Below are 72,089 nucleotides of genomic sequence, written 5' to 3' on the forward strand. Positions count from 1 at the left end.
TGCCAAGAATTTTCTTTGCCTCACACAGATCCTTCATCTCGAACTCTTTCTTCAGTTGAATCTTCAACTTATCAATTTCTTCCGAATTCTTGGAAGCTATCAACATATCATCAACATATAGGAGAAGATATACAAATGAACCATCTTCAAGCTTGCGCAAATACACACAATGATCTATTTGCTTCTCTTGTACCCTTGCCGCAACATAAACTTGTCAAATCGCTTGTACCATTGTCTAGAAGATTGTTTCAATCCGTACAACGATTTTTCAAGTTTGCACACCATATTTTCTTTTCCAGTAACTTTGAATCCTTCTGGATGAGTCATGTAGATTTCCTCCTCTAAGTTTCCATGTAAAAACGCAATTTTTACATCCATCTGAACTAGTTCCAAATCCAACTGTGCTACCAAAGCCAACATAATTCTAATGGAGGAATGTTTTATAACTGGAGAAAACACTTCATTATAATCAATTCCCTCCTTTTGAGCATATCCTTTGGCCACCAATCTTGCTTTGTAGCGAACATCTTCGTGGTTAGGAAATCCTTCTTTCTTTGTAAATACTCATTTGCACCCAATTGCTTTCTTTCCCTTCGGGAGATTGGCCAATCTCTATGTATGATTCTAATGAAGGGACTGTATTTCATCATTCATGGCAATCCTCCACTTATCTTCTTCTGAACTTTGGACTGCGCCTTTATAAGTGGTAGGAACATCATCAGCTACAATTGAGGTTGCACAAGCAACTTTCTCTATGAGACGAACAGGTTTCATTATTGTCCTTTTTGGCCTACTGGTTGCTATTGATTCAAGTTGTTGTTGAGGTTCTTGAGTTGGAACCTCCCTCTCAACTGGCTCTTCTTCCAGAGGATAATCTTCATTTGTTTTCCTCCTCTGCTTCTTGTGTAGGAAAAATAAATTTTCCCTCAAACTCCACCTACTTAGAAGCACCATCATCTTGTTTGGTATCTTTCATTTGTTACCTTATTTACCATAGCAGATTCATCAAAGGTAACATCCCTACTGAATATTACTTTCTTTGTCATAAGACACCATAAGCGATATCTTTTGACTCTAGAAGTAATCCCCATAAAAATAGCCTTCTTTGCCCTTGGATCCAATTTTGACTCTGTCACATGAAAATATGCAGTTGAGTCAAATACGTGCAAAGAGTCATAATCTACAGCAGGCTTTCCATACCATTTTTTAAATGGTGTCTTGTCATCAATAGCAGCAGATGGTAAGCGATTAATGAGGTGGCATGCATATATAATTGCCTCAGCCCAAAATTATTTGTCCAAGCCAGCATTGGACAACATACACCGTACCTTCTCCAGCAAGGTCCGGTTCATTCGTTCTACCACTCCATTCTGTTGTGTTGTATGCCTGACAGTGAAGTGTCGGATGATGCCAACATTTTCACAGACCTTATTGAAATGATCATTTTTGTATTCACCTTCATTGTCTGTGCAAATATACTTGATCCTCCTGCCTGTTTGATTCTCCACCATCGTCTTCCATTTGAGAAAAATTCCCAACACTTCATCCTTGCTCTTCATTGTATACATCCACACTCTTCGGGAAAAATCATCAACAAAGGTTACAAAATAGTGCTTCCCACCCAATGAAGGTGTTTTGGAAGGACCCCAAATATTAGAGTGTACATAATCCAAAATGCCTTTAGTATTATGGATTGCTGTACCAAATTTAACCCTTGTCTGTTTCCCTTTGACACAATACTCGCAAAATTCCAAGTTGCAAGCCTTTACTCCTTTTAACAATCTTTGATCTGATAGAGTTTTCAAGGATTTTCCTCCAGCATGTCCCAAGCGCATGTGTCATAGCCTGGTTGCTTCTGCCTCTTTTTCGTCACTGGATGTTACTGTCGTTGTCCCAATAACTGTACTACCGCGATAACGGTACATGTTATTGTTCTTCCGATTGGCCTTCATTACCACTAGTGCACCAGAGCATACTCTCATCACTCCATTTTCTGCAATGATTTTGAACCCTTTTGATTCTAGGGCTCCCACAGAGATGAGATTTTTCTTTAAATCCGGTACATATCGAACATCTGTTAATGTTCTGATCATTCCATCATGGTTCCTTAATCATATTGAACTAATGTCGTATGAGGTAAGAGGGCTGTTATCCGCTGTGTGGACGACTCCATATTCTCCTTCTTGAAAATCCACGAACCAGTCCTTGTTGGGACACCTATGATAGGTACAAGCCGAGTCCATCAACCATATGTCTGATGATGTTGATGGATCTGTTGTAACTAATGAGAAGTCTGAATCATCACCATCAGCTACATTTGAATCCATAATGGCCTTTCCATTGTTATGTTTGGCCTTATTCTTCAACTTCGGACAGTCTTTCTTCCAGTGCCCCTTTTCTCAACAAAAGGCACATTCATCTGTGTGGGTCTAGATCTTGACTTGGATCTTCCTTTCTTTGTCCTCGTTTGATTTTGAGGACGACCCCTCACAATCAGTGCTTCTTCTTCTCCGCCCTTCTGTTTTTCTCCCTTTCTTTGTGCATAGCTGTACAAAGCCGAACAAATTTCTCTGAGAGAAATTTCGTCATTCCCATGGATTAGAGTGGTTTCAAGGTGCTCGTACTCATCAGGAAGTGACCCCAACAACATCAAGGCTAAGTCACCATCATCAAAAGTTGCATTCATATTTTGCAAATCTGTGACCAACTTATTGAAACTGGTGATATGTTCATTCATCGTGGTACCAGGAACATAGGTGAAGCAAAATAATCTCTTCTTCATGTACAATTTATTTTGACTATTTTTCTTCAAAAATTTATCCTCCAGTGCTTTCCATAATTTACTTGCAGAAGTTTCCTTTGTGTATGGATATTTCTGCTCTATAGCAAGGTAAGATCGAATGGTACCGCAAGCAACACGGTTGATAATTATCCAATCTTCTTCTCCAATAACATCTGGTCCTTTTTCTTCAATGGCAAGATCTAGCCCTTATTGAAAAAGGACATCTAGAACCTCGCCTTGCCACATCCCAAAATGTCCTGACCCGTCAAAAATTTCTACCGTAAATTTTGCATTTGACACAATTCTTGTCATAAGCGAAGATGTCAATGATGACGTATTGTTGACACTTGATGTAGATTCTTTTTGTTTATTGTCTCCCATCTTTGACACAAATATTATTTAATAGCTGACGACACAAATCAAGATTATTTCCTTTCTGGTGTGGAAGATCAGACTTAGCTGCAACCACAGAGCATACTCAGACAGAACCTTGACTCAATTACCAAGATAAATCTTTTTTGATGTGGAAGATCAGACTATGCTGAAACCACAGAGCATACTTAGACAGTACCTTGGCTCTGATACCAATTGTTGCGGAAGCCAAATGTATATAGTGTGAATGAGTCACAACTACTATACCCAAAAATTATGACAGCTACCAAATAATAAATAAGACAATAAAGCAACAATAAAAGGAACATCAGAATTTACGAGGTTCGGCTATTTTTGCCTACTTCCTTGGACACAACTAATATTTTATTCCACTCCAAAAATACAAGTGAAATAATACTAAAGAGAGAAGATACAAATGCCTTAAGAAGATAAGAAGGCAAATGAGAGGAGTGTTTAAATCCTAAACATTAGGCCTCGTTTTATAGGGAGAAATTCTCCCCCAAATACAAGTCCCCCACCGATGTGGGATGAAGATGGGATGAAGACATATTCAACATCTATGACTTTGAAACAGACTAGGGTAGAAAAGCATGGACTGAGGGGAACTGAAAGGTATTTGGCACCAGAATCCGTGGTTGACGAAAAGTACGGACCAGAAGTTGATATATGGGCTCTCGATTGCACTGTCTACGAGTTAATGACGGGGACACCGTTGTGGGAATCATATGAAGATAGTCAAGATTCGAATGTTTTATACAGAATCGGGTTTGAGGAACCAATGTTTCAGAACGCAAAGTTATCGAATGAAGCACAAGATTTTTTGAAGAGGTGTCTAGTCAAGAATCCTGCTTCACATTGGACAGCGGAGATGCTATTGAACCATCCGTTTCTGAATTCATACAAAGTAGCAGACAGTAATGTCCAGCCTGCAACAAAGACAACTAAGAAGCTAAAGATCATTTTACACAAACCGCAGCAGAAGATAGCATTCAAGAATCCCAGTTCACGTTGTACAGGTGACATGCTATTGAACCATCCGTCATCCAAAGTAGAAGACAATATCCAGCCAACAACAAAGACAGCTATGAAGATAAAGATCATTTTACGCAGACCGCAGCAGAAGATAGCATTCAAGATACAACCACATAACCGTGATCTGATCATAGGACATTGATGCAATAATCAGAGAAGGGAATCTGAAGAAATTAGACAAGGGAACTTGCGGAAGGCTGCTGGCGATACTGAAAGTAGATACTCAGATTGATAATTGATTTGTAAAATAATATGTAAAAGAACTACGTGTGGGCTTGATCCCTATTTAGGATTTGTTAGTGGGGTACCTAGGCAGCCTGCAACCAAGATGATCAGGTGCAGCCCCTTCTTAGTTAAAAAAATACAGTCGAATACTATATATGTAAAGAACTACGTGTGGGCTTGATCCCTCTTTAGGATTTGTTGGGGGTACATAGGCATCCTGTGATCAAGATGATCTCAGGTGCAACCCTTTTTAGATGAATAAAATGAAGTTTTTTATATGCTCATAGTTGATCAATGCTCCTTACAAAGAAAGGTGACTTGTTGTAAGTTTTTTTTTGGTCATTGATGAGTGATATCAGTATGTAATACATACCTTAGTAAATTTGGCAGAGTTCTATTCTGTTTCATTAATTTATATTAAGTGCTGGTCGATTTTCAAACTGCAAATTCTGTGGCAGATTCACAAACGCTACTCCGCAGTTGAGTTTGTTAGTATAATATGACTGATGTGTTGCACTTCTAGTTTCCATGTTAGTGCCCGATCATTTGTCAACCAATTTAGAAACAACTGGCTTCCTAGTATATTCAACTTTTGTAATAAAGTAGAATCAGTAAACTTCAGGGGAAACCATAGAATTAGAAAAACAATAAGTTTAAGGACAAACTTGCGGAAATGTTTCAGACAATAATGAATACCAACATTTCAAGTTTATGGGCCCTCTTTCTTGGTTATGGGATTATTGTTGTTGGTCACACTGCTGTTGTTACAAGAAAATTAGTGCTGACAAGGTGGTAATGTCTATTGGGAATATATTGTTCCTGCAACTTCTCAGCAGTCCTATAAATGGCCTGAAACTGGATTCGTGTCACAAAATGCATTGATGAGTTCTGTAGTTTTGCACAGCTAACTGACCCTGAAACATCAACTGTAAATTAAATGTCCTCTAAACAATGTACGATAGAGAAGCTCTTGTTTTGAATAGCACAAAAGTCTTGTAGAGTAGCACATCGCTTGTGCCCTTGATCTGCTAACTTCTTTTTCATTTTTTTCCTAAACAGAAGAGAAATTAAAATGGTATAAGTGCGACACAGGTTAGCAGAGAATTTATATCTTCCTTTATTGTAATAAGTCAGATGATTTATCATCAATAATTAAGTGGTCCCCGAGGTTATATTTGTATATTTTGCCTTTACATTCCAGAGTTGTTCATCATTATTGTTCAATCCAGGGTTATGGCATGACTTGAGATAACTACTACTGGAACAGTAAAGCATGGTTCCAATACTGAGAAAGTTCAGTAGCCTTCTAGCTTCAAATATACTAAGCTAAACTAGTGAATATCATAGGTTCTTTCTTACCTCGCAACTGCATGAGTGAGCTCTGAAATGCCAATTTTAATTCATCACAGAAGTTTCTTAGCGTGTAACGCGATCAATAGATTGTTCATTGGACTTGTCATGTGTTCAATAGATTGAACTGGCTCTTTCATTCAATTGATCGTTAGCTTTTAGTTTCAACTTCAGTTTTCCCTTGATTTATTGTTGCTATTATCCTGCAGTGATGCTTATCTCCAAAGTATTAAAACAGCCTTAGATTTTCCAAATATGCAGTATTGTTTAACTAATAATAACCATTACATATTGCTGGCATGTATCAAAAGTTGCAAAAGATTCCTCCAAACATAAGAAGAATATGATCCTTTAAGTTTACAACAAGGGGTCAATCTGGTAATTCTGAGTATTGGTAAATTTGCAGCCAACATATATGAAAAGAAGTTTTAGCTGTACCGTTTTGATCAAAGTATCAATTTAACAACCTTGAGTGAACTACACTAATTTGGTATTGGATTGTCAACCAAAGTTTTCACTTTTAGGTGACTTGGTTAGATATAATTCCGCGTCAAGTAAATCCGGGATATCAATGTGGACCAAAAACTATGACATAAAGAAAAGAGAAACAAAATGTGATCAAATTATTACATACTACACAAATAGCATAACAGATTCTTTGATCTGACATTTTGAACCAAAAATGTAAAACCAGTTTGAAGCTTATTCTTTGCTAATTTTCTGGGAAAACTTCAAATACAAAAGGGAGACACCAATAAACACCAAACTAAAGCATGACATCCAAACACTCATCGTTTTTGGCAATTACGTACAGATCTTTCTCTTTCGCTGCACTCATTCCAGGTTTCTCACTCATATCCAAATCTTTCGGACTAGTTCCATATGGAAGCTCCCAGTTGAAGTGGTAGAGGAGCCGAGCCAAAGGATATCTAAAATTAGCTAAACCAAACTGCATTCCTGGACAAATTCTTTTTCCCGAACCAAATGGAATAAACTCAAAGTGATTTCCCAAATAGTCAATAAAAGAATTTTCAAATCTCTCTGGTATAAAACTCTCAGGGTTGTTCCAAACTTCTGGATCTCTTCCAATTGCCCATGTATTAACTAGTACTGTGGCCTTAGAAGGTATTGTATATCCATCAATACATGTTTGTTCCCTACATTCCCTATGCAATATACTTGGAGCGTGTAGCCTTAATGTTTCTTTAACCACTAACATTAGGTACGGCAAATTATCAAGATCTTCTTCATCAAAACTCGATTTCCCTTTGAAGGCTTGTCTCACTTCACTTTGTGCCTTGGCCATGACATTTGGGTTCTTCATCAGTTCTGACATTGCCCAAATAATAGCTGTAGATGAAGTTTCAGTTCCAGCAGTAAACATGTCCTACATCAACATAATAAATAACAACATCAGAATAATGCAATGAGAAGAGTTGCACCTTACATCTCTGTTTAGCTATATACATTTGAATGATGATTATATATGCATTTTGTACTCTTTTTAAGAGTCCTCCCTAACTTCTATCATTTTTATTTTGTCAAATTAGAACCACTAACCTAATCATCAAGATGGGATTGACATAGATTTGACCCTTTATAATATACAGAGAAGAAGAAGTTAGTGACAAAAACAACTATCTGATTCCATCTTTACACATAATTAGCATGAGGAAGATCTAATTACTACCTGAAAATTGGAATGGATCAAACACAAGTTTAAATTTTACCCTCGGACTAGTAATCTTTCTCCAAACCATATTTGTGTTGTTAGGATCATTCAATACTAAAAGAGGTCGATGCCACTAGTTATAGGGAAGAACTATTCGTAAGGTGATTATGGACAAGACAACATAAATCTTTAGTCCTCATTTGGTTCGTGAAACTAGACGATCTGTGCTTGCTTAGAGTACAAAACTGGGGATTTAAGTTATATACACGGTCAGTATAAAAAAAGTATTGTTTAACCTGTGATATACAAATTATTTAGTTAGTATACCTTTTTACTAGAAATGCAGGGGACGTTGATGGTGGCAAATTACTTACCAAAATCACAGCTTTTATGTGGTCATTGGTGATTGGAAATTGAAGTTGGTCATTCTCCTGAATTCTTAGGAAAACATCAACCAAATCTTCACCTCCATACTCACCATTTCCCTTGTTCCCGTCTGCTCGACTCCTAATATGCTCATTAACTATGTTATCTAGAACTGAATCAACCTCTTGATGCATTTTTACCAATCTTGATTTTGCTCCACTCATTTTGTAAAGTAACTTCCACGAAGGGAACAAATCACCCACATCTCCTCCTGCTAATAACAGCGTTTTTTTCATCAATTCAATCAACAGCTCTCGATCTTTGCCTAATTTTCCAAAAACTAATCGACATGTCACAGAACTCGCAAACCTAACAATTTTTTCTGTCATATTGACTTCAGAAGTACCCTTAACGGATTGAACTGATGAAAGGAGACTCGAAAGCTCATCTTTTCGAATCGAGCTAAATGATTTGACCATCCTTGCACTTAGAAGTTCCATAATACAAATTTTTCGCATTTGTTTCCAGTAATCACCGTATTCTGCAAACGCAATGTCTTTATTATTGTACATAACAATATATGTGGATGTAAACTGTGGCCTATTAGAAAAGGCAAGATCGTGAGTTTTTAAAGTTTCTTTTGCCGCAGAAGGTGATGATATGATCACTGTAGGAACTTCCCCTAGTTCTAAGTACATAACAGGACCATATTTTCGAGCTAAATCTCTAAAAATGCGATGTGGATGTGCTCCGATTAAGTGATGTAAACTTCCAATAAGTGGAAGTCGCCATGGACCTGGAGGCAACCTTTGTTTTTGGCTACTGGTTTCTGAATTTCTCCATTTTCTAACTAGCACTATAATAAAAAGGGAGGAGAAGAAGAGGAGAAATGAAACTAAGTTGACAGAGGAGGAGTAAATCTCCATTTGTTCAGCAGCCAGCAGGAAGGAAAGGAAGCTGATCTTGGTGGATGTTGTTCTAAGTAATTTATAGCTGCCTTTTATAATGTCACAAACCCCACATCACAAATAAAAAAATAAAAATAAAGAGCCCATATGACTGAAATAGGCTATCGCCTTCATTAATTTTAATAGTACGTCGTGGTTAGGGTGTCGTCTGACGTTGTCTTGAGTGTCGTTTGTTGGAAGACTGAATGGTATCAAACTAATTCTTATTTTTCGTTTACCCAATGTTATACCTTCATGTTATGTTATGTTACTCACGCTCCAAATTTTCAGTCTTAAGCGTACAAGAAGTATTAAACCTCTCACGTTAGCTGAGGGAATCAGTTGTTATATCCAAAAATGGATACATAAGTTCTATGAGTTTAATCATTATATTTATATATTTAAAATTATCAGTTTATATCTATTATTGTTGTAATTTTTACAATAAATTAAATATTTCGTGTCGGACATACTGAGTTTATATGATCGCGGTACTCTTATTGCTAGATTCGTCCCTGGTTATTGTTAGGATTTGCCTTGAATTTCTAATCTATTAGGATTCTTTTTTTTTTAAGAAATAGAAAAAGACTCATAAAAGGATTAAATTTCCTTAATATGTTTTATCCTTTTCTTGGAAGACAAGTTTTGCACATCTATAAATTAAGGATCTCTACTTCTCACAAGAGCACAACAAAAAATATCCACAATGTAGTCGTTAAAGAGTTTTGTTTAGGGGGAGATTTTTCTCTCGATAGTTTTTCTTCTTTTATATTAGTTTTATCATATGTAGATCAATTGACCAAATCATTATAAACTATTATGCTTAGTTTAATATATTTTTCTTTTGTCGTCTGGTTTATCGTCCACCAAGCTTTATATTGTTAGTTTCTGCATGCATTGTTTAACCAGAAAATAGGAATTTCGGTCAAAGATTAGTTTTAGAAGAACTCGGGTTACTGATAATCAAATATGGAACAAATAAGTAAAATTGATTTAATCGATAGCTGTGTAAATAAAAGAAAGCAAAGTAAATTAGTGTATTCCAATAATATTCTGTGTCCTTATAAATGTTTATTCCTCTCCTTTTATAGCTATTTCTAATTAATACATTTCTTTCCTCTCACAACAGAGCCATTATGAGCAATTAATGACATTAATGTAACGTTATAATTAGCAATCGTAATTGTTTCGTGAATATTCTGTAACATTTTCCAACACTGATGCTCATTAATTACGGATAGTACGTATCTGTACTTTTTGCTATCTAGGTTTATTCTTCCGATGTCTCTTCAAATTACCAAGAGGTTCGAGTAATCGTTCCTTCCTGTTTTCTTGAATCTATGCATGTACCTATTAAGGCTTGCGTCTCTTCGAATACTCTTCGTCAGTTGTCACTCTTTCATTGATCCACGTGTCTTGACATGTCAGCACATAATTAATTCCATATGTTAACTTGATTTTCCCCAATACATGCACCATGTTATTTCGATCCCAACAGTTATATCCTTATATTGTGTTGAACAATCGTCGGGGTACGAGCTACCTGAGTTAATTAGGTGCAAGATCTTTCAATGCTGATGGCCATTGTAATGAAATTAAACCATACGTGGTCAACTTTGCACTCCTGAATTCTCTATTGCATTTGAGACTTTGGGGAAAACATTAACATCGATATAGTATTAGGAAGCCATTTGCATTATTTTGACTACACTTTAGGTCGTAAAACTGATTTTTCTTTCAGAACACGAGTAGGAAAAAAGGGAATAAACTTAATTTTCTCGGCCATCGACATGGACCCAGACAGGAATAATTAAATGAATTGCAAGAAATCCCCCCCCCCCCCCAAAAAAAAGTTGGAATGAACACTTAAACAAAAAATAATTTATTTCAACATTTGATTGGAAATGACATTTCCTGTAAATAATCATTTCCAAAGAAAAAAAGAAAGAATTGAAAAGAGAATTCAGTCCCATATCAGATGCCAAGAACCAGCTGTCGTTTTAGGCCATGAACCAGTTCAATTTTCTTTTTAGTATCTGACAAGAAAAATCACTATTATGTTTAGGAATATAATTACGGCGCCACACATGTAACGATCCGGCCGGTCATTTTGAACTCTAGTGTGTCGTTCAGCGGTTTGAGGCTTTAAATAGCTTCACTTCATGTTTTATGACTTGTACGCGCAGTAGGAATCAAATTTCGGGAAGTTCAGAGTTAACTCGGAGGGAAAATTCTAATTTCAGAAGCTTTAAGTTTGAAGAATTGACTAACGTTTGACTTTTGAGTAAACGACCTCGGAATTGGGATTTGAAAGTTCCAATAGGTTCGTATGATGATTTCGACTTGGGCGTATGTTCGGGTTGAGTATCGGGTCGCCCGGGAGCATTTCGGCTCTTATTATGGAAAGTTGGCATTTTGAAGGTTTTAGAATTTCCTAAGTTCGGTTTGAGGTGAACTTTGGTGTTATCGATGTCGGTTTGGGATTCCGAGCCTTAAACTAGGTAAGTATCGTGATTTGTGACTTGTACGTAAAGTTTGGCGTCATTCCGGAATGTTTTGATATGATTCAGACGCATTCGTCGAAGTTTGAAAATTTAAAGTTTAAAGAAGGATTTCGATCGTCGATTCGTAGTTTTGATGTTGTTTGGTGTGATTTGAGGCCTCGAGCAGGTTCGTTTCATGTTTTGGGACTGGTTGGTATGATTGAACGGGGTCCTGGGGGCCTCGGGTATGTTTCGGAGTAGTTTCGGACCAAGTTTGGCTGAGTTGTAGCTGCTGATGTCTGGTGTCTTGTTTTGTTCTTCACGAACACGAAGAGATTCACGCGTTCGCGAAGAAGGATCTGTTGGCTGCTGATTTTTGTGCTTCGCGTTCACGGCTGGGGCCTCCCATTCACCTAAGGTAAGAAGGTAAAGCATCGCGTTCGCGATTGGGGCATCGCGTTCGCGAAGGGGAAACTGGGCCGGGGAGATTTTTAGCCTTCGCGTTCGCAAAAGGTACACCACGTTCGCGAAGGTTCGCTTGGTAAAGCATCTCGTTCGCGAGATATGACTCGCGTTCGCGAAAAGCAGTTTTGGAACTGGAGCTGGTAGTGCTTCACGAACGCGATAGGCTTGTCGCGTTCGCGAAGAAGGTCGCATGGGCAGTGTATAAGTTTGCAAAAACGGATTTTGGCTCATTTTATCTCAAATCTTGATGGGAGCCAAGCTTAGGGCGATTATGAAGGAGCTTCTTCGTCACCCATCGCAAGGTAAGTGATTTCTTTACATTGTGAATTAAATACATGAATTATACATAGATTTGAATATGGAAATTGGTGGAAATTGTGTGATTTTGAAAAAAACCTATAATTTGGTATTTTTGGACTTTTACGATGAAATTGGACATGAGATTAGGAATAAATTATATATTCTAGTTCGTGGTGTTATGGATAATGATTATCTTCAAGAATTTTTGGAATCCGGGCACGAGGGTTGACTTTGTTGACTTTTCGAGCGGAGTTGGAAATTTTTATACATTTTTAAATTATATGCATTGGAGTATATTTTGATTGATTTGCACCTTGTTTGACTAGTTTCGGATCGTTGGCTTTGAATGAGGAGTTAAAGAGGCGTTGAAGCCAGTTATGAAACTTCGGAGCGAGGTAAGTCTCCTGTCTACCCCTGTGAGGGGGAATTTACCCCGTAAGTGGTATGTTCTTATGTGCTACATGTGCTAGGAGCTACGCACGTATGAGGTGACGGGTGCTCGTGCGTATGCTAGAAATCCTCATTATGTCTGGGTAGACTAAGTTTCACGACATGCTATAATTGTACTATCTAAGTTATCTTTGCTCGTTTAATTATTTTATTTCGCATTACGAATTGAGACTAGACTTGCATAGAGTGATAGACTCACTATTGTAGAGATGCGACGAACCACTTGATAATCCCCGAAACAATTTGTGCTTCCCTTATGAATTTCTTCCGTGTTGTGCGTATTCATTGCAAAGTTTTTCCTTAAAATTTCATAACTCACACGTGTATTCGTGAGTGGGGTTAAGGACCCTTTAAAACTTCTTACTCTAATGAGAGCGGGCCATTCGCCTTGGCAGTATGATAGATGCATCTATGGTTCGTGCCTCTCAACCCTCGACAGTGTACATATTATTATGGGAGTGGGTCGTTCGCCTCGGTAGTATCATATTCTTATGGGATCGGGTCGTTCGCCACGGCAGCGTTGTGCGTATTATTTGACAAGAAATTAGCGTATCCGTGTGTTTTCCCTGATTTGTGTTATGACGACCTATCTGGTGAGGTTCTTTTCATATATACTGTGGTTGTGGAGCTACCTGATAATTGAGAGCTTGCGTTTACTGTTTAGAGGAGGATTGTACCACGTTCCTACTGTATTTGGTTTATTGGACCACTAGTAAGTATCGATGTCAACTCCTCGTTACTACTTCTCCGGGGTTAGGCTAGATACTTACTAACCCACGCATTGATTTACGTATCCATTCTATACTTCTACACTTATTGTGTAGGTTTATAATTTTGGTGGTCCTTTGGGCGCAGAGCCGCAGATATTGCGGGGACTTTACGGTGAGATGCATTCTATATTATGATTCGCAACATACAGAGTGTCCATCAGTGTTATTTACATTCTCCTTTCTAACTTGTATTCCAAACAGATGTTGTATTTTATAATATTTTCTAGTTTATGCTCATGCACTTGTGACACCGGATTTTGGGGGTTTCGACTGGATGTTTAGTATGGTAGCTCATGTAATTATTATCATTTCACCTTGTAATTTTTATTTTATACTATTCAATTAATGGGAATTATGATTTTAAAAGTTAGGAGCACTTCCCTTCTTGATTCCTCATCGTGCGATTTGATTCCTTTGAGGCTTATGCCTTTATTCCTTCCTACTCAATCTTATGCGACGTGAAGTTCTTACTATCAATTGGGCATCAAAGAGTTGTAGTGGTACTGCAGATGTGGTGCAGGATGTTTGTCCTTGTGTATTCGGGCAGGCTATTAACATCGCCGTGCAGAAGGATGTTCTGTCGTTTCAACTCAGTATTTGTATTTCCTATGGTTTTGAGGCTATGCACAGATAGCTATGATGTTCATCCGTTGTTATCGCACAATGTTGGTGTAATGGTAGGGTGCTTGTCTATGCGTCGAGGTAGTGAATGACTCGAAAATAAGATCTCTCAGTGTGTGGTTAACAGTTCGAGAGTGGTAGAATTCTCATTTGTGATGTGGTGTCATCGTCCTTGTTTGAACGCATTAAAGTTTGTCGGTGTTATGGTCTTTTTTGATTTGCCCTCGGGGTAGGGTGCTGTAAAATGGTGCCTGAGAAGCGGTTGTTAGAGATGGTGGTGTGTAGTGGTTTCAAAATCGAACCGGTATTTCTAATGCTGATGGCTCGAGAAATATGATCTTCGAGGGGGTTTAGAGTTGGTAGCAATTTATCAGTTCAGGTGATACAGAGATGGATTTTGATTTGAGGCAGCAATTTGGCAGTGAAGGATGAGGAAGGATGTGTGGGAGGTGTCTCGCGATGGTTGAATGGCTAGTAGGTCGAGTATGAAAAGCAGAGGTCGAGAAGTTACTTAAAGGAGATGGTTTAACCGAAGTGGGAGTGGCATAGTATCATATGGATTCTGTGGTAGGATAGTCACATGCCTTGAGAAAAGTTTAGAGCGATTTTGGAATCATGATGGAAAGTGACTAGGTCTATGGATATTATTTGGGATGGAGGCTACTGCACTAAGGAAGATTGAATATGGAAAAAAGAGTTTACTTGAAATGAAGCGGGGTGTGAAAACTTGATTATCCTTTTTTGATACAACGTGACTTCGAGTTTGGAACTTATTGTCGGACTTTCAGTTAACATCAATGGGGAATGAACAGACTCATACAACTGGTGAACAAGCACGGGCTTCAGAGAGTTTACTGATTTTGTGGTGGTTGTACCCAATGCAGCATCATTGGAAGGTATCGGTATGGAAATTCCACATGTGGGCTATCTCTTATGAGCAGGTTAGCGGTTGCATAATTTCTGATGAAGCTTCTACAAAGAATTCTACTTACTGCCCGACAGAAGGCCGAGTACGCGATTGTGGCTAATAATTCGGGATGTTTTATAAAGATTCTAACAAGAGATTTCGAGAGGTTTGGTGAGTTAATGGTGCGAGATCATGGTAATAGAAAAGGAGGAATCCTTGTGGGTTATATGTTATGTTAGCTTAAAGCTATGTGGGGAAGCCTACCATCTACAATAGGATCGCGTGGTTTTCTGCTTGTGTGGTTTTTGGTTATCGGTGCATTGGTGGATTATTTATGACTAAGAAAAGAAAACATTAGGGGTAATTCGAGCAAAGAACTTGATGAATGTGTGTTATATTTGGCCTTAAAATTTCATGTGCAGGTTTTGGGAAGATTCAGAGTTATGCTTTTGTAGATGTGATATACGATGAAAAGAATTCATCCAGTCGCTTTTTTAGGGAGTGTTCATATGCTAACAACGCAGGTGTATCAATTAGAGTTTGGTTATGTTCGAGACCAGGTCAGAGTGGGTGACTCTCAACAACGGTCCTAGTGGGTTCAAGAATTTAAAGTCCAGTGCCTAAGGATTTCAGGTCTGTTGTATGGTTAAGGATCGAGTTATTGTAGTGGATTGTGAAAGGGACTTGGAGTGCTCTATGTTATTATCGGGTCTGCGGTGCAGTATTGGAGGAAAGGGAGAAATAGCTTCGGATTCACGGAAGGTCTTGCAGAATGGGTGTACCAGTTGGAGATACTATTGTGCGCTTGAGAAGGGTATAAGATGGTTCATGGGTATTGAGACGATATGGTCTCGTGTTTTGGGTCACTCTAGATGAGTGCGGATTGAGTTCATTATGTTTTTGAATGGAGCTATTATCATTTCTAAGGCAAGTCAAGAGTAAATTGGAAGAAGGTGGTTCGGTTAGTAATGGTTGAATTAGCATGATTGTGGCAATGATCAGTTCCTTCGGCATGTTAAGCTATACATGTGGTTTGTGGTTGTACGTGCGGGCTTAACAGTCACCATAACTTGACTGATTTGGGAGGTATTTGATTCAAATGGCCTAGTTGTGTAAATGGGTTCCGAAAGAGTTATGGCGGTTGACTTGAGGTTTGTATTTTCTACAGTTTGGGAATTCGGTTGTGTGTTGCAATTGTTCCTCTGAAATGTGTTGAATGAAAGGGGTTCTAGATGATGAAGTGTTTATTCTATTGGTGATTCAAGAGTTATGAAGAAATTCTTGTACTCTCGCGTAGCAGCATGATAAGTGCAGTGAGCGTTATGGAAATTGGAAGTGGAGAATCAAGGTTGCGGTTCGGTTTTGACAAGAATGTCACGAGCTCGGATAAGCAAAAAAGTATTCAGATGTTCAAAGTAAGCGGTCATTTTTCTTTAGTGTCACCTGAGGAAGGTGTCCTGTGTAAGAGGCTTTGTGTGCTGGAATGTGGATTTTTGATTTGCTTTACAGATTTAGTATGGTTGGTGGTATGGATTTGCAAACTTTGCTACCTGGTGCGGAAGGTCATGGGAGTGTATCCCATGAGGAAATTTGTATAAGTGTGATATTAGTCACTTGATTATTAAGGATTGAAACCAAGTATGGAGATTTTGGTACTATCGCTAATGTGAGAGCTTATGCTTGAAGGGCGCTCTATTCATTTGGTTGTGGACTGTGAAAGTTTGTCCCTGAATGGACGGCTGCTCATATGTGTCATGAATAGGGCCATTGTGGATCCTCAAAAGGGTGTTGACCTAGTATGGTATGATCAAAATCGGTTGGAGGTCTGTTTGTTGGGCTAATGTGAATGTGCGCTCTACGTCAGGTCGGATGTGTTCATTCGTCATAGCATTGCTTACGAAGGAGTCTTTGGGCGTTGGATGTTATTCCCTTCTTCAGCTATTCCATGTAATACTCTATTGTGCCATGCAGGTTGTGAGATGACTTGATTATCCACACATGTGTTGTGGTCCCGTGTATCTTGTGGTGTTATATGAGCAGGACAGCTCTCGAGATGCATGTTATTTATCACACCTTAGTTGTGCTTGGGTTTTGTAGCGTACGCCGCTATCCGTCTACCTAGAGTTGTATTTTTCACTTGGCGTGCTTGTGATCGATATTCGGTATTTCGTAAGTATAAGCATTATGGCTAGATTGGTATTTCCAAATTTATTGTTATGTGTAGATCGGGTGGCACGCCGCCACGGGTATGTTGTTTGGATCAGGTTGCAAGCCGCAATGGTGTCATGTTTGGATTAGGTTGCATACCGTAACGGTATCATATGTGGGTCGGTTGCACGCCACAATAGTGAGATGTTGAGTCTGGTTCCATATATCTATTCTTTTGTATTTTGTTTCTCATTCTCTGAGAAGGGTTCATAGCATCTGTTCGGCCATTTTATTCGTTATGCGGGCTGGGTAGTTCTTTTCCAGAGTTCATTCTTCCTTATGTGTCATATTCAAGTTGTAGCTTGTTGGCGTATTGATGGCATCATATGAGATCTTGGTCAGTGTTTGAGGTGGCTTATTGCATGAGCAGCTTGTACCGGGTGAGATGAGATTATTGGACCTAAAATCGATGCGATCGTATTTATGCAAGTTATATTAAAGAGAGAATGTCACTATTCAGTTTATAATGAGGTAACGGTTCTTGCCAAGCGGAGAAACTCCACGAGCTATTGATTTGATGGGTGGTTATAAGTTCCTGCACATCTCTTATATGTGTTATGAGTTCCTGCACATCTCTTATATGGTTATGAGAATCATTGCAGTATTATGAGGATTGAAACCGTGCTTATATGTGTTATGAGCTATACTACGGGCGTCGGGTCAGTGAATTTGCAGTTGTTGTGCTTGGATGATGTTTCCTTCGAAAAATGACTGATGCGGTGTGTTGTGTGATGTCAACATGGGTGAATGATCAAGTGTAGGTTCAGCGTGTGGAGATTGATACGATATTCGTATGTTAGAATCAGGTCTGGTAGAGAAATTCGGAGGTTGGAATTTGGTTATAGGGCTTATTGACTAAATAAAAGGGGGAATCTTCAGTCTGGCTCGAGCTAATGTGCTCAACTTGGTTGTGGTGGCACGAGTAGGTGCACAAGGTGTTGAACAACAATTTTGGGGCAACTCTAGAATAGTTCCTGGCACATTCGAGGACAAACGTATGTTTAAGTAGGGGAAAATGTAACGACTCGACCGATCATTTTGAGCTCTAGAGCGTCGTTTGGCGGTTTGAGGCCTTAAGTAGCTTCACTTCATGTTTTATGACCTGTACGCATAGTCGGAATCGAATTTTGGGAAGTTCAGCGCTGATTCGGATGAAAAATCTAATTTCAGAAGCTTTAAGTTGGAAGAATTAACTAAGGTTTGACTTTTGATTAAACAACCTTTGTCAACTAACACCCCTTTGTCAACTAACACCCTTTCTAACTAAGCTAAGTAGGAATTACAAGTAGAGTATTTTAGCAAAGGTACAACACAACTAAGGATATGTAATAACTTGATACAGGGAACTGGTCCGTTGTTATGTTGTTCTTTGTTCTTGATGTCCTTGAGAGTCACTTGCAAGATTAATGGATAACTTGCGAGAATGCTTGATCAATTCTTGAATGTGCAAGTGATTTTGTTTTTACCTTGCTTGATGTTAATAATTCATTTGTGACATCACTTTGAATGATGTAAGCAAGTTAGATAAAGGGCATTCCCTATAAAGTTGACTGTTGTACTGTTTTTGTACTGTAGCGTGTCCATGCAGCAACTTTACAGCTGGGGCAGTTGACCTGCACAATCACCTCGGGAACTGGTAGCTATCTGTTCCCTCTGTTGTTCCTTTGACTCTGAAGAGTTGAACTGTGTCCCCAACTGGAGACTTATTGATCTTTAAGTTCTTGAGGATGTGTATCAGGTTCCTTATCTGGTTTTTAACAGTAAGTTTGCTAGATCATCAAAACATAACAGGGATACACATATAACCTATCAATTTCTTCCTTTTTGATGATGACAAACTTATAATTCAAGTTCGTATTTCCTGTATTCCCCCTGAATCTGTTCCCCATCCTGTTCCCCCTTAATTATTTTTCCCCTTTTTGGCATCATAAAAAGACCAGTGGCGGGCATTAAGGAAAAAGAAGTCCAGCTTAGTTAACTCATGCCACATGTGTGCACACAAACATGACTAAAAATAGAACGTATAAGCAATGCATACACAACCAAAGGATGCGACGTTCATTAATTTTGGATCATTAAGCAGGGAGCAGTTCCACTGTTTCCAAACACATTCATAAAAGAGAAACAACAAAAATAGAAGTACCACTCATAAACATCATCAAAACAAAAACAAAAGACGGACACTAAGGACTTGACACTTGGGAAGGACACTGTTTAAGGAGCACTAGAAGAGGAAGGCCCAGATGAAGAGGCAAGCGTACGAAGAAGGATGTCCATTCGAGCATTAGCTGACACCTGCTCGTTGAATAGTCTCTCCTTCAGGTCCTCAACCTGTTTCTAAAGGTCGGCATTTTCCTTGGTCAGACGGGCAACCTCTGTGCTTTGAGAGCTACTGGAACCAGGTGCCTCTTGAAGCTGACTTAGCTGACTCTCAAAAATGGCATTTCTTGTCTTTAGCTTCCTTATCTCTAGTGGCACTGTTTTGAGCATTGATCAACTGGGAGATAGTGGAAGTGCTGCCAACCCCTCCAACCTTTTCAATGCATTCACATTCCTCGAGGGTAGTCTTGGAGAAGGTTTGCTTATAGGTTCCCAGTAAACTTGTCCTAGAGGAACTTTGAAGAACTCAAACACCTTAGTGAGAAGGAACCCGTAAGGCAGCCCATGATTACCATCCTTAAAATCTGCTACCTTCTGCATGTGTTCTATCATGATGTCAGGCAGGTTGATAGTTGTGTAGCTATCCAGTGCTTCCATGAGAACCAGGTCTGCTCGAGATGTAATGGATCTTCTCTCAGCACGAGGGAGCAAGACCTTGTTCACCATTTCAAACAATAATTGGTACAATGGAAGGAGGGCCTTCTTTTGTACCTGTTCCCCGTGTTGAACTGCCACATCCTTCAAGATAGCATTTCGAAAGTTTAAAGAGCAGGTTCCCTGAACAAAAGACGAACCCTCAGTGGGAACACCCAAAATATTTCCCAGCACAGTAGAGACCATCACAAAATCAACACCATTTACCATCATAAAAATGTTATCGTCTTCAATTTTAAAGAAGTCGGCATAAAAACTCTGCACTTCTTCCTCATACACTTTGGGACAGTCACCTGTGAAAAGGTGTGTCCATTGTTGAAATTCATAGATTTCCACCAATTGACGCATGCCAGCCATTTCCAGAACATTAAGAGCAAATGTACGGCCCCACAACACCTTTTGATTTTTCAATTTTTCTTTCTCAGGACCCTGGGTTGCATCATCCTTGACCTTCTTTGAGGAACCAGGTTCCTCACTAGTACCAGCCTTCCATTTCACTGATTTTTGTGCACTCTTTCCTTTCTCAGCAGATGACAACTTGTCAACGGACTACCCAACCATAAGCTCACCTGACTCTTCAACCAGATTTTCACTAGATTGTTCACCCTCGACATTGCTGACCCCCATTGCACTTTCTTTCTCAATAGATTTTTCACCCTCAAACCTTCTCAACTCCTTTCTAACCATAGAAGACTCCCTTTTAGTCTTTGGAACAGGAAGATTCTTTGAGGACTTATGAACTAAGGAACCAGGTTCCTCTTTGACCTTATCATCAATATTCACAACTTGTGCAGGAGGCACTACCTTTTCATTAACAACCTTTCCATCTCTCACCAGTATCCTCTTCTTACATCGAGGGACCAGGTCCTCAGCTTGATTTTATCAACCCTAGAGACAAGCGATTTCATTCAAAATGCTCTCTGCTTAGTGCTTTGGTGAATATGTCTGCAATTTGATCTTCTGTGCTGTAGAATTTCATACAAATAAGCCCTTTTTTGACATTATCTCTAAGAAAGTGATGTCGCACGTCAATGTGCTTTGTTCTCTTATGTTGAACTGGGTTCTTGGCCATGTTGAAAGCACTGGTATTGTCACATAGTAAGGGCACGCACTCAGAGAATACACCAAAATCTTCCAACTACTATTTAATCCATAACAGTTGAGCACATCAAGATGCAACAACCACATATTTAGCATCTGCAAAAGAGAGGGACACTGAGTTTTGTTTTCTTGTAAACCATGAAATTAGACATGAACTTAGAAAATGTGCAATGCCAGAAGTGCTTTTCCTGTCCACTAGATACCCAGTGTAGTCAGCATCTGCATACCCAATTAAATCAAAATTATCTCATGTGGGATAGTAAAGGACAAGGTCTTATTTTTCTTTGAGATATCTTAGGATTCTCTTGGCTGCCTTTAGATGAGATTCCTTTGGATTAGATTGAAACCTAGCACAGAGACCCACACTAAAAATAATATGTGGTCTGCTTGCTGTAAGATACATGAGTGACCCTATTATACCTCTATACATGGTCTCAATTACAGAGGAACCGGGTTCATCCATGTCCAGACGAGTGGATGTGGCAGTGGGAGTATCAATGATCTTTAATCCTTCCATGTCAAATCTCTTAAGCAGCTTCTTGATGTACTTTTGTTGACTTATCATATTCCCCTTGGGAGTTTGCTTCACTTGTAAACCCAAGAAGAAATTTAGTTCCCCTATTATACTCGTTTCAAACTCACTCCCCATGAGTTTTTGCAAATTCCTCACATAGAGAATCATTTGTTGCTCCAAAAATGATGTCATCAATATAGATCTGCACAATGAGCAGGTTCCTTTCTCATTTCTTCAGAAACACGGTGTTGTCAATTTTTCCTCTTGTAAAGCTATTTTCGAGAAGAAATTTTGACAACTTTTCATACCAAGCACGAGGAGCCTGTTTTAGCCCATACAGAGCTTTGTCAAGTTTAAAGATGTGCTCAGGATGCTCATGATTCTCAAATCCAAGTGGTTGCTTGATGAAGACCTCTTCTTTTAGAAAGCCATTTAGAAATGCACTTTTGACATCCATTTGGAATAATTTGAATTCCATATGAGATGCAAAGACAATGAGAATTCTGATAGCCTCCATTTAGAGCAACTGGAGCAATTGTTTCATCATATTCAATCCTTTCTTCTTGATTATAGCCTTGAACGACTAGACTTGCCTTGTTCCTTGTTGTGTTTCCAAACTCATCAAGCTTGTTCCTGAATACCCACTTGCTTCCTATAACAGTTCGATCTGCAGGTCAAGGAACTAGGTGTCATACTTTGTTCTTTTCAAATTGATTCAGATCCTCTTGCATGACATTGATCCAGTCTGCATCTTTCAATTATTCTTTGATATTTTTGGGTTCTATTTAAGAGAGGAAGGCTGAGAAGGCAAGTGAGTTTCTAGCTTTTGACCTGGTTTGAATTCCTGAGTCGAGAGGAGTGATTATGTTGTCAAGGGGGTATGTAATTCTGTGCTTCCAATTTGGCACCTGAATCTCATTGGTAGAATACCCAGGTATGCCTGAATGAGGTTCTTGGCCTCTTCCTGTTTCAGCAAGTGGAGTACCTTGGACTGCATCAATAACTCTATTTTTAGCTTCAGTTGTTGTGATCGTGGGACCAGGTTCCTCTCCAATAGATGGAGATGTATTTGCATCATCTTCACTGGATTCCTTGACATGACTCATCATGTATGCCTTTCCATTTTCCATGTCAATAACTTCACCTGGAATAGATAAAAGTTCTCCATCTTGGTCAATATGTCTTTCCTTCTGACAGGAGAGGTGAGATTCATCAAAGATCACATGTACACTCTCTTCAACACATTGAGTCATTTTGTTGTATACTTTGTAAGCTTTGCTTTGAGATGAGTATCCTAGAAAGATTCTTTCATCACTTTTGGCATCGAATTTTCCAAGAGCTTCCTTTTTATTGTTGAGGACAAAACATTTTACACCCAAAAGTCCTTAGATGTGTCACCTTGGGCTTCCTTCCATTCAGCAGTTCATATGGGGTTTTGTTCAGAAGGGACCTGATCATACACCTGTTCACCAAGTAGCAAGCAGTATTGACAACTTCTTCCCAGAAATACTTTGCAATCCCACTGTCAATCAACATTCTCCTTGCCATGTCTTCAAGAGTTCTATTCTTCCTCTCCACAACACCATTTTGTTGAGGTATTCTTGGAGCTAAAAAATTGTGAGTGATACCATTTTCAGTACAGAACTCATCAAATTTGGCATTGTCAAACTCAGTCCTATGATCAAATCTGATGCAAGCTACATTATTACCCATCTTCACTTGAATCTTTTTGACGAAGGCAACAAACACTTCAAAGGTTTGATCCTTGGTTCTAAGAAACAGAGTCCAAGTGAATTTGGAGTAGTCGTCAACTATAACGAAGATGTATTTCTTTCCTTATCTGTTTGGCACCCTTATAGGTCCACATAGATCCATGTGAAGAAGATCAAGTAGCCTTGAGGTACTGACTTCCTTTTTGGGCTTGAATAAGGATCTGACTTGTTTCCCTGTTACACATGCATCACACACTTTGTGGTCCTTGAAGCTTGACTTGGGCATACCACGAATTAGTTCCTTCCTGACCAATTTGTGCAACAACGTGAAGCTTGCATGACCCAGCCTCCAGTGCCATAATTCAGCATCATCATCAACATCACTTAAATAGCTGAGATCACCATTCTGCAGAGATTCAAAATCAGCAACATAGATATTTTTGTATCTTTTTGCCACTAGAACCACCTCACCAGTTACTAGGTTTGTGAATGTACATATTTTTGACACAAATTCCACCTTGTTTCCCTTGTCACAGATATGGGAAACACTTAGCAAGTTGTACTTCAACCCTTTCACATAGTACACATTTTCGATTGAGTGAGAGAGAGACTTTCCAATCCTTCCAACTTCTAGAATGTATCCTTTCTTTCCATTTCCAAAGGATACACTCCCTCCTTGCAAGGCCTTAAGCGAAAGGACATCATTTGTACTTCTAGTCCATGTAACATTGTAGGCTACTCCCTTTCACTGTTCTTTGCACAAGAAAATCAGGAGTTAGACTTAGGGACCCAATTAGGTCCCTTGTAATGAGGAAAGGGGTGAATGAGTGATCTTCTGATCCAAGCAGACATCATGCGTTTTTTATATGAAGGACCAGGTTCTCTACCAGTAGTTACTTTTTCAGCAAAAACTTTGTTTTTCTGTTGTGACTGAAATCTAGCCTTACAGTTTTCTTAAAGTTCCCAGTATTGCCACAGTGAGTGCAAAGCCAATTGTCAGGTACAGTAACGTACTTGCTATGAGGGTTGTAGGGAGTCTTTTCCTTTGGAACCCAATTCCCTGCCTATTTCCCCCATTGTTATGTACATGACAGTGATAGCATTAGAGGAACAAGTCCACTTACGTGATTTTTCAAGATCACTCTTCACTCTTCCTAGTTCTTCCTGAATTTGTTTGTTTTTCTCAAGCTCAACACATAGACTCGACTTCACTAAATTTAACTCACTTTCAAGCTTAATGTGTGCCTCACTTGCAACTACCTTTCCCTTTTGAGGATTTTCAGGCCTACTCTCCATTTTAAGTTCCCCAAGTATTTCCTTTAGGTCCACTACCACCACTAATAGGTCATCTCTCTCATGCTCAATGTTAGCAACTCTCTCAGTTAGGATTTCTTTTTCCTTTCTTACACACTCAATGGTCTTTTTTAGGTCTACCACAAAACCATTAGATCATCTCTTTCACGTTCTATATTTGTAAGTTTTTCATCTAAGGCATCCTTCTCTTTCTTCAGGTTCTCAATTGTTAACCGCAACGACTACTAGGTCATCTCTAGACTATTTTGCTTCTCCTAATTCAACAATTAAAGCATCTTTATTATTTATAAGACTGTGATAAGCAACAATTAACACACTTGCCAAAGACACGAGTTTTTTAGGAAAATAAGATTTCAGATTTCTCTGAACATCCAGAAAATTTACCTCCTCATCATCAGACTGAGCCATCAAGGCAAAGATTGAGTCATACTCAGTTGCTTCACTTTCTACTGCCATCATTGAACTATCACCATGATCATTTTCTTCTTCAAATTTGCTAGAGGAGTCTCCCCATGCAGCAAGAGCTTGCTTCATAATGTTGTCAGCGATATTCTTTCTCTTGAAACGTTTATCAGGAACTGGGTTCCTCTTGGCTGCTTTGTCAAAGTTGTTTTTGTACTGATCTTGCTTTAGGAGAGGACAATCCTTGATGAAGTGTCCTGGCTTGCCACATTTATGACAGAGGTCATAATTTTTTGGCTTGCTAGAACTCCCCCTTTTTGGAATGCCTCCATTCCTGCGAACCATTTTCTGGAATCTTCTTGTCAAGTAATCTATATCACCATCCTCACCACTTGAATTATTACTGTTTGTCTTGAAGACCAGGTTCTTCTCCCTTTTGGGCTCTCTTCTTTCATTGTCCTTCTTCTTCTTCATTTTATATGTTTTCAGATTACCGACAAGCTCATCAATGATTAGCTTCTGCAAGTCCTTCGCCTCTGTGATAACGTTCACTTTGCTTTCCCAGGAGCTGGGCAGGACACTGAGTATTATTCTGACAAGTTTGTTTCTTGGAATGATTTCTCCAAGAGAGTGAAGCTCATTGATGATAGATGTGAAATGAGTGTGCATATCTTGGATGGATTCATCATCTTTCATCCTAAAAAGCTCGTATTAAGTTGTAAGCATATCAATCTTTGATTGCTTGACCTGTGTTATTCCTTCATGGGCCGTCTGAAGGGCTTCCCAGATTTCTTTTGTTGATTGGCATGCCGATATCCTGTTATATTCATCAGGATCAATGCCACAAACAAGAATTTTCTTTGCACGAAAATTCTTTTCTATGGCCTTTCGATTAGCGTCATTGAATTCTTTCCTCGTCTTGGAAATGGTTACAGCTGGGTCACCAACAATTTTGGTAGGAACAAAGGGTCCATCATATAGCTCAGAATCTTCAGCCATGATAAAGTCGTGCATCCTAGTCTTCGACTATCCATAATATTGGTCGTTGAACCTTGGTGGTCTGTTAGTAGACTGGCCTTCTTCGAAGTTTGGCGGAGCATCCATGAGGATCCTTTCTAGGTATTAACCTGATAGAAAGAACCCGTCCTGGTACCAATTGATAGAAATTAAGGGTCTATCAAACTATATAGAGAACCAGGTTCTCTATGTATTCCCACACGCACACTGTAATAAGTAAATGACACAATGGAATTTTACATGAAAAACTCCAAGCTCACGAGATCAAAAACCACGACCTACCCTTGTAGGATTTTAACTTCACTACTGAGTAAACTTTAGATTACAAACTATTGTAACCTAGGAATTAACCCCTTAATCTCTCACTAACTTGTAACAACACTATTACAAGCTACTTTGTAATAACTCTATTACCAAGACTTTACAACTTGACTAACTCTAGCCAAAACACAAACACAAGGGTTTATGATTTACAAAGATTTCCGACACAATACTTCTAACTAAGCTAAGTAGGAATTACAAGTAGAGTGCTTTAACAAAGGTACAACACAACTAAGGATATGTAATAACTTGATACAGGGAACTGGTCCGTTGTTATGTTGTTCTTTATTCTCGATGCCCTTAAAAGTTACTTGCAAGATTAATGGATAATTTGCGAGAGTGCTTGATCAATTCTTGAATGTGCAAGTGATTTGTTTTTACCTTGCTTGATGTTAATAATTCATTTGTGACATCACTTTGAATGATGTAAGCAAGTTAGGTAAAAGGCATTCCCCATAAAGTTGAGTGTTGCACTGTTTCTGTAGTGTAGCGTGTGCAGGCATCAAACTTTACAACTGGGGCAGTTGACTTACACAATCACCTCGAGAACTGGTAGCTATCTGTTCCCTCTGCTGTTCCTTTGGCTCTGAAGAGTTGAACTGTGTTTCCAACTGTAGACTTGTTGATTTTTAAGTTCTTGAAGATGTGTATCAGGTTCCTTATCTGGTTCTTAACAGTAAATTTGTTAAATCATCAAAACATAACAGAGATAGATATATAACCTATCAAATAGGAATGAAAATAAAACTATCTCCAAATTCAAAAGACTATTTGAGTCAAAAACTTTCTATGAACTGAATATCAATTAAAGATTATAACTTGCTCGGTCAAGCTTCTCTAAGGTTAAAAATATTTATTTTTTACAACAACGAAAAAAAGACTAACATCAAGTTGCAAATGATACGGACACTTTCACTGCTGGTGATGTAAACTTGTTAAATTCAAACTGGCAACTCCACGTACAAAGAAAATTATATGGACACTTGCACGGATGATGACGGAAATATTTGTTAAATTAAATTTGGCAATTCCATCTACAAAGAAAATTATATCGACACTTCCACTGGTGGCTGCTTCTGAATATTCAAAGAAAATGAGGCGCAGATCTCTTGTTAACTGGGCCCCCTCTTTTTTCCTCCTTTCAAGCTGCTCCTGTTGCGCTGCATGTGAAAATTTGATTTATGATACATTACTAGGAACTTTTCTTTTTGAAAATAAACAACGATTTTATAGGAAGTATTTTTATAAAAAAATGTGATGCTTATCTTTGTACAAAAAACAATTATGAGGTTGTTCTTTAAATGCTCTTTTCTATCTTCTTATTAACAGTTTGTTTGGCCGGTTGTTAGGTATCATTTCATAATGTATTATATAATATTATATTGTACTGTATTATTTTAATGTATATATATTTGGATAGATTATATTGTTTGTTGTCATTTCGTGATATCATGCACCAAACAATATTAAGAATAAATTTGAAATACTATATAAAAAAAGTAAAGCGTGAGGTAGAATTATTATATAAAAAGATAAGGTAAAGGATAAAATAAGATTATTTAATAATAAGGAAGGGCGAGATGAGAAAAAAAATAAGGTAATGAAGCGACTACACCAAATCGATCGTTTTATAATGTGACACTTTTCGTCGTTATGTAACAATAAATTTAATGATAAATACAATAAAATTTAAGTAATAATCAAAATAAATATTATATTTAAAATAACAATACAATATAATACATCACTGATAAAACCATGGCAATAAAACCAATTGCAGCGCACAAATATTGGCGGCATTTGAGAAGTTGCCGGGAAAGAATGCTCCTCTTACTGGCAATTCAAAGCATTGGTCAATAAAAGTCGGTAAAAGGGAATTAAAATTTTCCCTCCAATTTATTTCGAGAATTTATTCTCCCTCCAATTTATTTCGCGGCAAAATATTCCCTCTACCGCCGCATAATAGAGCAAACCTCTCTCCCTCATCATCACCAAGTAATCTTAGTTTTCCTGCCGAAATTCGTCGTTAATTATTGATATTTCTCAGATCTAGTGTTGTTTCTGTGTCGAATTGATGAAAATTTCACCAATGCCTAAAAATTCTGGGTCACTGGTGCGCATATCTGCTTGAATTTTTATATTATCGATCTATAAGAAACAGTGGATAGGCGATGTGGGTGTGGCTTTTCGAATTATTCTTCGGTACCAAGCAAAATTTATCTTCTTTTATAGAGGAATAACAGTAATCGCAAGTTTGTCTGCTGCTCCAATTTGGAGCTTGAAATATTTAATGCAGAAATCTGGATCAATCTGGTAATTTTTGATATAGGTCAATTTACAGCCACCATATCTGAATAAGAAGTTATAGTTCTACCATTTTGTTCAAAGTATCTTAATAATCTTGAAATGGACTCTGCTAGTTGGTATTGGGTTGCCAAATTAAAGCATAAATTTTCACTTTTGGTTGACTTGGTTAGATATAATTCACCATCATGTAAAGTCCTAGCAAGGCCCTGCGCGGATCAAGCTCACACATAGATCTTTATTCATGTTAAAACTATATTACTATTGTTGATCTCATGATAGGAATAATCTGATAGGAAGTTACATGTTAATTGCTTAATCGGTTTCAAAAAGAGAAACAAAATGTGATCATATTATTACTTACTACACAAAACGGTGGACCGGATTCTTTGGTCCGACCTTCTGAACCAAGATTGTACAACCAACTGTGAATCTTGTTCTTTGCTCATTTTCAGGTTAAACTTCAATGATAAATGGGAGACACGAATATATACCAAACTAAAGGAGGTGAAGCACCATATACGGTATGAACATTCACCATTTAAACCACAATATCAAAAAATTTCGTCACTTTTGTAACCTAAGGCAATCAAGCACAGATCTTTTTCTTTCGCTGCACTTAATCCATCCTTTTCAATTAGATCTTCTGGACTAATTCCATATGGAAGCGCCCAGTTAAAGTGGTAGAGGAGCCGAGCCAAAGGATGTTTAACATTAGCTGAACCAAATTACATTCTTGGACAAATTCTTTTTCCTGCATCAAATGGAATAAGCTGAAAGTGATTTCCAATAAAGTCAACAGAAGAATTTTCAAATCTCTCTTGTATAAAACTCTCAGGGTCATGCCAACTTTCTGGATCTCTTCCGAGTGCCCACGAATTGATTAGTACTCTGGTCCTGGGAGGTACTTTATATCCATTAATATTGTAGACAATAAATTTGCGTCGAGAAAATAAAATCAAGATTGAAAAATATCGTAACAATCGTAGTATTTTATTTTGAATATTTGAGTGTCACAATCTCTATAAATCCTCTGATTCTTCTTTCCAATTGTAAATAAATTCAAGGGTCTTTGAGCTTGATTTTGAATATGTAGTTGTTGCTACGAACGATGATCTTGTTCTTGAGCTTTAGCTTGATTGCTTGAACTTGATTTTGATTTGTCCTTCGTTCTTGAGCTTGAACTTGATTTTTGTTCTTCGTTCTTGAGCTTGAACTTAATTTCTTGAAGCTTGAAACTTGTTGAGAAATTTGCGGCGTTTGATCCACGAACTCTCTATTGCTTTTTGTTATAGCTTCTCGTGTCTTATCTGAGTTATAAAGACCCCTATTTATAGTTGTGGAAGAGAAGAGTTGTGATAAGAACAAACTCTTTCTGACCAATCAAATTAAAGTATGACATGACCACATTTGATTGGCCAGAACATGTCACTTGCACACGTGATGCGATTTCATTAGTCTTTTAATGTGACTTGGTATGCCTTGTCATTTTGATACGTGACATGATCCTATTGACTCTTTCTCTTGACTTGGCGTGCCAGGTCATTTGATACGTGGCACCAAACTGGGTCTCTAGGAAAATGACATATTGGGCTTAATGAAATGGGCTCATCACTTTGGGGGATTTGCATCTATACTCGCTTTTAGGGTCACGTTTTAACTTGTGCCCGCTTTGTAAAAAAAATTGCAAGCGTACCCACTTTTTCGCGTAACTTCAGCATACGAGGCTGAAGTAGCAAAGGTAATCACGCAAAACTTCAGCATTCTAGTAGACGGGCCTGAAGTAGCAAGTGTGCTGAAGTTTTTGTTTGTAATTGCTGAACTTAAGCATAGTAGCTGAAGTTTTGTTACCTATTTGCTGAAATTTTTGTTTGTAATTGCTGAACTTAAGCATAGTAGCTGAAGTTTTTTTGTCCTGGATTCATTAGTTTTGTCATTAATCTTTTTCAAAAACTTCAGCAGAAGATGCTGAAGTTATTTAGTTCATTTATAAAAGCTTCAGCACTAAATAAGCTGAAGTTTTTTTTTTATCTTAGATAAGCTTTTTCAAAAACTTCAGCAGAGATGCTGAAGTTATTTAGTTCATTTGTAAAAACTTCAGCACTATATAAGCTGAAGTTTTTTAATTTCTAGTAAAGCATCAAACTGAGGACAATATCCAATCTGCATTGAGAAGACACAGACGACATGTAAGTAAATTCATTGATAGGAAAAGGGAACTTGGTTCATTATACCGGAAGAACGATCCATACATGTCTACGAGCAACCTTGGGATCTGAACGTATATCTTTACCAATAATGAATGTCGTTCCGTCACTATAAGAGAATATTTGACTCAATGTTGGTTTATTTTTCAAAAGAAATTAAGAAAAGTAGCAGCATAGTAGGACGTAATTTTCTTAAGTTATTGTCTACTAACTTACGTAATTATTTATAATTTGTTTTTAAATAATTTGATAAACATACTTATGACAATCATTCCATGAAATGAAGTTTCATAGCAGCACCAACAGCAGAAGAAAGAAGAAGAAGAAGAAGAAGAAAAGGAAGAAGAAGAAGAAGGAGAAGAAGAAGAAGAAGGAGGAGGAGGAGAAGGAGGAGAAATGAGGCTGAAATTATTTTAAAAAGTGGGTACAAGTTAAAACTTTTTAAAAAAATGGGTATAAGTTAAATAGGGGCGACCAAATAGGGCGCCCCGTGTAATTTTGACCATCACTTTAGCCCAATTAAATGGGCTAACCCAATGAATTAAGACTTATTTATTTAATTTATATATATTGGACTTATATAATGAATTCAATTATATTAGCCCATAATATTTATTTAGATTCAAAATATATTTTATTTGAAATTAATTTCAAACTTCTTATAAAATTAAATTCAATAAAATTTTAATTACCTACAAATGCCTCATACTTCAAGACTTATTGAGGTATAGACTGTGTCAAAATCAAAAATGGGTAATGAAGTACTAGTCAAATTTGGCTTAGACCATTGTAGAGCACATATGATTGTCCAAGCAATTACTTAATCAATATAATGACCATTTGCTTGGAATAAGAATAAGACAAAAGCATTGAAATTTGATTTCATTGTGAAATCGTTATCGCTGCCTGATATACATTCCCTATTGGGAAAAGGAAGCCTTTTCTTATTATCATAACTAGACGTAATTTCCTAGTAAGTTGGCAATTCCTACAACAATTCAAGTTTCTCTTGGATTCATTGTTTCCGCCGTGATTAAACGAATCCTATACGGAAAACAATTGCAGCAGCCTCCTTATATACCTGATCCCACATCGACACTTCACTTTCAACAATCACCTTTTGACATCTATAAATACAATATACTCTTTACTCTATAAGCATCACTTTCGGCGTTTGCAAATCACTTTGAGTCTACTTTTGACAACTTGGAAGCATTGACGCGAATGTAATTTCTTCTTCTTTTTTTGTGCTTTCTATATTTTATTGTCCTTTTTTGAAGGTGAAACAAGAAGGATGCGTCCTTGTTTAACGAGATGATCCATACATGAAGAAGACAATCTTAGGGTGTGAGGGGATGAGTACTCATCCCTGCCCGAATATCGGAGAGATTACTCTCATGGCCCGACTACCGGAGAGATTACTCTTAATGTGGCCTGACTATCGGAGAGATTACTCTCAATGTGACCTGACTACTAGAGAGATTACTCTCAAAATGACCCGATTACCAGAGAGATTATTCTCAATATGGCTTGACTACCGGAGAGATTACTCTCAATATGGCCCGACTACCAGAGAGATTACTCTCAATGTGGCCCAACTATCGGACAAATTACTCTTAAAATGACCCGACTACAAGAGAGATTACTCTCAATGTGGTCCACCTACCGGAGAGATTACTCTCAAAATGACCCGACTATCGGAGAGGCCAACTTAAGGTGTAAAGGGACTCATATGTCCACCTTAAGATTGGACAGTTATAGTTTCTTTTAAGAAAAAACTTACAAAGAGGCCAACTTAAGGTGCAAAGGGACTTATATGTCCACCTTAAGATTGAAAAGTTATAGTTTACTTTTAAGGACAAACCCACGAAGATGCCAACTTAAGGTGTAAAGGAACTTATATGTCCACCTTAAGATTAAAAAGTTATAAAGCTTCAACTCGAAGACTTCATGTACTTGATGACGTCGACTTGAACACTTGAAAAACTTTGAAGATTTGGCAGACTTTGCACATTTCAACTTGAAGACCTACAAAATTGAAGATTCGGCGGACTTTGACGTTTCAATCTGAAAAATTTGAGGGCTCAAATAGTTCCACTTGAAGACCTATGAGTTTGAGGACCTCAACTTGAAGACTTCAACTTGAAGGTTTAAATAGACTTTAAGACCGACGAATTTGAAGACTGAAACTTGAAGACTGACAGACTTGGAAACTTCAACTTGGAGGGCTTAAATATTTCAACTTGAAGAGTGGTGAATGTGAAGATTTATTGCACAAAGGATACATTCAGATAATATTTCGAAGTTAATACTAAATTCTGACACATCGACAATTTCATGTTTGCGCGACATCGCCAAAGTTTTGTATCTTGAATTAGGAACGTCGAAATCCCGAACCGTTTGATCTATTGGTAACATAACTTCCCAATATATAACATATCCAAAATGCAAAATTTAATGCCTTAAGGATAGTTTCAGATAATATTTCGAAGTCAATATTAAATTCTGACACACTGACGATTTCAAATTTGCGCGATTTTGCCAAAAGTTTTGTATTTTGCTATAGGAACGTCGAAATCACAAACCGTTTAATCTAATGGAAACTTAATTTCCAAATCTATAACATATCCAAAATGCAAGATTTATTTCCTTAAGGATACATTCAGATAATATTTCGAAGTCAACTTTGATTTCTGATATGCCGATAGTTCCAAATTAGTGCGACTTCACCAAAATTTTTGTATCTTGGTATGAAAGCCTCGAGATTTTAGGACCTTTTTAATTGTCAGAAATTGAAATTCAATAGCTTCATTCTCGCCAGACATCTTGGGTTCAAGTCTCACTGAATTTGAAGCGTCGTGACGGTACACCAAAAACTTGAAGGTTTGACGAACATGAAGGCATAACGAATCCCCGTACTTCAATGCAAATGTTTGTAAGCCTCCTAAAAGATATTAATAATTTTATTGAAGACGCTAATTTACCATAGCGGATGTCCCCTTTAAATCAAATGGGATCCAAAGTTTAGCAAAAGAATGGTATCTTAGATCGATTTTCAAATGCTGATTGAATGAATTACACTCCATCGTACTTCATTCGGACAATGATTGGGGATTATGTATCTTTTGAACTTATGCGACTGAACCCAGAATGAAACTCTAAGCTACATACGTACCTCGGTGAAGAGGATCAAGTCATACCGTAGTTCAGAATGGGTGTGTTTACCGTGAAAATGGTAACAACAATTAAATTTGTTAATGAGGCTCTAAAAATACGTGATCTATTTTTATGCTAGTTGTTAGAGCAGTTGATGCTAGGAGTATGAAGTTTAACGAAGAGACAAGCTAAAACGAGACAGTAATCAAACCGAGGGGCTTGCCGCCCAGGCTTCAGACTGGTTGATAAGGGGCCTCGAGGTCGATATTCGGCTCGAGCTCGAGCTATCGAGGGTAGCCGGGGAAGGGATAACCATTAGAATATAATCATAGAAGGCTCTTTATGGCCAATGCCAAGCAATAAATAAAGAACAAGTATGAAAAAAATAAATGTTGAGAGTGGCCTCGAGCGAGTAAGGGCGAGCAAATTAGAGAGAAAAAAGAGAGAAAGAGATATTATTTATCTTGTGTAGAATAGTTGGAGCCATAGTCGCCCCTTACAAGGTGGTGTGAATTCCCTTTATATAGGAGGGAAATCCGGTTATAATACAACATACATTAATTGTAAAAGCATGGAGATGGGAAGGCTAGACGTGACGCCTCGACACAGGCTCTAGGTAGGCCGACTTTATCAGACTTAGCCGCGTGTCTTGGGAATTTCCCCTTTTGCTCTAGCTTCGATCTTCGTCTTCTTTGAGTCGGGCCTCGACGAGCCCCGAGGGAGGGGACTCGGTCACAACTCCATGTCCTCGGGGTCTCGAGGTGTTCTCCCAAAGTGGCTAGGTAGCAAGAAGTTAAGCCCTCTGATTTTGTTGCATACAGATAGTCTCCGCGTTTCCCAAAACGAAGCGATGGGAAATGATTCTAACACCTGATTCTATGAGCTTCTCGCGGTGGCGTCATACAAATGATGCAACATGTGGTGCGAGCTTTTGCGACAACCGGGATGTCCCACAGACTTGTGTATTTGACATCATTCAATGCACTGTCGACTCCCGTTCTCCAAGGTGAAAGTACCGCTGTCGATTCGGCTCTTTAAGACGCAGTAATTGCGTCCGTCGATTAGTCTTACAAAGCCTCGATGACCGTGTTGTTACCCCTTATAAATGGGGGTGCTCTGGTGTTGTTTTTCTTATCCAAGTACCTTCATATCCATCCTATCCTCCTTTCTCTCTATTTTTGCTCTTTGCCGTCTTACCATGTTTGAGGCTCATGGCCTTAAGGTCTCATGCCGACGTCATGTGCGCTATGGCCCAACTCCCGAACCTTCTCCGATCTGACGAAGTTGTGCTGCTGTGATGCTATTGTTGTTGTTGTTGTCGTTGCTGTTGTTGTTGCTGTCTATGTAGGCTCGGGGAGATGAGACAAAAGACCGATTTTCTCCGATCCGGGGAGAAACTTGGATTATGCATCGCTACTCAAGAGGGGGCTCGGATTATACACCGTGCTCACTCTCTTTCTTCGACTTGGCGTATTATACCCCATTTGGATTCCTGGGGGTATGGCGATACTCTCTACTGGCTGTCGCATCCCGGGCCGAGGCAATGTCTCAAGAAGTGGCTTTATAGTAGTATTACTGGCGGAGTTCGTACTGGCCAGATTTTTCACCCAGCCACTTCTTGTCTTCTTTCGGCTTCTCCTTTGTCACTTTGCTCTTCTTCGTCGCTTTCCTCTTCTATATCCTTCCTTTTGAAGATGCCATTCCGGAAGGGTCGAGATGAGGTCCCGAATGGGATCGAACTTGGAAGATATTGTCTTTGAGGTCGCACGCCCGAGGAGATGATGCCAAAGATGCCGTATTTTGGGAATAAGCTAGATTCCAGACTTTTGTTGTATGCATACCCTTAGCTTCTTTGTTCCTGTGTAAAGATCCCCTTGCGGGATTTTGAAATTATATGTAAGGACCCCTCGAGGGCCGATGTAAGCAAACATTTATGAATACAAAGATATTTTCTTAGCTCCTTCCTTTGATACTTGCTGTATTTCTTTTTGTTTGCGGTGGATTCGAACGCACGATCCCACTTGTCATTGCTGATACTAAGCCCGGATGCGAGTATTCCTTCTGGCCTTCAGTTGACGGATATGGCTTCGCGCGGGGCCCTTTGTGGTTCCTCAGACTGAACCCGAATAAGGCCAATAACCTCGGGCTGCCGGGACCATGACTTCGCGTGAGAATGAGGATAATGTTTTTGGGCCTCATAATAACCTTTGAGAAGAAATTCGCTCGGGGACCTATGGATGGGGGATGCTTATGATTTCTTGAAAGTAGTCCCTGAGCGAAGGCTCGCTCGCATTCGGACCATCCTGGACTGCACCCAGAGCCTGGTTCACACGGGCGACGTTCGGAAAATGCTTATCTCTTTATACACTGGTCCCCTTTGATGGAGATCTTCGAAGTCGCGTGCCACCCTTGTGTTGGTGAAGGCGTTGTTGGCTCTCTGGAGCACCGCCTTATTATGGCGGAGGTCTTCGAGATCGGGTATCGTCTTGAGGCTGGAGAGGGTGCTATTGGTTAGTATCTTCAGTCGGCTTCGAATCGTCGCCGCTCTTCCCATATATAACATGAGGTTGTTTCCGCCTTCTCAGGGGTTACCCTGTCTCACGCAGTTGCTATTTCCCGTGCCATGTTTCCGGTATTAGTACGCCTGTACATCTTTCCGCCCTTTCGTCTTTTAATTTTGCGACTGCCATGGTGGCAATGTCGGGATTTATCTAACAGGAAGGGGGGGGGGGGTAAGCTCCCTCTCGGTATTTCGGATCATCGGGGTCCGCTGACTCCATGGCACCAGTCGATCATGCCTTTAATCGCTGTCGCCAGGGGCGGCAGATACCGGGCATGGATAAGTCGCTTTGCCCGAGTGCTGATTGCTGGTATTATACCTTAGGAACCCGTATTATCTGTTGGAAAATGGAGTAATATTCTTAGGCGGCGCGCCCCGTGTTTTGCCAGTTCTGCCTATAGCGAGAGCGGATTTAGTAGTTATGTCTTCCTTCCTTCTTCTGTAGTGGTTATATGGGCGTTGTAGGTATCGGACGGTCCCCTAAGGGCGAGGCTGTGCTCCTTCGGAGAGGGGGAGGAGTTGTCGGCTTTCGAGCCAGGGGACGATGGCGATAAACGGGATTTGCACTCGCAGTGCGATGGAGCTTTTAGCGGGGCTAAATGGGCCCGTGTCTTCGAGGAGAGAGCATCGCTCGAGCCTGCTGTTCTCGAAGTCTTTGGTTCCTAAGCGGTGGGTCCTCCGAGTGATCATGCCTCGACCGAGGTTGGCTCTTCCAGGGCCGGAGGGGCTGGACCAATAGGAGTGTGCTCGGCCTTCGAGGAAGTCCCTCGTCTTCACTTTGTGGTGAGTTTCGGCGTAGTCCTTCTGCATTTCGCGTCTTCCTTTTCTTATCGAGTTTTCCTTATGCAGGCCTTTGATAGGCTTAGGTCTGAGCTGCTCCATCATGGGGCTAGGCGTCGGAAAGCTCTGGATGAGGGTGAGTCCCTTAGGCTCCTCAGCGAGGAGAAGGAGGTTGAGTTGATGCACTGGCGATATGAGGCGTACCAGAGCTCGAATTACGAGAGCTATTTGATGGAGCAAGTAACCTCTCGTAGTACGCATTTAGCCTTTTTGACCCTTAAGGTTAATCCTTTTGCTTATCTTAGTTGCAGAAAAAGACGGAGGCTCTGGAGTACATTAGAGGCAAAGCCGACCGAGTTAGGAATGCTTGTGGTGAATGAGGGCTCGGGTGCAGGCTCAAGCTTTAGAGGAGAAGGGTGCATTGGCTAAAGTTCCCGCCTTCGAGGCCTAACTCCGCTTGGCTCGTGACAACGCTTCAGTTTAAGTGGATATGATCACGAAGCTCGAGTTCGATCTCTCGAAGATCAGGGATGATATAATAGATGCTCGGGCTGAAGCAACATTGAGTCGGACTAAGGCTGATAAGGAGATGGCGATTCATTTGAAGGACGCTACTGATGCCCAAGCCGAGTTGAAGCGGGCCCTCGATCATGAAAAGAGGATCGAGGAATATGTTCGTTGCAGATCCTGAAGAGAGGTACTCGAAGAGATTGGCGCCAATGGCTTCGTTCTCTCGGAGGAGTTGGCTCGAGCGAGGGCAGAGGAGCATGATGCTCGGTCACTTTTTGCTGATGTCATGGAGAGCGAAACTGGGGATTGTAGGCCGTAACCTTCTGGAGCGGAGCGTAGACTTTGCCATTTTGTGTTTGATATTCATAGAGCATGTTTGTAAATGGAGAGCGCACCTTTTGTGCTTGTAAAAAAAGAAAACTTGAAGCTTTATTTCCTTTGTACCTCTTTCCGCATTGCTTTTGACCAGGCGGGCTGGTTTCGGAGTTTGGCGGGAACCCTTAGATTCATAGTACGGCTCCGGAGCTCATCAGGCAGGCCTGGAAGTTTTTGTACGCTCGGTAGACGCGATCTCTAGTGCAAGCTGGCGTTACATCTCTCTTGCTTTGCCCAGCTGTTTCGGTCCGAGTCTACTAGTCAGGCGTTGATTCGAGCTTACTTAACCTTCAATCTCCTGTGCCTGCACGGGCGGACGATAACAACTCTTGCGCCTTGCCCTTGGGCATTTGCATTTTAACTATTTTGGGTTTAGTCTCCGAGTCGTGCTGCGACTCGGGCTTAATTGGCCCTCAAGTTTTTTATGCCTGCATGGGCAGATAAAAAATGGCTTTTGCGCCTAGACTTTGGGCATTTGCATTTTAACTATTTTGGGTTTAGTCTCCGAGTCGTGTTATGACTCGTGCTTTAATTGACCCTCAAGTTTTTATGCCTGCATGGGCCGATGAAAATGGCTTTCATATGCCTTGGGTCAAAGCGACCTCTTAGGTATGCGGCCCTGAGGCTCGTGAAGCTGGCGACGATGGCTCTTACGCTGTGCCCTTAGACATGTATAGTTAACTATTTTGGATCCAGTATCCGAATCGCGTTATGACTCGAGCTCATTTTAATCCCCAAGTTTTCAATTTTCTTTAGCTGGCAGCAGTGGCTCTTACGCTTTTGGTCGTTGAGACCTTTTAGTGTGCGGCCATGAGACTCGTTTGGCTTGCGACAATGGCTCTTACGCTTTTGCCCGTGGGCATATTATAGGCTTTGTTTTCCTCTCGTTAAGGCCTTTTTGAAATAATTGTGCCTGACCCATCGTCGGTTCGGGAAGAACCTCGATTTCAAGTCGTTAGTGGCGATCTTCGAGCACCTCGAAAGGTTTAGCTCGTAGGCTGAGTAGCTCAAAGCTTTGTGATTTGGAGCTGACATGGTTGGAGCTCGTTTGCCTGTTGAGGGAAGCCTCTTTTAACTAGTTCTTTTTGAAGTAGATTCAAAGTAATGGCCTGCGATTTTGTTAGCGACGGTCGAGCATCCCCGAGTCGCGTTAATTTGGCTGGTGCAGCTGTTTTGACCGTAGTCATATGTGTTTGGCCGGAGCCATTTTTGATCCCGAGTGATAGTTTAGGCGTCTATATCGAGGGTATGCCCTTTCGGGAGTCGTACAAATGAGACATATAGCCTAAACTTCGGGATTGAGTTTTATGCCTGTAGTAAGGTCTTACAAAATTTTCATGCCTGTTGAGGTCTTACAGTTTGTCATGCCTATTGAGGTCTCACAGTTTGTCTTGCCTGTTGAGGTCTTATAGTTTGTCATGCCTGTTGAGGTCTTACAGTTTTTGTTGCTATGTAAAATAGATCTCGCTAGACCGAGTCTGCCCGCTCGGGGTCTTACGGCCTCGGGTTTTCCAGTGTATGGCGATTGATGTCAGTCTCCGAGTCATCGAGTTTGTTTAGGTCTGAAGACCATTACTCGTGAGTTCGGAATTGCCTCGTTGGGGCCTTATGAGCCTGGAGTTCTGACCCTGAGGTCGTGCCCCTTTTTATTAGTAAGGTATAAGTTGGTTGGGGAAAACTCCAAAACTAGGGTTCCAAAAAGCTTACCTTATATTATAGAAAGGTCTGAGAAAGGGGCTTGGCCCTTGCTTAACTCCTTGTTCCGTAAACCGGTCGCTGGTAGATCTGATCAGATCTCGGACACGCGAGAGCCTAGCCCGAGAGGAATGCATGGGTGCCAAATTGTCGACGCTAAGTGTCCGAGTATTTCGGGACGTATTCTGTGGAGGGAGTCTTTGCCGTGAGCATGCCAAAGTTTTCTTTTTTGGAGTATGAGATGCTGAAAGATATTCTTTAATTGCTTGGCAAAAATACATGTTGTTTCGTTGTTGTGAGCTCGGCCCGCGCGAGCATGGTTCCTTTGACCGTTCGGCCCGGTACATGATTCCTATTGGGACCTCATTTGTCCTTTCCCGGTACGGGGTTGATTGCGAAGAAAGTCCGGTAGGCTTGTTGAATCCTTCCCAGGAGGCACGTCGCTCCGCTAAGAACCTCGCTGGCGAGACCTTCTTTGGGGGGAAGTCTGGCTGAGGGGTAAGAGTGCGACGGGTGCTATTAAGGCCTTGGGATCTTCGGTTAGAGTTTACCCTTTCGAACGCCCTGGCCGGGTGTCTGCATGCAGGTTAGTGTAAAATAAAGAAGGAGGAGGGGGGGGTAGTTTTATCTTACCACGGGGTGCGTAGGTGATGTTCCAATGTCCGATATGTCCATGCCATTTCGGAGCGAGGACTCTAGTACAACCCTCCACTGTGTTCGATCGGGTTGGCCGAAAACATGGTTCGCTTACCCATTGACTCTTTCGAGAGTGGAGATATTGGTGTCAGCGATGCGTTATGTGATGCAGACTTTTCCTCTTGCCGCGTGTTGCTTTCTGCCGACAGTTTTAATTCTGTCCCCTGCATGGAATTTCATCCTTTTGGTGAAGGGGGGATGGTACTGCCCTCGTGCGGTGCGTCCGCGTTCGTCAGAATAAGGCGTCCGTGCCTTGCGCCTCCTTTGATGATACAGAACTCGGCATTCCGGTCTAGGCCAGCCACGCTGAACTGAGAGAACGGTCTCTCTCCTTGTCATTGCGACCGCCGTTTGGAATTCGCCAAAGATTCGATAGGCAAGAGTGATTTGACCTGGCGGTCCGAGTTGCCCTATTACCCTCAACCCAACAGCGTTGATCGAGCCACCTGAATTCATGAGCACATGTTTTATTTAAAATGGATCGAGTGAGGAAGAAAGTTACCAGTGCATCAGTGTGAGGCCGAGACAAGGTCTCGGTGCCCTCTTTGCTGATTATGAGGGTGTCCTCGGGGATATATCCCCAGATTTGCCTTTCTCTGGTGACGAGTATTTTTGCTCTCCCTTTTACGAGTTCCTGGGAAGCGTCGTCGCCCCTCCACTATCGTGGTAATACGCTGTGGCCTATTTGCTTTGTTCTTCCTGGCTGCCTTCCCTACTCGGGACTGAACTTGAATTCAGTTGCTCGTCAGTTCTCGGCGGTGATTTTTGTTAAGTGACTTGGCTTTTTTCCTTCGAAGCTGGTGGCCCTCCTCGGCCTCGCTGCCGCACTTGTTACACAGTTCACACACCAAGCTGTGATTCCTCTAAGAGGGATTCTGCTGAATGGGTCTGGGCCATCTGGTATCCCTGGTTTCGCTGACGGTGAACACGACGTCTGATACAACGATGTTGAAATTGTATCTTGATGAACGAGGCACCCTCGCTGACATTGAGTCCCCGTCGAATATGGCTCTATTAATGATTCCTCGAATATATTGTCCTCGATCGATTCTCCGATCGTTGCGAAGTAGATTGCATCTCAGGGCGCTCCTTCTATCTGCGGTGTACGGGCGGTACCTTTCTCTGTTTGGTATTGGTTTCTTTGCCAGGAGCCTATTTGGGAGCACTGAGCCCGAGGGGGCTCCTGGATGGTCATCCACGACCCTGGTTTGCAACTGGTGCTGGATATGGGCATTTGACCAAATCTCAGCTGGGTACCCGATCAAGTTTTGTTTTAACTGCCTTGAAATCGTCGGACTTGGTTTATTTAGGCTTTGAGTGAAGGCCTGTACCGCCCAATCATCTGAGACCGAGGGTAATCCCATTCTTCCACCTGGGGATGAGATGCGAATTCTCGCAGCAATTCATTCTCCCTTTGCTCAGTCCTGGATGTGTCGGGTATTCTCGCCGTTACTTTGATGGCACCAACGTGTGACTTTATGGAGGAATCTGTCGGTATGGTAGGTGAGTCTATGGGGTTGGGCACTAGGTTATGATGCCACATCATGACCCCTTTCGAGAGTGTTTCCCCTAACCTCTTCAATAAGACGGACTCGATCTTGTCGTCTTTTAAGTCATTGCCTTTTACCGTGCACGTATAGGCAGTGATGTGTTCATTGGGATCTGAGGTCCCGCTGTACTGAGGGAGTTCCGGCGTTCTGAACTTCTTTGGAATGGGTTCCGAGGCCGTTTCCTCGGGGAATGGCCATTGCACGAACTTCCGCGAATCTACACCCTTCAAGACTAGAGGTACGCCCGGTATTTGGTCGACTCTGAAGTTGTAAGTTTCGATCTTCTTATCGTTGGCTGCTATCATTTTCTCACCTGACTCGATCTTTTGGTGAGGTCCTCCAGCTTTTTTACGATGGCGGGATCAACTACCGATCCGTTATTGCTCGATCTCTCGGGTACTTGTTCGGCGGGGGGAGCCGTTTCCAGCGCTGCTGTACTGGGAGTCTTCGGACGGCTTTGTAACTGAGCGATGGTCAATTGTTGTGCCTGCAACATTTCAAAAATAACATGAAGGCTAACTTCCTGTTCTTCCTGGGCTGGGGTTTTTTGGGCTTCCTGTCTGTCGCCATGCCGTATGCTTCTGTCGGTGTGTGAGGTTTCATCGACCTGTTGTGCATCCTGTGAATCCGTGTCCACTAGAATCTGTCCGGGCACGTTATCGAGATTCTGCGGTGGCACGCCAATGACTGGAACAACCACACCGTTTCTGCTGTGATTTTCGAGGTAGTCGTTCTCAACCCTGTTTACCGAGCAAAACATTTTGACCTGAAATCAAGAGATCTTGGGCAAGAAAAAGTGTGAAAGATAACTTGCGTTTGTGCAATGAAACCAGCAAGAAAATAATCATTATTATTTTTAGCCCCACGGTGGGCGCTAGACTATTTACTATGAAAATGGTAACAACAATTAAATTTATTAATGGGACTCTAAAAATACGTGATCTATTTTATGCTAGTTGTTAGAGAAGTTGATGCTAGGAGTATGAAGTTTAACGAAGAGAGGGGCAGCTGTGAGCACGTGATTTTTGCCCTATATATGAATAATTCCCAAAAATTCAAACAAAATGATTTTCCTTTATTTTTACAATTCTTGTGAATTTTTGGTGTCATTTCGTGTTAATTGTTTGCATTTTATTGGTGCATGTTGATTCATATAAAACACAAAAATATGCATTCGCGTTTTAGGATATAATTTTATATTTTTAGGACCGATTAGGGGTTAATTTGTTTAGAACAAAACGTGAAAAATCACAAAATTAGTCTTTAAATAATTTTAGGAATTAATTAGTCTTTGTTTTGAAATAATTAGGATTTTATGTTAGTTTTGCATCTTTATAAAAATTATAAAAAAATTAAAAATGAGAAAAGGAAATAAAAGAGAAAAGAAAATAAGGTTAGAAAAGTGGTCTTAATAAAGACCCAAATTTGGGCCAATTCGTTGAAAATTTTCAGGCCAAACGCCCTTAGACCCATTCCAACCAGATCCAGGCCCAATGCTTCAATACCCGGCCTACCCCAATCCAGTCCAAAAAGACGTCGTCTCCCCAGCCTTCAATCATGACCGTTGGATCTCATCAATCCAACGGTCCGGATCTAACTAGGATGTTTGGTATATAAGTGTCCGAAATTCCCCCCCTCACCTCATTCGTACCGTGTCCTTCATCTTCATGAACCCTAATCCGCGCTGCCCCCAAATCCCTCGCCGGCGGTGAACGTCACTTACACCGTTCAAACCCAAATTAACACCATAGATCCCCCATGAATCCCTCTTTCCATTCCCGTTATTGGTTTCCCTCGAATGTTGCCAGAGTTCGTCGAATCTCAGTTTGAAGTTTTCCGGCCAAGTCGCAAGTTCATCCAAACCAGCCCAAAATCATACCACACAATCCCCGGACTTACCTCAACCCAAATCCATGACTATTTTCCTTCAAATCTCTGTGAAGCGGCTCGAATTTCAGATCTAAGAATTTCTGGCCAAAACCCTAAACCAAAATCTTTATGATTTCGAACCGTAATATCCTTAACCATGTGTTCTCTTGTAAGAACACATGGTTAGGGACGTTGCGTGTAAAAAATATGAAAAGATTCGGATGTCAGCGACTGGCCAGAGTTTTCGTGCTTCAGTGAGTTTTCTTGTTTCATTCTTTTACTTTCATTTTTCTTTTCCTTTTTTGAGTGAAGTTTTAGTTACAGTTTTTGATTTTGATTTCAGTAAGTGTCTTGTTAGTCTTGTGTTTAGTTAGTAAGTTTTTCCATCTCTAGTTCTAATTTGGTTTGATTCACGCTTTGTTTAGTAATCGATCATAGTTTTAATCATCTTAATCGATTAGTTTTGGGTTGATACAATTCTGTCCGTTAACTATTAGCTATAGGTTTAGGTTAATATCGATTCTTTCTTCGGTTTAGATTTTGAATACTTATTTAATATTGGGTCGTTGGTATAATTAGATTGACCTGTGTCCTGTTTTCATGAAGTTGGATTTGGAAGTCGTTTGAGACTGATTTCAGGTAGTATTAATTGTTGTTCAATTTTAGTAGTAATTGAAATAGTGTTTAAGATAGTCTGTTTGGATATAGCTGAATAATTCATTTGTTAGCTAACTTCAGCTAAGGGTAAATGGGTCTAGTATAGCCAACTGAAGTTAGTAATTTTAAGAGGTAATAAGGGTAGTTTAGACATGGGAAAATGGTAAGTTCTTTAAGGATTGGTAATTTCAAAAAAGGGGTAAGGGTAGTAGAGGAATTGCCTAGATAAAAGAGCACCCTAGGGCCTTCTAGAAGGGTACTTTACTGTAGATGGTAGCACAATAGAGGTGCTTACTTGAGTAACAAGTTAGAAATAAGAGGACCAAACTGAAAATAAGGGAGATACTAAAAAGAAATCCAAAATCTGATTTACTCTTTGGTAGTACCTATAAAAAGGCATGACCATTGCCTTGAGGAAGGGGGAACTTCGAGCCATAAAAATGATCCCTCACAAAAATTCTCTTCATTTTTAGATCTAAAAACTGAAATTCAAAATTTCAAAAGCCAAAAAAATACAGTAGAAATCTGATAGAAAACCAAAAAAATAGGTTAGTATTCCATTGAAATTTCCATTTTTAAACTCCCAACAGTGTTCGAGTTCAAGGCCTGGTAGTTGCATCTGCTGATTTCGAAGGGTTGTAAGATTCACTGAGCTGGATTTCGATTGAATCTAGTTTTGACTGGACATAAAAGGAATTTGCAGGATAATTGTCAAGGTTATTTGGTCCATTCTGATTTTGGTTTGAGTCGATTTCTCAGTGGTTTCAAATTTCTTCCTAGGCTCTGTTTTGGTTGCTGTTTATTGTGGTTGCCAATCTGCTAGGGTTGACAATTGTTGCTGATCCTCTTCCTTTTCTGATTTGTGCTCTCATTCCAGGTACATGTTCGAACTTTCCCTGTTGTAATGACAAAATTGGAGTGAAACCAATGCTCATTTTAGATTCGAATGCAATGGAACCTTCATTGTTGAAGCCAATTGATGTAGTTCTAATTTATTGGTTTGAGTTCCGATTTGTTTAATTATTGTTGCCAACTGATACGGATCTGATAGTCTGTAATGTGAACTGTTGAACTCCTGTCGAACTAGTGATTTTCTATTTTGTGAAGCTTAGTGGACTGTTAGCTTAGCTTGTGTATCAAGTAGCTATAATTAGGACATGTGTCAAGATGTTGCATTACCTGGAAAATTCATCTCGAGCATGTGAACTGGTCAATCGTTAATATTGTTTAATTTGGTTAAATGTCAGTAGAAGTTGAATCCCTGGATTAGAATGGCAGTATTCCTATCAGCTATTAGTAATTCTGATCATAATTATTAATTAGTTTCCTAACTTGGAGTAACATCTGTCCATCGCGCCCCTTCGTGGCTGTGGTTTGGGCTCGATGTTGGTTTCGTAGCCAATTTTTGTAGTCGTTCCGGTTGGGATTTGATCCCAGACTTTGGCATCACATTTGCCTGAGCTGCCCTCTACGTCCACTGGGCTGCCAGTTTTTCATCTGGGCCTGGATGCATTAATAGGCAGCCCAGGTCTGTCATGGTCAAGTAGTAATTTGAATTAGGCCTGGGTGCCTCAATAGCTTGAAGCAACTAATTAAATATAAAGGATGTCCCCAAGGGCTCGATCCCTGGGCTTCACAGATGTCTGTCGTGGGTTCGAAATGTTGACCTGCGTTAGGCCCAATGCCTGGAGCTGTGGGAGTTTGAGCTCACAGCATATGAATTATCTGATTTGGGCCTTCTGGGCTCCAGACCAATTTTCTTCGCATTTTTTTGTTTGAACTCGGGCTTGGAAGGTGTGGCCTTAGCTAATCAGGATTTTTGGGAGATAAATTAAGTAGATAATGGTAGTTGCCTTTGGTTTGGCTTTGAAACAAGCAAGACGAGTCTCGCTAAACAAAGTAAATAAATCGCGGGACACTCAATAATGGTTACATAAAATAATTAGAATTTGGGAGGGCCGACTAGTGAATTTCACGGCCTTCCCCCACATAATAATATGTTAGAATCTTTAGGCACGTTTTTTAATAAAATTACTTCCTTAAACTCAGGTGCGCATTGATGTGACCCAATTCTAATCTCGACGAAGTCAAAATGGGTTGACAATCATGGGTGCATTGATTGCGACGTGGTTCGAAACGCGTTTTCACGACGTCGCAATTCTTTTAAAATAAACAATGATAAAAAGCGGCTTACGAATAAAAGACACATAAGCTAGCATGTATCAAAGTCCAATAAAATCAAATGCAACAGTTAAGCGACCGTGCTAGAACCACGGAACCCGGGAATGCCTAACACCTTCTCCTAGGTTAACAGAATTCCTTATCTGGATTTTTGGTGCGCGGACTGTAATACAGAGTCATAAATTTCCTCGGTTCAGGATTCAATTGGTGACTTGGGACACCATTAATATCCCAAGTGGTGACTCTGAAATAATTAATAATTAAATCATGTTCCGATTGTCCTTTAATTGGAAAAACTCCTTTACGCCCTTCCGGGGGTGTAAGTAAAAAAGGAGGTGTGACAGCTCTGGCGACTCTGCTGGGGATTTAACCCAGAATCTAGTTCAGAATTCGAGCTTAGATAAATTGTTGTATTTGATTGTATCTGATTTTCCTACATGTTTTGTGCTGAATGTGCTAAATGTTACCGCTTTGATATTATCTGAACTGTATATAAACTGTGCCGACACCCTTCTCTCTTCACCTCCGGGGATGTGCTTACTGGTTGAGACTCCCTATTCTGTTAGTGTCATACCTTGAAATAAGAAAAAGGCCGGACAAGTTACGAAGCCGGATGACCTTTTGGTTCCCGGTAAGTTGCCCCCTCCTCGACTCGAGTTGTCCGCTCGGGTACACAGTCTAGAACACCGAATCAGATTTTGAACATAGAATAACGTGACTTCATACCGGATCCCTAGTAGGAACGCTTATTTGCATCACGTTGCATTTGACTTAGGGGACTCAACACAGGGGTTGGGTCCGTCTAGGACTAACAACCTGAAATGAAAAGACCATCCTGATGCATTCTCTTGTGCTGTGCATTTATTTGTTCCGAACCTGCATGTTGACCGGTTTCTGAATCTCGGGAACGTTGGAAGATTGAAAAAAAAAGAGAGAAAAAGAGAGAAATAACAGTTAGGGGGATTAATTGATTATTTTAGAAAAACCCAAACACTGTCGAAACTCTGCCGAAATTTTGAGAAAACGAAAAAGAAAAACGCTTTATTTTAACAGTCTGTTTTACTAAAGGCAAAAGAAAATAGAAAAAAAATGCTTTATTTTTGGAAAATTGTTTGTTGAAAAGAAAGGAAAAGAGTCTTTATTTTAGTCTGGGAAAAATAGGTTGTTTGCTGAAAATGAAAAAACGAGTCGTTACTTTGTCTTGATTTCACAAAAAAAAAATATAGAAAAGGAAAAATAGTTTGTCTTGCCATGGAAAATGAAAGAAAAAGGGGGCCCTGTGTTTAAAATATAGTTAGTTAATTGGCCCGAATACGCATGGTTTGATTCTCACAGGGCGTGAGATACGTAGGCAACCCTCAACGGGTCCAACCTTTCCTTTGCAAAAATAGCCAAAAAATGTCAGAATTTTATTTTTCGTTATAACAAATTGGGTGATGCTTTGTCAAAAATAGCCAAATGTTCCCAAACGGAACGTCGGAAGGTTGACCTTGCATAAATAGCCACCTTTGGTCATGTTTTCATTTTTTTTCTACCCTCACAGCCTTAAGTTTTCGTCCTCGAGGCGTTGAAAGGCCGTGTTGCAATACCGGGTCTTTTTTTATCTTAAATAAAAACAAGTAAGAATTGTGAATAAGCTAAGTAGAGCCGTCTTGTCATAAATAGACTTAATATCTTTGTTCCCAAAGTGCTGAAAGGCCACGTTTGAGAATCGAGTTCTTCATTTGAAAATATATAGGTAATTTTGAGTCGAAAATATAGATAGTTTTTTTTGAGTCGAATAAAAGTTTTTCTTTTTGCATAAACGCTTTAATAAATTTGCAGGATGAGCACGATGATAAATGAGCCCTTTTCAATAATGACCAAAATCCCTTTTGAGCTGCAATTATGGTGGAATAATTTAGGCAAAGAGGGGCAAGACGAAGTGAAACAATATTTGAAAGATCTTCCGAATTTATTAAACATTTAGCCTCGGGGGGATATTATCAGGGCATTGGTCGCCTATTGGGATTCGGCACATAATGTATTTCATTTCTCAGACTTTGAGCTCACCCCGACATTGGAAGAGATAGCGGGGTACATCGGAAGTGATCAAGCTCCGTTGATGTTCAAATACTTAATTGCTCCTAGGGCCATTACCATACACCGGTTCTTGGATTCCTTGAAAATACCCCGAACAGTTCATCATCCAGATTTTGCAAAGGATTTCTGCAGTTTCCGCTTCATATATGATAGATATGGCCACGTGGGCAGGTTCAATAATCCAGACTTTAAGCTATGCAGTAGAAGTAACCGACAAAAATGGGAGGAACACAGACGAGTGGCTTTTATGATAGCCTTTTTGGGCCTCATAATATTCCCAAGGAAAGATGGTAATATTGATTTGAAAGTAGCGGGGGTCATCAGTACCTTGCAAACCATGGGGAAAAGCACTTTAGCACCTATGATCGTGGCTGACATCTTCCGGGCTCTCACGGCTTGCAAAGCCGGAGGCAAATTTTTTGAGGGATGTAACTTGTTGTTACAAATGTGGATGACTAAGCATTTGTGCCCTCGCTCTCAGCTATTGAGTTATGGTTCGGTTGTGAAAACTTGTATAGGAGAATTTTACACAAGAATCAAAGGGGCTAGTCTACCTGAAGGAGTCACGACCTGGACATCATTATTTCGGAACCTCAATGCCAGCCAGATACAGTGGGTGCTTGGATGGTTGCCTGTCGAAGAAGTCATATATATGCCAGCAGCCCGGTCGCATTTTTTGTTGATGGGACTCAAAAGCATCCAACCCTATGCACCATATCGAGTTTTGAGGCAACTCAGGAGGTATCAAGTAGTACCGAGAGATGAAGATCTGAGTACCCAAGTGGTCGAAATTAGTCCTAACGGTCGGTTCCCCGAGGAAGAGGTTTGCCAAATCTGGAGTGAGTGTCAACATTTGATGGCGAACACTTGTGTGTCAGATAGGGTCAAAGGGGAAGTTGCCCCAAGGTATCATGATTGGTTCAAAGGTGACGTGGCATGTGGGAGACCGACTAAAAGACCTCATCTCGAAGATTTCGCCAAGTCGTCCCAAGAGCAGTGGGATTGGTTAGCAAAGGAAGAAGGTTATCGAATTGAGATTGGTAAACTGAAGCAACAAGTTGAGAGTCTGAAATTCGAGAACAGTGTACAGGTTGCCACGGATCAAGGTGAAAAGAACAGACTGGCTCGAGAAAACGAGGCGCTTAGGGCCTAAATCAGGCAATTGAGGATAACCGTCAATAAGCAACCAAGGAGTCGATCAGATGAGCAATTGATAAAAAAGCTGGAAAACGAAGTCAGGGAATGGCGGGATGAATTAGAAAAATCTGAGAATATCATGGCAGAGCTTAAAACGCAGTGGGCTACAAGAACAGAGGAGCGTCGCCAGTACTTGAATCAGTTGAAAAGGGACCATGTGAAAATTGTTGTCAATTTAAAGAGAAAAGTGGTTGCCCTTGAGGGTAAAGCGGTTAGGCAGGCTAGAGATTTTGGAATTGAAAGTGGACACTGCTACGACTTGTTGGCCCAAATGGAAGTAGAAGTACAACAGTTGCAAGATCAACACTTGCAGGACTTTCTAGCTTTAAAGACGTGCAGCGATCAGATAAGACACTTGCTTATAGAAAAGAAGCAAACAAAAGACAGGATTAGAGCCATTGCTCATGCCATTTTTAGGAGATGCCGGGTTTGTGAAGACATGACCTATACTACTTTTGTCTCAGCAGTAATGATCTATGTGAAGCGAACCATGAATGAATTAGAGCAGCTTGAGTATGCATAGTTCGTGTCTGTAATTTTCTACCTTTTTGATTCAGTCTTTCGTATGTCCGTTTTCTTTCCAGGTCAAGTATGTCTGCAGACTTAGAGTCTGTATTTGCTTTTAATTTGCGTTTGTTAGTTTCATTCCGAAAAGTGTTTAGTTTGTAATAGTTTGTTTTAGTAATGAAAATTGAAAATTTCAAAAAAAAAAAAAATTTCTTATTTCCACCCTTTATTTTTGCATTTATTTTCATGAACTACGCTTGGTCTAATTCGTGCGGGGTCATGATGCGTAGGCAATCTCCATAGGATTCAACTGTAATCGTAAGGAAAAAAAAAGAAAAAGAAGAAAAGCCAAAGAAAGAGAGAAAGAAAGAAAAGAGCGAAAAAACAAAAAGAGAAATGAGCGAGAACACAAAAAGAGAAATAAATAAAAGAAAGAGAAGAGCACAAGAGAGGGATGAGGTGATGAAATTTGAAAGAAAGGTAAAAAGAAACAAGGAACGAAGTGCCGGGATGACGCATGCAATCGAGCAAACGCATAATAGAAATGATTAACTGTATAAGTGCATTCATGCCAACGTGCGGTTGTCAAATCTGTTAAAACTTAATCGCTAACAAAGTGGTTGTCTAAATGTGTGAGTTTAGGCAGGTGGTTAGTTGATTGGCAATTCTGGCAACTCACCCATACAACACCCGGTCGAAAGATAAAGTAAAAATAACAGGGCAGGACTCGGAAATCAGCATCGTAGACCCTTCGAATGAAGTTGAGGTAACAGATGTGGGTGCTATGAAAGAAGAGATGAGGAAACTAAAAGCATAAATGGCTGAAATGCATCGGGCATGGTCTCAGGGACATCCGACACCACTATATCCCGCTAATCCATCTTACATCCCACCCCTGTCTCAGGCTCAGGAGCCTACCACTCCCCACGCATCTTCAGCCTTCCCCTATCACGCCTAGGGCTATGGTACCATTTCATATGCTCCCCCAGCTCCACCCCCAAACAGAACCCTCCCCCACCCATGGTTCCAGTCTTTGTGGCACCTCCCTCAGCCCCACTACATAGATCGTCCAGTGAGCTACTATTCCAAGCTCATGACACCCAATATTACCCTCCCGAACCCACTTTCAAAGCACCTGAGCCATATACCTATTCTCCCCATTTTGAAATCTCGGGAGAGGTTGAGAAACCGGTTAAGAATACAGAACAGGAGGAAGTGATTCGTAAAGTCAAAAGCTTGGAGCAATCCTTCAGGAACATGCATGGTTTAGGTAACCAAGCCAGCGTCGCATACAAAGATTTGTGCCCTTTCCCTGATGTTCAGTTGCCTGTAGGGTTTAAAATGCCGAAGTTTGACTTGTATAAGGGGCACGGTGACCCAGTAGCCATCTGCGTGGCTTTTGTAGCAAAATGAGAGGTGCTGGGGGGAAGGATGAATTGTTGATAGCATATTTTGGTCAAAGCCTGAGCGGATCCGCACTAGAATGGTACACGAGACAGGACCCCGACCGATGGTATACATGGGATGATTTGGAACAGGCATTCATTGGCCATTTTCAATATAACCTTGAGATAGTCCCCGACCGTCTGTCATTGTTGAAACTGGAAAAGAAGCCTGGGGAAAGTTTTAGAGAGTTTGGTTTCTGCTGGAGGGAACAAGCAGCAAGGGTTGATCCTCCAATAAGGGCGAGTGAGATGGTAGATTACTTCTTGCAAACATTGGAGCCTACCTATTTTGGTCATCTGGTGACATCTGTCGGAAAGTCATTTAATGAAGTGTTAAAGATGGGAGCCATGATTGAAGAGGGATTGAAATCTAACAAGATCTTGAGCTACTCGGCATTGAAAGCAACCACCCAGGCCATCCAAAGCGGTACTGGTGGTGTGCTTGGAAAGAAGAAGAAGGAAGAAGTTGCTACGGTTGAAGCTAGTGCTTGGTCCAGGCCAAATAACCCTCCACTCTACTACAACCAACCCAGACCCCACCAACCGAACTACCAATATACCCCATATGGCCCACCGCAACACTACTATCCACCATCAGAACCATACTTTTCTATCCACCACGCCCAGACCTACACTCAACCTCCGGTGCACTCGCAATGGCGTGCACCGAATCCTCAAAACACACATCCACCCCCACAAAACACCTATCCACCTCCCAGGGAAAACAGACCAGGAACCAGCTTCTGCCCAAACCAAGCTTTTAGAAGTGAGAAGGCCCCAAACAGAAAAACATTTACTCCGCTGTGAGAATCTTACACCGCTCTCTTCCATAGATTGAAACAGTTAGGAATGTTGACCCCAATTGAGTCCAAAGCACCAAACCCCCTTCCCAGAAACTTGGACCACTCTGTTAGCTGCGAGTATTGCTTAAGGATGCCGAGGCACGATACTGAAAAATGTTGGAAGTTGAAAAATGCGATACAAGAACTCATTGATAATCGCCGTATTGAAGTACAGGCTCCAGAGGCCCCAAACATCAATCAAAATCCGTTACCAGCGCATTATGAAGCCAACATGATCGAACTAATACATAAGGGGACAGAGCCTAAAAAACCCTCGCAGGTGGTTATGGTGATTCATTCTACGGAAGCCAAGGTCAAAGAAAAGATAGTGAGCGCAAGGCCAGTGGTTCAGCTAAAAGCAATAAAAGATAAGCCAGTCTTGGTAATGGGAAAAGGACCATTGGTTGTTGCAAAAAGGCCAGAGCCAGTCAAGTTAGTGGTACCAGGGTCATCATCTACACCCGTGGTTGTTGTGAATGGGGCCCACATAGAACCAGTCGTCATAAAACCGGTAGTCCAATTACCCATGGTTGATAGCAAAGCCATACCGTGGAAATATGACAAGGTAGTGGTGACATACAAAGGAAAGGAAATTGAGGAGGAGAGTTGTGGAGCACAAGGACTAACTCAGTCGGGACGTTGTTTTGCTCCCGAAGATTTGAGAAAGGCTAAGGGAGTTAAAGACAATCCAGTGCAAGTCAAAAAAGCTGTGACGGAAGAAGAGGTAGAAGAGTTTCTGAAAAAGATGAAAGTGCAAGATTATTCCATTGTTGAACAATTGAGAAAAACACCGGCCCAAATCTCGTTGTTGTCGTTATTGATCCATTCTGACGAGCATTGCCAAGCTTTGATGAAGATATTGAATGAAGCTCATGTGCCCGACAAAATTTCAGTGAACCATCTGGAGACAATTGCCAACAAGATCTTTGAAGTGAACAGGGTAGCATTTTCTGATGATGAATTGCCTGTGGAAGGCACAGAACACAATAAAGCTCTCTACTTGACGGTCAAGTGTGAAGGTTCAATGGTTACTCGGGCACTGATCGATAACGGGTCGAGTGCTAATATTTGCACGTTGTCCACATTGAACAAGTTGAAGATTGATGATGATAGAATCCGCAAAAATAGCATTTGTGTTCGAGGGTTCGACGGAGGGGGAACAAACACAGTAGGGGATATTGTACTCGAATTGACTATTGGCCCGGTCGAGTTCACTATGGAATTTCAGGTGTTGGATGCTGCAGTGTCCTACAATCTTTTGTTGGGTCGACCATGGATCCACGCGGACAAAGTAGTGCCTTCCACACTGCACCAAATGGTCAAGTTCAAGTGGGACAGACAAGAAATTGTGTTATATGGGGAAGATCCCACATGCGCCATGAGTGATGCCATTGTGCCCTTTATAGAAACCGAAGATGATAAGGGACCATGGGTTTATCAGGTCTTCGACACGGTCCCGGTGAGCAGAGTGCCCGAGGTTAAAAGCATTCCATGTCCCAGGATGGCAGCTGCGACCGTCATGGTAGTATCAGAAATGCTAAGTAACGGGTTCGTGCTAGGGAAAGGTCTGGGGGCTGAACTTCAGGGCATTATTCAACCTGTTTCTCTGCCCAAAATTCTAGACACCTTCGGATTGGGGTTCAAACCAATAGCGGCAGATGTTAGAAGGGATCGTAAATTGAAAAAGAAAGCTTAGGTTCTCCCCAAACTGGTTCCGCACTTGTCCAGGTCTTTTGTTAGGCCGGGTAGCAAGAAGCAATCATTGGCAAAGGTGTCGGGTCCACTGATTGGGGCAGAAGAGAATTTGGATAAGGTGTTTGAGAGATTATTTGCTGAAATGAGCATGGTTCAGGCCGAGGAAGGGTCAAGCGGAGCAGACATACAGTACCTCGGACGACATGCTAACATCAACAATTGGGAAGCTACTCCTTTTCCAATTCGGAGGGAGTCGTGGTAGTGGGTTTTGTTTTCCTTTTGTCACCTGGATTATTCCAGGGTTTGTAATCCAGTTGCTATGTTCCGTCCGTTTGGATGAGTTAAAACCTTGTTATCTTTACATTCAATGAAATGCAATTTTCTTTGTTCCTAATTTTGTTTCCATTTTTTCTTTTCTTTTGTACAGTTCTTTTTATGCTGATATCAATGATATGACATGCATGAGGAATCTTCGGCCCAATTTTAAAAGCCAATCTAGCTCGGAAGTAATAATACAAGAAATCGAGTGTGATGATAGGGTGGATTGTAACAACGATGAAGCTTATGAGGAAATTAGTAAAGAATTAAGTCATTTTGAAGAAAAACCCAAACCTAACCTAAATGACATAGAAACAGTTAATGTAGGGGACCAAGACAATGTGCGGGAAACTAAAGTAAGTGTTCATCTGGAGCCACAACTCAAGGAGGAGATAATTAAAGTATTGCATGAGTACAAAGATGTTTTTGAATGGTCATATAATGATATGCCAGGTCTAAGCACCGATTTGGTGGTTCACAAATTACCCACTGATTCGGCACTCCTCCCTGTCAAGCAGAAGTTGAGAAAGTTCAAAACGGACATAAGTGTGAAGATCAAATAACAGATTACCAAGCAGGTTACACGGTACCCCACTTGGTTAGCTAATGTCGTGCCTGTGCCGAAGAAAGATGGCAAGACTAGGGTGTGTGTCGATTATCGAGATCTTAACAAGGCAAGTCCAAAAGATAATTTCCCACTGCCCAACATCCATATACTGATTGACAATTGTGCCAAACATGATATTGGCTCTTTTGTGGATTGTTACGCGGGTTATCATCAGATTCTAATGGACGAGGAAGATGCAGAAAAGACGACATTCATCACGCCGTGGGGAACGTATTGTTATCGGGTCATGCCGTTTGGTTTAAAAAATGATGGGGCAACTTATATGAGGGCCATGACAACCATATTCCATGATATGATACACAAAGAAATCGAGGTGTATGTGGATGATGTAATCATGAAATCTAGACAGCAATCTGACCATGTCAGAGATTTGAGAAAGTTCTTTCAAAGGCTTCGCAGGTACAATCTTAAGCTCAATCCTGCAAAGTGCGCTTTCGGGGTACCATCTGGGAAGTTGCTGGGGTTTATAGTCAGCCGGCGGGGTATTGAATTAGACCCGTCGAAGATCAAAGCTATTTAGGAACTGCCACCTCCAAGAAACAAAACCGAGGTGATGAGTTTGTTGGAAAGATTGAACTATATCAGCAGGTTCATTGCTCAGCTCACGACAACTTGTGAGCCGATTTTCAAATTGTTGAAAAAGACACTGCGGTCAAATGGACTGATGAATGTCAGGAGGCTTTTGATAAGATAAAGGGGTATTTGTCGAACCCACCCGTGTTGGTCCCGCCAGAACCAGGGAGGCCCTTAATTCTATATCTGACGGTTTTGGATAATTCATTCGGTTGTGTACTGGGGCAGCACGATGTTACGGGTAGAAAGGAGCAGGATATCTACTATCTCAGCAAGAAGTTCACATCTTACGAGGTCAAATATACTCATCTGGAAAGGACGTGTTGCGCTCTAACTTGGGTGGCACAGAAGTTGAAACATTATTTGTCATCCTACACTACTTACCTCATATCTCGCTTGGACCCGTTGAAGTATATTTTTCAGAAGCCCATGCCCACATGGAGGCTTGCAAAGTGGCAGATCCTGCTTACAGAGTTCGACATTATCTATGTGACACGGACTGCGATGAAAGCACAGTCACTAGCCGATCATTTGGCTGAGAACCCCGTCGATGAAGATTATGAACCTTTGAAAACTTATTTCCCTGATGAAAAGGTAATATACATTGATGAATTGGAACAAGCCGAGAAGCCGGGATGAAAACTTTTCTTTGATGGGCTGCAAATATGAAAGGTGTGGGAATAGGAGCGGTACTTATTTCTGAAATCGGTCAGCATTTTCCTATTACAGCTCGGTTTCGTTTCTGCTGTACGAACAACATGGCAGAATATGAGGCGTGTATATTGGGATTGAGATTAGCTGTGGATATGGGTGTAGGGGAAGTCTTGGTCATGGGTGACTCGGACCTACTGGTACACCAAATTCAAGGAGAATGGGAAACACGGGATTTGAAGCTTATATCGTATCGGCAGTGTCTACATGAGCTTTGCCAACGGTTTCAGGCCATAGAATTCAGGCACATTCCAAGGATTCATAATGAGGTTGCCGACTCTTTGGCTACTTTGGCGTCGATGTTGCATCATCCAGATAAGGCTTATGTTGATCCATTGCAGATTCAGGTCCGTGATCAGCATGCTTACTGTAATATGATAGAAGAGGAAATTGACGGCGAGCCGTGGTTCCATGATATCAAAGAGTACATTAGGGCGGGAGTATATCCGATACAAGCCACCGGTGATCAGAAAAGAACGATTCGGCGATTGGCAAGCGGGTTTTTCTTTAGTGGAGGAGTGTTGTACAAAAGAACTCCAGACCTCGGGTTGTTGAGATGCATGGATGCAAGACAGGCCACATCTATCATGACTGAGGTACATTCCGGAGTTTGTGGACCGCATATGAGTGGGTACGTTCTAGCAAAAAAGATTCTCCGAGCAGGTTATTATTGGCTCACGATGGAGCGGGATTGTATCCGTTTTGTGCGTAAGTGTCATCAGTGCCAAGTGCATGGAGATTTGATTCATTCTCCACCATCAGAATTACATACGATGTCCGCACCATGGCCTTTTGTTGCATGGGGCATGGATGTTATTAGGCCAATTGATCCAGCAGCGTCAAATGGGCACAGGTTTATTCTGGTAGCTATAGACTATTTTACCAAATGGGTGGAAGCTAAGACATTCAAGTCTGTGACTAAGAAAGCTATAGTCGACTTCGTGCACTCAAATATCATCTGTCGGTTTGGGATTCCGAAGGTAATCATCACAGATAATGGAGCTAATCTTAATAGTCATTTGATGAAGGAGACATGTGAGAAGTTTAAGATTTCTCATAGGCATTCTACTCCATACCGTCCTAAGGCAAATGGTGCGGTTGAAGCAGCCAATAAGAATATAAAGAAAATACTCCGGAAGATGGTTGAAGGGTCTAGACAGTGGCATGAGAAATTACCGTTTGCATTGTTAGGGTACCGCACCACCATTCGTACCTCGGTGGGGGCGACTCCTTATTCATTGGTGTATGGCACCGATGCAGTAATACCTGCAGAGGTGGAAATCCCGTCTCTGCGAATCGTTGCGGAGGCCGAGATCGATGATGATGAATGGGTGAAAAGCCGTCTTGAGCAGTTGAATTTGATTGACGAGAAGAGATTGGCATCAGTGTGTCATGGTCAACTGTACCAACGAAGAATGGCAAGAGCATACAACAAGAAAGTGCATCCAAGGAAATTCGAAGTCGGACAGTTAGTACTGAGGCGGATTTTGCCTCATTGGGCTGAAGCAAAAGGAAAATTTGCCCCAAACTGGCAGGGACCATTTGTAGTAACCAGAGTGTTATCTAACAGAGCATTGTATTTGACAGATGTGGAAGGAAAATGTATAGAAATGGCCATCAATTCCGATGCGGTGAAGAGATATTATGTATGATTTCTTTATTTCTGAATGTATCTGTTTGTATTTGGCATACCTTAAAGATTGAAATGATAAAGGCGTTTTGTCCTGCTATCCAAACACTTTTATCCCTTGTCATCCCCTTTGAGCCTTGCTTATTTTTCATACCCCTCTTTCGGAATCAACTGCAGTATCAGGGAACACAGGTGCCGAACATAAAAGAAAGAAGAGAAAAACAAAGGAAAAAGAAAAAGAAAGAAAAGAAAAATAAAAAAGAAAGAAGAAGAAAAGAAGAGAAAGGAAAAATGAAAGCGAAGGAAAAGAGAAAGAGAAGAAAAGAAAAAAAAGAAAAGGAAAGAAAGAAAAACACAACAACAAAGGTAATTATGATACAGCGAACTACGTTTGATTTGATCCCGAAAGGGTACGTAGGCAGCCTTACTCCGAGGTTCAGTCATACCAAAATAAAAATCCAAAAATCCCCAATCAGGAAACGGGGGCAGAAGTTGTGATTGTTGTGAAAAATTGGATTCCGAAAGTTGTAATTTAAACCCATTTGAATTGTTTTGAGCCTTTTATACCTTTCTTTCTAACCCAATCCAAAAGCCTACATTACGGTCCAAAGAAAGACCTTCTGATCATTTTTTGATAAATGCCAAGTCGAGTAGGTAGCTGTAATTCGTGGCAGTGACAACACTCTGGTTCAAGCAAGAAGAACAAAAGATAAAAATGAGAGAGTCTTATGGGTGAAAACCCTCGCGGGCACTGTAAGGCGACGGGAGCTGAGAGAAAATAAAATGAGAGAGTCTTAGTGGTGAAAACCTTCACAGTCACCTCAAGGCGAAAGTGAGTTGAGAAATGGCAAACTGAGAAAGGTCTGTTGATGGAAACCGTTTGTGGTACCGCAGGAAAACAAGGTTAAGGTCTGGGTAATTCAAACAATTGATGGAATTTCTGGCCAATAAGGTATGGCAACTGAGAGTTGTTTAGTTGGATCGGTTGGGCCGATTAGTCCGAAATGCATGTCATGACCATTGGTGCTAGCTGTTCTGGTCAGATAAGTTTCTTTTCTTTACTTCATTTTTAGTAGTCATCCGGTTTTGGATTCTTCTTATCCTTAACCCATAAAACCATTGCATTTCATTCTCTTTTGGGGGTTTTGTTTGTCTAAATGTTCTAATGTCAGTTATGTTCAAAAGCAAGTGGGAAAGGATTTCAAGGCTCACTACCAGCTTCCGGAATTATAAAGCACAACGTGGTCAAAGCATGTCAAAAATAACATGCTGTAAAGTGGAATACAGGGAATTAACGGAAGTTTCATCGGTGAAATGATTGGGGAATATCGTGGGAAAGGCAAAAGCTCAAACAAAAGGTCAGAAAAGTGAAATAACAGCATGGGTGTAAAACATTTAGGTCGCCAGATGTTGGGAAATTTAAAAGTTGGTCAGAAAGTCAAGCTGTTCAGGGTCAGTGCGTGGAAGTCAGTCAACACAAAGCAATGCAGGGGAAGGATTTTTCAGCAAGAATGCCATCAACTAACCACCATTTTAAACTAACGGAATTTTCTTTGATTGAAACAGGGGCAGAAAGTTGGTTGTTCAGGAGGAATTCTCCATAAAGGGAAAGCAAGCAGTAATCAGATTTAACCGCAAAGTATGGTGGGATTAAAAACACAAAATAATCATGAATAGCATAGGGGAATATAATTTGGTTGCAAAGTTTGCATGTTTAGGATAAAATGCAAGTTGTTAGGACCTTCCTGGATAACAGGATGTAGCTTAAAACCCTTGTAGATAACATGATGTAGCAAGAGTAATACGTTAGGTTCGTAATTGTTAGGAGTTGTCACGACCTCCCTGGATAATTGGATTTAGCCTTCAATTCTTAGTAATATGTGGTAATATGATTCAGTTTAATGCTCACCCATACACCCCGCTTCCAAATCGGGGTAGAAAATTTTCGTTGGTTGTTTATTTGTTGAAGTCAGGAGTCCGCCTGGAGAACAGAGACATACATTTTAAATGTTAGAAGTCAGGAGCCCACCTGGAGAACAGAGACATACAATTTAAGTTTTAGCAATCAGGAGCCCGCCTGAAGAACAGAGGTGACACAATTCAAGTTTTAGTTTTCAATCAATTTCTTTGTCTATTTTGAAGCAGGAGTCCTCCTGGAGAATAGAGACATACATTTCAAGTTTCGAAAGTCAGAAGTCCGCCTGAAGAATGGAGACATACAGTTTAAATTTTAAAAGTCAGGAGTCCGCCTGGAGAATAGAGACATTCAATTTCAAATTCAGAAATTAGGAGTCCGCCTGGAGAATAGAGACATACCATTCAAATTTTATACAATCAGGAGCTCGCCTAAAGAACAGAGGTGATACAATTCGAATTTTAGTTTTCAATCAAATCTCTTTGTCTAATTTGAAAGCAGGAGTCCGCCTGGAGAATAGAGACATACAGTTCAAGTTTCGGAAGTCAGGAGTCCGCCTGAAGAACGGAGACATACAGTTTAAATTTTAAAAGTCAGGAGTCCGCCTGGAGAATAGAGACATTCAATTTCAAATTCAGAAATGAGGAGTCCGCTTGGAGAATAGAGACATACCATTCAAATTTTATACGATCAGGAGCCCGCCTGAAGAACAGAGGTGATACAATTCGAATTTTAGTTTTCAATCAAATCTCTTTGTCTAATTTGAAAGCAAGAGTCTGCCTGGAGAATAGAGACATACCATTCAAATTTTATACAATCAGGAGCCCGCCTGAAGAACAGAGTTCAAGTTTCGGAAGTCAGGAGTCTGCCTGAAGAACGGAGATATACAGTTTACATTTTAAAAGTCAGGAGTCCGCTTGGAGAACAGAGACACGTATTTTGAATTTTAGCAATCAGGAGTCCGCCTGGATAATAGAGGAGTATTTTCAATTTTAAGTTTAGCAGTCAGGAGCCCGCCTGGATAATAGAGGAATACATTCGAGTCCTATTCAAGTTCTGCAGTTTGGAGAGAGGGAACAACATCTCAGTTGAATGGTTGAAGTAGCAACAAGGAATTTTATCGGGAAAACACAAGACAATGAGGCAACAAGAAAACAAAAGGCAACAAGGAAGTACAAGAGCAAGTTTGAAGAATTTAGATAGGATTTTTGTAATTCATAGTTCATAGCTTAGTCTAACTTCTTTTATTTTCGCACGGTGTAATAAGGGAAGTCAGCAAGCTGCAGCAACAGCAATCACAGTGAAATCACAGCTCCCGGTAGTTCCAGCTACTGGACACTCCCGAACTACACTGACCTGATTCCTGTTTAGCCCAGGATATGTAGGCAACCTCTGAAGCAGGGTGCGGTCAAACTTTTCAAAAATGCTTCACACGGAATTTTCAAACGGGCAAAAATCGCTCGTATTTGCTCACTTATCTTTGCCCGAAAATATTTCATGTTTTCGAGCAAAGAGGGGCAGCTGTGAGCACGTGATTTTTGCCCTATATATGAATAATTCCCAAAAATTCAAACAAAATGATTTTCCTTTATTTTTACAATTCTTGTGAATTTTTGGTGTCATTTCGTGTTAATTGTTTGCATTTTATTGGTGCATGTTGATTCATATAAAACACAAAAATATGCATTCGCGTTTTAGGATATAATTTCATATTTTTAGGACCGATTAGGGGTTAATTATTTTAGAACAAAACGTGAAAAATCACAAAATTAGTCTTTAAACAATTTTAGGAATTAATTAGTCTTTGTTTTGAAATAATTAGGATTTTATGTTAGTTTTGCATCTTTATAAAAATTATAAAAATTATTATCAAATTAAAAATGAGAAAAGGAAATAAAAGAGAAAAGAAAATAAGGTTAGAAAAGTGGTCTTAATAAAGACCCAAATTTAGGCCAATTCGTTGAAAATTTTCAGGCCAAAGCGCCCTTAGACCCGTTCCAACCAGATCTAGGCCCAATGCTTCAATACCCGGCCTACCTCAATCAAGTCCAAAACGATGTCGTCTCCCCAGCCTTCAATCACGACCGTTGGATCTCATCAATCCAAAGGTCCGGATCTAACTAGGATGTTTGGTATATAAGTGTCCGAAATTCCCCCCTCACCCCATTCGTACCGTGTCCTTCATCTTCATGAACCCTAATCCGCGCCGCCCCCAAATCCCTCGCCGACGGTGAACGTCACTTACACCGTTCAAACCCAAATTAACACCATAGATCCCCCATGAATCCCTTTTTCCATTCCCGTTATTGGTTTCCCTCGAATGTTGCCAGAGTTCGTCGAATCTCAGTTTGAAGTTTTCCGGCCAAGTCGCAAGTTCATCCAAACCAGCCCAAAATCATACCACACAATCCCCAGACTTCCCTCAACCCAAATCCATGACTATTTTCCTTCAAATCTCTGTGAAGTGGCTCGAATTTCAGATCTAAGAATTTCTGGCCAAAACCCTAAACCAAAATCTTTATGATTTCGAACTGTAATATCCTTAACCATGTGTTCTCTTGTAAGAACACATGGTTAGGGATGTTGCGTGTCAAAAATCTGAAAAGATTCGGATGTCAGCGACTGGCCAGAGTTTTCGTGCTTCAGTGAGTTTTCTTGTTTCATTCTTTTACTTTCATTTTTCTTTTCCTTTTTTGAGTGAAGTTTTAATTACAGTTTTTGATTTTGATTTCGGTAAGTGTCTTGTTAGTCTTGTGTTTAGTCAGTAAGTTTTTCCATCTCTAGTTCTAATTTGGTTTGCTTCACGCTTTGTTTAGTAATCGATCATAGTTTTAATCATCTTAATCAATTAGTTTTGGGTTGATACAATTCTGTCTGTTAACTATTAGCTATAGGTTTAGGTTAATATCGATTCTTTCTTCGGTTTAGATTTTGAATACTTATTTAATATTGGGTCGTTGGTATAATTAGATTGACCTGTGTCCTGTTTTCATGAAGTTGGATTTGGAAGTCGTTTGAGACTGATTTCAGGTAGTATTAATTGTTGTTCAATTTTAGTAGTAATTGAAATAGTGTTTAAGATAGTCTGTTTGGATATAGCTGAATAATTCATCTGTTAGCTAACTTCAGCTAAGGGTAAATGGGTCTAGTATAGCCAACTGAAGTTAGTAATTTTAAGAGTTAATAAGAGTAGTTTAGACATGGGAAAATGGTAAGTTCTTTAAGGATTGGTAATTTCAAAATAGGGGTAAGGGTAGTAGAGGAATTGCCTAGCTAAAAGAGCACCCTAGAGCCTTCTAGAAGGGTACTTTAGTGTAGATGGTAGCACAATAGAGGTGCTTACTTGAGTAACAAGTTAAAAATAAGAGGACCAAACTGAAAATAAGGGAGGGACTAAAAAGAAACCCAAAATCCGATTTACTCTTTGGTAGCACCTATAAAAAGGCATGACCATTGCCTTGAGGAAGGGGGAACTTCGAGCCATAAAAATGATCCCTCACAAAAATTCTCTTCATTTTTAGATCTGAAAACTGAAATTCAAAATTTCAAAAGCCAAAAAAATACAGTAGAAATCTGATAGAAAACCAAAAAAAAATAGGTTAGTATTCCATTGAAATTTCCATTTTTAAACTCCCAGCAGTGTTCGAGTTCAAGGCCTGGTAGTTGCATCTGCTGATTTCGAAGGGTTGTAAGACTCACTGAGCTGGATTTCGATTGAATCTGGTTTTGACTGGACATAAAAGGAATCTGCAGGATAATTGTCAAGGTTATTTGGTCCATTCTGATTTTGGTTTGAGTCGATTTCTCAGTGGTTTCAAATTTCTTCCTGGGCTGTGTTTTGGTTGCTGTTTATTGTGGTTGCCAATCTGCTAGGGTTGACAATTGTTGCTGATCCTCTTCCTTTTCTGATTTGTGCTCTCATTCCAGGTACATGTTCAAACTTTCCCTGTTGTAATGACAAAATTGGAGTGAAACCAATGCTCATTTTAGATTCGAATGCAATGGAACCTTCATAGTTGAAGCCAATTGATGTAGTTCTAATTTATTGGTTTGAGTTCCGATTTGTTTAATTATTGTTGCCAACTGATACGGATCTGATAGTCTGTAATGTGAACTGTTGAACTCCTGTCGAACTAGTGATTTTCTATTTTGTGAAGCTTAGTGGACTGTTAGCTTAGCTTGTGTATCAAGTAGCTATAATTAGGACATGTGTCAAGATGTTGCATTACCTGGAAATTTCATCTCGAGCATCTGAACTGGTCAATCGTTAATATTGTTTTATTTGGTTAAATGTCAGTAGAAGTTGAATCCCTGGATTAGAATGGCAGTATTCCTATCAGCTATTAGTAATTCTGATCATAATTATTAATTAGTTTCCTAACTTGGAGTAACATCTATCCATCGCGCCCCTTCGTGGCTGTGGTTTGGGCTCGATGTTGGTTTCGTAGCCAATTTTTGTAGTCGTTCCGGTTGGGATTTGATCCCAGACTTTGGCATCACATTTGCCTGAGCTGCCCTCTACGTCCACTGGGCTGCCAGTTTTTCATCTGGGCCTGGATGCATTAATAGGCAGCCCAGGTCTGTCATGGTCAAGTAGTAATTTGAATTAGGCCTGGGTGCCTCAATAACTTGAAGCAACTAATTAAATATAAAGGATGTCCCCAAGGGCTCGATCCCAGGGCTTCACAGATGCCTGTCGTGGGTTCGAAATGTTGGCCTGCGTTAGGCCCAATGCCTGGAGCTGTGGGAGTTTGAGCTCATAGCATATGCATTATCTAATTTGGGCCTTCTGGGCTCCAGACCAATTTTCTTCGCATTTTTTTGTTTGAACTCGGGCTTGGAAGGTGTGGCCTTAGCTAATCAGGATTTTTGGGAGATAAATTAAGTAGATAATGGTAGTTGCCTTTGGTTTGGCTTTGAAACAAGCAAGACGAGCCTCGCCAAACAAAGTAAATAAATCGCGGGACACTCAATAATGGTTACATAAAATAATTAGAATTTGGGAGGGCCGACTAGTGATTTCACAGCCTTCCCCCACATAATAATACGTTAGAATCTTTAGGCACGTTTTTTTAATAAAATTACTTCCTTAAACTCAGGTGCACATTGATGCGACCCAAATCTAATCTCGACGAAGTCGAAATGGGTTGACAATCATGGGTGCATTGATTGCGACGTGGTTCGAAACGCGTTTTCACGACATCGCAATTATTTTAAAATAAACAATGATAAAAAGTGGCTTACGAATAAAAGACACATAAGCTAGCATGTATCAAAGTCCAATAAAATCAAATGCAACAGTTAAGCGACCGTGCTAGAACCACGGAACCCGGGAATGCCTAACACCTTCTCCCAGGTTAACAAAATTCCTTATCTGGATTTCTGGTGCGCGGACTGTAATACAGAGTCATAAATTTCCTCGGTTCAGGATTCAATTGGTGACTTGGGACACCATTAATATCCCAAGTGGCGACTCTGAAATAATTAATAATTAAATCCTGTTTCGATTGTCCTTTAATTGGAAAAACTCCTTTACGCCCTTCCGGGGGTGTAAGTGAAAAAGGAGGTGTGACAAAGCTTAAACGGGACAGTAATCAAACCGAGGGGCATTCCGCCCGGGCTTCGAACTGTCGATAAGGGGCCTTGGGGTCGATATCCGGCTCGAGCTCGAGCTATCGAGGGTAGCCGGGGAAGGGTTAACAATTAGAATATAACCGTAGAAGGCTCTCTATGGCCAGTGCCAAGCAATAAATAAAGAACAAGTATGAAAACAATAAATGCTGAGAGTGGCCTTGAGCGAGTAAGGGTGAGCAAATTAGAGAGAAGAAAGAGAGAGAGAGAGATATTATTGATCTTGCATAGAATAGTTGGAGCCATAGTCGCCCCTTACAAGGTGGTGTGAATTCCCTTTTTATAGGAGGGGAATCTAGTTATAGTACAACATACGTTAATTGTAAAAGCATGGAGATGGGATGGCTAGAAGTGACGCCTCGACACAGGCTCTGGGTAGGCCGGCTTTGTCAAACTTAGCCGCGTGTCTTGGGAATTCCCCGTTTTGCTCTAGCCTCGATCTTCGTCTTCTTTGAGTCGGGCCTTGACGAGCCCCGAGGGAGGGGAATCGGTCGCAACTCCACGTCCTCGAGGACTCGAGGTGTTCTCCCGAAGTGGCATGGTAGCAAGAAATTAAGCCCTCTGATTTCACCGCATATAAGGTGATTTTTTTTTTCTTATTGATACTTTTTATGTCCTTACTTTTGCCTAGCCCGCCTCTTTTGAGGTTTTCAACCTAGAGGATTCCTTTTTTTTCGTGGGTTGTACACAGTTTAGTCTCATGCAGGCCAGGAGTGTAGGAACATGCAGTTTAGGCTCATGCGTTAAGGAGCGTTGCAACTTCAATGATAATACTTCTTCAAGAACTTGCCATTGATAGGGCCGATTCTCATGCCACCTGTATCAACCATCTTGTAAGCCCCACTTGAATAAGCTTATTGCACGACATATGATCCATCCCATTTTGAAGTGAACTTCTCTACAGGTTTATGGGAAGTAATAATGAGTCTTTTTATGGCAAGGACTTGATCTCCTACCTAAAAGGATCTTGGGCGAACTCTTTTTTTGAAGGCGCGAGACAATCTAGCTTGATAAAATTCAAGACTCTATTGAGCTTCCAACCTTTTCTCATCAAGAGCCTCCAACTCTGCTAATCGAAGTTGAGCATTTTCTTCATCAGTGATGCCTTCTTGAATAGCTAATCATAATGAAGGTATTTGATGCTCGAGTGGCAAGAAGACTTCAACTCCATAAACGAGTGCATAAGGGGTCACTTGTGTTGGCGTGCGGTGAGTTGTCCTATATGCCCACAGATCTTCCTCCATATGATCATGCCAATCTCGTTTGGATTTTGAGACGACTTTCTTTAACAAGTTGCATAAAGTTTTGTTGAATGCCTCAGCTAGACCATTGGCGGCAGTGTTGTACATCGAAGAGTTACGTTGCTTGAAGCCAAAAAGATCACAAATCTTGTTCATCAACCTATTATCGAATGGCTTTCCACTATCTGTTATTATGTAACGAGGAATGCCAAAGCGATAAATAATGTTTACTCGGATGAAACTTGCAACATTTTCTTTGTTTACTTTCTTAAGAGCAACAACTTCATCCCATTTTGAGAAGTAGTCTGTTGCGGCTAAGATGTATAGGTGCCCACAAGAGGACTTTGGCAATGGTCCAACAACATCCAATCCCCAAGCATCAAACGGCTAGGATGCAACAGTCGGGTGCAACACTTCAGGAGGTTGATGAATAAAATTCGCATGGAATTGACAAGCCTTGCATCTTCGAGTGTAGTCCAAGCAATCTTTTACCATCGTCGGCCAATAATATCCCATCCTTTGTTTGTGGAAGTAGAGCTTTGGTCCAGACTGGTGTGACCCATATACCCCAGAATGTGCCTCTTGCAAAGCTTGGAGTGCTTCTTTTTCCCCTAAGCATCGCAAGAGTACTACCTCGAACGACCTTTTGTATAGAGTATCTTTTTAGAAAACGAAGTGAGGTGCACGACGACAGATTTCAATCCTTATTCTCGGATTTTCTGGAAGTATCTCATAGCATAAATAGTCAATAATGGGTTGTCACCATTCTTCTTTCTCAACTTCAGAAACATCGACAACATGCTTGAGTTCATTTTCTTCACCTTTAACCTCATTTAGCGGTGGTACTACCCATTTTTGGTAGACAGTAACTTCCGCTTGATCAGGCAGGGTTAATGATAAAGCTAGGGTAGCTAAAGCATCAACTTTCTTATTTTCTTTCCATGGCACATGCTGAATAGTCACATCACTAAGCCACCCTATTAACTTTTTAGCATAATCATGATATGGGCGTAATTCAGGCTTCTTAACGTCATAACTATCTAGAAGCTGATTGACCACTAACGGAGAGTCACCAAAGGCTTGAAATTGCAACCGCTTCATTTCGACAGCCATTTCAAGCCCAAGTATTAGTGCTTGATACTCAGCAACGTTGTTAGAGCAGAGCTGCGTCAATGTAAAAGAGTATAGCAGAACTTTACCTTGAGAAGTGACAAATATTGCACCAGCACCAGCTCTTTCGCGATGTGCAACACCATCAAAGTACATCTTCCATGGAGGCTGAACTTCAATGACCATTGTTTCCTCATCGGGTAGTTCGTTAGTTGGCTCCCAATCATCAGGTATAGGGTGATCTTCCAAGAAGTTCACTAACGCTTGTCCTTTTATAGCCTTTTGAGGGATGTGCACGATTTCAAATTGTTGAAACTGGAGGTACCACCTTGCTTTTATATCACTAAGGATAGGTTTTGACATCACGAACTTGATGGGATTTTCTCTAGAAACCAAACGAATGACATGAGCTTGAAAGTAGTGCTTTAACTTTTGGATTGAGAAGACTAGTGCCCAAATAACTTTTCAATTGGCGAATAATTCAGCTCATTTAGTGTCATCATCCTACTTAAGTAGTAAAGGGAGTTTTCTTTCCCTTCATTATTTTCTTGGGCCAACAGCGCTCCAACAGACCTTTCTTGTGCTGAAATGTATAATATCAGCGGCTTTCCAAGTATATGGGCTGCCAAAATCGGAGGCTTCATCAAGAAGGATTTAATGCTCTCAAAGGCATTGCTACACGCTTGGTCCCATTTGAAAGGGATGCCTTTCTTCATAAGGCGACTGAATGGTTGGCACCTCCCAGCTAGGTTTGAGATGAATCTCCTAAGGTATGCTAGCTTTCCTTGCAGACTCTTCAATTCATGAATATTGCGGGGCTCATGCATTTTCAAGATTGCATCTATTTTAGCTTGATCTATTTCAATCCCTCGATGTCGGACAATGAAACCCAGGAACTTTACGGAGGTAACTCCAAAGGCGCATTTTAATGGATTCATCCTAAGTTGGTATCTACGGAGCAACTCAAACACCATTCTCAAGTTTTTCAAGTGGTCGCTTTTCTTTCTTGATTTTACCACCAAGTCATCAATATAGCATTCGAAATTCTTGTGGAGAAGGTCATCAAAGATATTCTGCATAGCTTTTTGGTAAGTAGCACTAGCGTTCTTCAAGTCAAAAGGCATTACCTTGTAGCAATAAATACCCTCGGGGGTACGGAATGCAGTAAGCTCTTCATCTTTTGGCGCCATGCGAATTTGGTAAGAGCATGATGAACCGTCCATAAATGACATTGCCTCATACCCAGTAGTAGCATCAATCATCAGCTCTAGAATAGGAAGCAGGAATTCATATTTTGGACACGCATTGTTGAGATCCCTGAAGTAAACGCATACTCGAATCTAGCCATTCTTCTTCCTTACAAGGACAATACTTGAAACCCATGTTGGGTATTTAACTTCCAGAATAAATCCAACTTCGATGAGTTTGTTAACTTCAATTTCAATCAAGGGAACCAAGTCCGGCCTAAAGCGCCTTTGAGCTTGTTTAACAGGGCGAGCACCATTTTGGATTGCAAGGTGGTGGACTTCTACTTTTGGGTCCAAGCCAGGCATCTCTTCATAATTCCAAGCGAAGACATCCTTGGACTCCTTGAGTAACTCAATATAAGTGCTCTCTTTATCAACTTCTAGTAAAGCACTTAGGTAGGTGGGTCTTGGTTCTTCATCAGTGCCAATGTTAACTTCTTTTAAGGCATCAATCGTTGCCTTCACCCCTTCTTCAATTTCTGGTGAAACATCTTTTGCATCTTCATCTTATTGAGGGTCCCCATCGTTGAAGGATATGTGATAACATGATGAACCATCGTCCAATTTCTCGTCATCCTCCATTAGAGATAAAACACCATGCTCGCCTTGTGGAGTAACATGATATGAAGAACCCACTCTTTCTTCATCTTCATCACGTTCTTTAGTGTAGACCACATCGTATGACTTCACCTTCAGTACTTCATCACACGAAACCATGACTTTTGTTTGTCGCTTCATTCTAGAAGGAACCAATCTTTGGAAATCATTAGAGATCTTCTGAATCTTGGGTGAAGCGGGTGTTCTTGTATTTCGATAATTTCTCTCTAACTTATTGTGAGCACGTGATTTTTTGCCTATATGAATTACTCCAACAAATTCAAAACAAAATAATTTCTTTCAGTGTTTGCAATTTTGTTGGATTTCGTGGCATTTTCTATTAATTATTTGCATTTGTCTGTACACATCTATTTAATTCATGAAAAATACAAAAATATGTTGCATATGCACTTAGGATTTAATTTTATATTTTTAAATTAATTGGCACATGAGTTTGTTTTATAAAAAATGAAAATCACAAAAAAAAAAATTCATTTTGCATTTTACTTTTTAATTTTGAATTGTATAATTTTTCTTTAAATTTAGGATTTAATTAATTATTGTAAATACCACGATGAGTGATTAATCCAATTGGGTAGGTTAATTTAGTTTAAAAATAATTATTAATTAATTTAGGATTTATTTTAATTTTGGAAAAAGAAAAGAATTGTGAAATTGAAAAAGGAAAAAGAAAGAAATGAGAAGACCTAAGAGCTGAAAAGAAGAAAAGGCTCAAAAAAATCACAAACAGCTAAATTTTTTAAAAAAAAAACACTGTTCCATCGAACTTCCTGCTTTGAAACCCTGAGGCTTTCAATTCCTGAGGCAGTTTTGCTTTATTTGGGGTTGAAATGGATTGAGTTCGAGTCTTAAAGTTTGGGTTTGATTTCTGCTGGTTTGTTGTTCGACTGAAATGGGTTTTTGGGATTTTGCACCTCATTTTGGGTTTTAAAGATGGGTTTGAGTTTGTTCATATGGAGTACTGTATAGTTTGGGGTTTTAGCTTGAATTCATTGGGTTTAATTGACTGACTCTATCACTGTTCCATTGCTTCTTTGTTGCTGCTGCCTACTGATCCTTACTCCTTCTTGCTTTCCCCTTATTCCCGGGTACATGATCTTTGAGTTCTATCTGATGTGAGGCTTGATTCAAAGAGGAAATGAAAATCTGGAGTTTTGAGCATAATGTCACCTTGTTTGCTCATAGATTTAGCTTTATTTTGTTTTAATTGCCTTATTTTTGGAATCGTACAGTGCATTGTATTCTGCTGGTTGTTGATAGTACCCTTCTGAGAGCTGAATTTGTTTGTAATTGGTGGGTGACTCCATTTTCTATCAAAAATCTCATAGCTAAATGTTGGTTTTGGGCATGTTGAACTCCTATCCCTGAATCTGATCCTAGACTATCATAGAAGCTTGATGAATAGTTTGTTTAGTCGAATCAGTAGTTATCCTTTACCATCAATCATGCAAATCGAGTAATGTGGACTGTATGAAAGCTTCTTTTGCTGTGTAATTTATTTGAACTGTCACGGCAGGCTTGATGTACTTAAATAGTATTTGGTTTTCATGAATTGGCTGATTGGACAGGTTTTAAGTTAGTATTCAGTTTTATAGTATTTTGGACAAGGAAAATGTTTTGGTTCGTCACTTCAGGGTCTGAGGCACATATAGAATTACCTTGATTATTTGTAAACATGTTAAATGTGAGTCTGTTGTTCAAGTTCAGCTTCACTTATTTAACAGTCTCATGAGGTGTAATTTGTTATTGAAATGGTTTAATCTGGTGTAGAATCTCGCATAATTGCTTTTTGTTGAATAAGCTGAAGGGCTGAATTGTTTGAATATGATGGTCTGATGTCCAGGATCTCGGGTCTTGTTTGGCCCTGCGTCATTTTGTTTAAATTTTTTTTCTTACTCTGCCTTGGGGATTGGATTTCGAATCCATGTTGAGACAAAATGGGATGGCTTGTATTCACAGTTCTTGTGGGCCCATGATTAGAGCCCATTTATTC

General features: G+C 40.3%; 4 protein-coding genes and 1 long non-coding RNA gene across 5 annotated transcripts in view; 2 read left to right on the forward strand and 3 right to left on the reverse strand.

Annotated features, from left to right (window-relative positions):
* Positions 1-4,514, forward strand: part of LOC107790425 (mitogen-activated protein kinase kinase kinase 20-like) — an 11,083-nt gene extending 6,569 nt beyond the window's left edge. The window contains exon 3 of the mRNA XM_016612357.2: positions 3,731-4,514. Coding sequence (XP_016467843.1) covers positions 3,731-4,349 — 619 coding nt within the window. The 3' untranslated portion in view covers positions 4,350-4,514. The remainder of the gene's footprint in view (positions 1-3,730) is intronic.
* Positions 4,515-6,356: 1,842 nt separating this feature from the next.
* On the reverse strand, positions 6,357-8,805 carry LOC107790438 (premnaspirodiene oxygenase-like). Its single transcript, XM_016612368.2, has 2 exons — positions 7,829-8,805; positions 6,357-7,169 (listed from the first exon to the last, which is right to left on the reverse strand). The coding sequence occupies exons 1-2, from the start codon at positions 8,744-8,746 to the stop codon at positions 6,549-6,551; spliced, it is 1,539 nt and encodes a 512-aa protein (XP_016467854.1). The 5' UTR covers positions 8,747-8,805; the 3' UTR covers positions 6,357-6,548.
* A 14,431-nt stretch (positions 8,806-23,236) lies between these two features.
* LOC142163060 (uncharacterized) lies at positions 23,237-25,524 on the reverse strand. Its single transcript, XM_075220310.1, has 4 exons — positions 25,323-25,524; positions 24,200-24,542; positions 23,902-24,049; positions 23,237-23,797 (listed from the first exon to the last, which is right to left on the reverse strand). Exons 1-4 carry the CDS (start codon positions 25,522-25,524, stop codon positions 23,237-23,239), a joined length of 1,254 nt encoding a protein of 417 aa, XP_075076411.1.
* Positions 25,525-28,000: 2,476 nt separating this feature from the next.
* LOC107790432 (uncharacterized) lies at positions 28,001-31,209 on the forward strand. Its single transcript, XR_001649039.2, has 3 exons — positions 28,001-28,479; positions 28,926-28,994; positions 29,112-31,209. It is a non-coding gene; the product is annotated as an uncharacterized LOC107790432 (long non-coding RNA).
* A 36,671-nt stretch (positions 31,210-67,880) lies between these two features.
* LOC142163061 (uncharacterized) lies at positions 67,881-68,387 on the reverse strand. Its single transcript, XM_075220311.1, has one exon. It carries the CDS (start codon positions 68,385-68,387, stop codon positions 67,881-67,883), a length of 507 nt encoding a protein of 168 aa, XP_075076412.1.
* Between the last annotated feature and the right edge of the window lie 3,702 nt (positions 68,388-72,089).

The sequence above is a fragment of the Nicotiana tabacum genome, chromosome 8 (assembly GCF_000715075.1).
Source record: "Nicotiana tabacum cultivar K326 chromosome 8, ASM71507v2, whole genome shotgun sequence".
In the NCBI taxonomy this organism is placed as follows: Eukaryota; Viridiplantae; Streptophyta; class Magnoliopsida; order Solanales; family Solanaceae; genus Nicotiana; species Nicotiana tabacum.

Coding starts and splice junctions, on each gene's coding strand:
- LOC142163061 (XM_075220311.1), bottom strand. CDS start 68,387: ATGTACTTTGATGGTGTTGCACATCGCGAAAGAGCTGGTGCTGGTGCA.
- LOC142163060 (XM_075220310.1), bottom strand. CDS start 25,524: ATGAAAGATGATGAATCCATCCAAGATATGCACACTCATTTCACATCT. Junction 24,543..25,322: donor AATCATTGATGAGCTTGTCG/GTAATCTGAAAA, acceptor GTTTTGTGGTAG/ACCTAAAAAAGACCATTGAG. Junction 24,050..24,199: donor TCTAATGCTATCACTGTCAT/GTACATAACAAT, acceptor CTGTAAGGCTAG/ATTTCAGTCACAACAGAAAA.
- LOC107790438 (XM_016612368.2), bottom strand. CDS start 8,746: ATGGAGATTTACTCCTCCTCTGTCAACTTAGTTTCATTTCTCCTCTTC. Junction 7,170..7,828: donor ACATAAAAGCTGTGATTTTG/GTAAGTAATTTG, acceptor ATGTTGATGTAG/GACATGTTTACTGCTGGAAC.